General features: G+C 39.3%; 1 protein-coding gene and 1 long non-coding RNA gene across 2 annotated transcripts; both read right to left on the bottom strand.

Annotated features, from left to right (window-relative positions):
* Positions 1–8,878: 8,878 nt before the first annotated feature.
* Positions 8,879–18,136, bottom strand: LOC124272923. Its single transcript, XR_006897494.1, has 3 exons — positions 18,088–18,136; positions 12,263–12,389; positions 8,879–8,950 (listed from the first exon to the last, which is right to left on the bottom strand). It is a non-coding gene; the product is annotated as an uncharacterized LOC124272923 (long non-coding RNA).
* A 21,523-nt stretch (positions 18,137–39,659) lies between these two features.
* LOC124272925 lies at positions 39,660–58,367 on the bottom strand. Its single transcript, XM_046708170.1, has 2 exons — positions 58,309–58,367; positions 39,660–41,241 (listed from the first exon to the last, which is right to left on the bottom strand). Exons 1-2 carry the CDS (start codon positions 58,360–58,362, stop codon positions 40,387–40,389), a joined length of 909 nt encoding a protein of 302 aa, XP_046564126.1. The 5' UTR covers positions 58,363–58,367; the 3' UTR covers positions 39,660–40,386.
* Between the last annotated feature and the right edge of the window lie 13,722 nt (positions 58,368–72,089).

Below are 72,089 nucleotides of genomic sequence, written 5' to 3'. Positions count from 1 at the left end.
ACTAATTGCAGCCCAGTTTATACTTGATCTTTTTTATTTTATTCTAAAAGTCATTCACTACTTTAGTTGTAATGACGTAAAGCTATCTGTATACGGTAGTTTCATGAACACTGTTATCATAATGGTTTTATCCCATAGCTGTTCATGTGCTGAAGTTCCCTGTTATTTAAATTGAAACAAAAGATTCGCTTTGGATCTTTCTGTGTGCAATATATACTAAGCGTCAATTTGATGTAACAGAAAGATCTGTGCATTTAGATACGGTTCAGGTTCATCGACCACACTGATGGTCTGGCGTCATTCGTGTGCAATATATACTAAGCGTCAATTTGATGTAACAGAAAGATCTGTGCATTCAGATCGGTTCAGGTTCATCGATCACACTGATGGTCTGGTGTCATTCATGACCAACTCGTGTTATTCCGGCACAAGCAGAATAGTCTCTTGGAGGTAACGGAAAGGAGGTATTACGTGTAGGACAGAGTGATGACAGATGGGTCAGGCGTGTTTACAGACCGTCGTCGCATGGCGGGTTACGTCTGTGTGGCGCTGGGCTGTAAACACGTATATTAAGCAGGTAGGCCAGGACATGCTCGCCCTTTTAGCGAACACCTGGTGTCATCAGTGGCCCGTTCATATGTTTTTCACGGCTATATTGCTCGGTACACCACCTATCAGTTTCTGAGGAGAGCCAAGACTGAGTAGCCAAGACTTAATGTATTACGACCATGCAGATGGCTAATGAGGGTAATATAATTATCCACACTTCATGGTTCAGTGGGGCCAGTGGGGGTAGCCTAGTGGTAAAAGTGTTCGCTCGTCATGCTAAACACCCGGGTTCGATTCCCCACTTCGGTACAATGTGTGGGCCCATTCGTGATGTCCCCCTCCGTGATATTTCTGGAATATTGCTAAAAGTGGCGTAAACCCCAACTCACTCACTCATGGTTCAGTGGTTGCTAATCACTGATCACACCTACTTGAATGTGAAGTTAGATTTGCAGTAGTAAATATAAGAAAATGACGTCATCACTCCTAATGTTCATAATCTGATCTGATTTCACGTAGTTATCAATACTTCTCTATCAGAAATTCAAAACCCATCAATATAAACAGATAGGCAGGCAGACATAAACAGGTCACAAGGTTTGGCCATTCGTAGGTTGCTTTGGGATAGTATTTAACTTACAGCTGAAGAGGAACTTCCCATGTGAGCAGAGGGTGAATCTCCTCCTTAACTGCAAGAGAGTTTAACATTTTACATAATGAAAATGTACCGTGTTGGTCTGTAATGTCTTACTTGCATTGTTCTCAGCAGATCCAAGTGGTCTCCTATAACTTTTCATGTATGTATGTATGGTTTCACTATTTCTTTAGTCAAGTGAGCCGCCGCCATATATCTAGAATATTGCTAGGTGCGGCGTAAAACTAAACTCACTCAAGTGAATGGGGAGACAGTTTTACAACTGATAACTTAAGTACCTAGAGATACCTGGCAAAACGAGTTTGAATAATTTCAAAACATAAAATCTTTGAGAAGAATGTATAATACATGGACATAGCAACATCTCTCACTGGGCATGAACGTACACGTTGGATACAGATGAGTACTGGGCTAGTCGATTATTCCATAGGTGCGTTTATTTTACGTCACTTGTTTTACAAGTCATTGTGGAGATGCACCGTATTGAACTGGGATTTATGTGTTACAACACTGTCAGTAGATCCAAGTTGTAAGAAACTTACAACTTGTCATACATGTATCCATTCACACTCTCTTTGGTCAAGTGTGTCATGTGACGACTTAACTACCTGTATGAAGTTACGTTTTGTGTTAAGAATTTCTCATATCGTGAAAGTGGTCGATCTTCCGGTGGTATTGTGGTTTTAATAAAGAATCATTTACTTAAATACTTGAAGTGGTTTAAAAGTAACAGAAAATGCTGTTTTCGTCCTTTTCGACCGTTCGCTGTTTGGTTTTGATAAAGATATTCTATATTCCTGTGTCTATGTACAACCGAGTCATTGTCATGGTATGATAAAATTTTCCCCTAACTGTAAAATGGTATTAGTATATTCCAGGACTCTATATTAGAAATTATCTCATCTCTACCAGATTGTTATATCTTGTGTATGGAGATTTTAATGCTCGAACCGGAACCAAAGCAGATTTTGTTGAAGATGACTTTATTTGAATATACAGAAAATAGAAATCATTCCTACTGGGATTTTCTTATAGATTATTTTTAACTTGAAGCGTTTCTCCGCCGACAAGGTCGTTAACAACTTTGGTAAAACATTTCTTGACATGTGCTCTGTTTTTAACATTCATATACTAAATGGCCGATGTGGAAGTGACACAGAAGTTGGAGACTTTACTTTTCTAGGTCCAACTGCCACCAGTGTTGTTGACTATATCATTTCTTCATCAACAATATTTGACTATATTCTAGATTTTAGCATACAAACGAGAACTGAATCTGATCATCTTCCCACTACATTAAAACTAAAAACAGCAATCCAACACTTCTACCAAATGTAGGAATAAGTCGTTTAAGTTCATTTGGGATAACGATAATTTAGAACAGTTTAGAGAAAACATTTTGTCAGATAACGTACAAGAATTACTAGATAAATCGATTGACTGTGCTTTCGTTAATATTGATGATAGTATAAGCTATATGACCGGAGGCACTCTGTCTGGCCGCCTTGCATGAAGAAAAAAACAGTTAGCCCTCCCACAACAACAACTAATAAATGGTTTGACTCTGAATGTGAAAGATTAAAATCAGACCGATGTAGAGCTCTGAATAAGTTAAGGAAATCGAAAGATAAAGAATCATACGATCAATATTGCGCTAAAAGGAAATAAATATAACTCAATTTGTAAGGAAAAACGCCTTAATTATTATAAAGTGAAGCAGAGAGTAATAGAAAACAGTATATCTGATTCAAAAAAAATTTGGTATGAACTCAAACACCTGAATACTAGACATGAAGCTCAAAACAACATCGAAATGAACCACTGGCTAGAACACTTTCGGACACTGTTTAACTCTTCACATAATGAAAATGACGATGTAACATGTGATAATTTCGAGAATGAAAACCCATCAGATCCGAATTCAGAGCTTACCAAGGTAATACTTGATTCCCCAATTACTAGAGATGAAATCTTAGATAGCATTAACCAATTGAAATGTAATAAATCACCAGGAATATTGATAAAACAATATCTGAATTTTTAAAATACTCAGCAGATCTTATCGTCCCGTACTTAGAATTGCTCTTTAATTTGATATTAGAAACTGGCACGTTCCCCAGATGTTGGGCAATTGGAATAATAGTTCCTATCCATAAACAAGGTAATAAAAGAAATCCAAATAATTACAGAGGCATAACACTGCTGAGCATATTTAGTAAAACTTTTCACCTCTATAATACATAAAAGACTTGTAAACTGGGGAGACTCAATGGATAAGATCAGCGAAGCACAAGCTGGCTTCAGACAGGGATCTACGACAGTAGCTAATATGTTTATACTGCAAAGTATTATTCAAAGGTGTTTAAACTCTAAAAGTGGGAAATTCTACGCATTATTTGAAGATTTTTCAAAAGTTTTCGATTCAATACAACGAAAAAAACTCTGGCTTCTATTTAATACCCACGGTCTCAGTGGTCAAATGAGTAAACATTTATGCAATATGTATGAAAATGTCAAGTCTTGCATTAAAAGTAATCATAATTATTCAGAAACATTCGACTTGCAACTTGGTGTGAGACAAGGCTGTATACTAAGCCCATTTCTATTTTCCTTTTTTATAAATGAGTTAGCACGACAAATTGAAACTAATTGTGTACACGGGATTCAACTCCACCCTGATATATTTCATATTTTCCTATTGCTATTTGCAGATGACATTGTTTTGTTCTCAAGCACGATTAGTGGCGTACAGAATCAAATTAATGAACTTGAAAGTTACTGCGATAAATGGAAATTAATTGTAACACGAAAATTGTTGTATTCAAAAATGGAGGCAAATTGTCAAAAAAGGAAAACTGGTTATATAAAGGTATGCAGCTGGAGTGTATTGGCTTTTGTAAATATTTGGGACTATATTTCACCAGTGGCCTGTCATGGACGAGGCATGTAAAATATGCAGCGTTACAGGGACAAAAAGCATTAATTGGAATTATGAAACAGTTGAGTGTTCTTGGTAATATTAACTACTCTTCATTCTTTAAAATATTTGATGCCAAAGTCAGTCCAATTTTATCATATAGGGCCGCAATTTGGGGAATAACAAAATTTGACGAAATTGAAAAAATCCATTTATACGCATGCAAAAAGTTCCTCCGAGTTAAAATTAACACTTTTAACGCAGTGATTTATGGTGAATGCGGTAGGTACCCAATGCACATTCTTACAAGCATTAAAGTTATTAAGTACTGGCTAAAACTGATGATTATGCCTTCAAATCGCTTACCTAGGAAATGTTATAATATGATGTTGTTATATGATAAAGGTGGACAAAAAAACTGGGCAACCAATGTAAAAAACTTTTTATATTCTATTGGTTTTGGAATTACATGGAATACACAATATGTCGAATCACCTACGTTATTCATACAATCCTTAACGACAAGACTAAAAGATATGTATATTTAAACATGGAGTGAAAGGATATCCTTATCAAATAAATGCATGTATTATCCATTGTTTAAAAATGCCATAGTTCTTGAGTCATATCCATCCTGTGTTAATGTTAAAAGTTTAGAATAGCACTGGCACGATTCAGATGCTCTTCTCATGATTTGTTGATTGAAAGAGGCAGCTATATGAATGTAAAAAGAGAAAATAGAATATGTACACTTTGTAATTTTAACGAAATAGAAGATGAATTACATTTTCTCCTAATATGTCCATTTTATGACCGGTTGCGAACAAAATATATTAAAAGATATTACTATGTCCATCCAAATGTGATAAAATTCTCCTCATTGTTAAGTAGTAAAAATCCAGTTCTTCTACAAAATATTTCAATGTTCATTTACTATGCTATGATTACCCGATCTAAATTCCTCTCAAATGTAACATAACTTTATGTACTATAGGCCTGTGGCCTTCTCAGTGCAAATAAAGATTATTATAGAAAACAACTGAATATATACGAATAGTGGACTACATTTTTTATTAAGTATGCGCGCTCTCTTGCTGGTTGAGACCCGTGAAGATCCGAGTTAGAATTGAACTTCAGCAACCCATGCTAGTCGTAAGAGGCGACTAACGGGATCGGTGGTCAGGCTCGCTGACTTGGTTGAAACATGTCATCGTATGCCACTTGCGTAGATCGATGCTCATGCTGTTAATCACTGTATTGTCTGGTCCAGACTCGATTATTTACAGGCCGCCATATAGCTGGAATATTTCTTAGAGCGGCGTGTAACTAAACTCACTCACTCACTACAGGCCGCCGCCATATAGCTGGGATATTGCTGCGTGCGTCGTAAAACAAACTAAACTCACTCACTCACTCTTGCTGGTTGGTGGGGGTTGGAGATAAGAAACACATACAAATGCAAATGGCCTTAAAATGGCCTGAGCTAATTTCTTTGTGTACGTTTGTAAATCCTTTTTGGGAAGATACTTTCATTGCTTGGAAAAGGAATAGATCACATTTCACCACTGATCTGAACAACTCAGAAAATGTTTAAGCTGAACCACTGTGGCTGAATCATCAATTTAAACAGTCCAAGTTTATAATACGAAACTGGTATACAAAAGGTGTCCATTTTATAAAGACCCCTGTAACAAAAATGGACTGCTCTCCTTCGAAGAATATAAAAGTAGGTATGAAGTGAGAGGTTCAGTCTTAGATTCCTTACAAGTTATACAGTTTATTCCGAAATCCTGGAGAGATACAATAAATAATACGAATCATAACCATTTGACCTTACATACATCTGCTCTTAGGTTGGTCTCTCCTGTGAAGGGTTGTCGAACGTTCTACGATGTGTTGTCTAAACTGTCAGAGAATCATTTGCCGAAGCCCTGCTCTAAATGGGAAAATCATATTAACATAGATAGCCCTTGGAAAAATATTTTCACAACCTACAGAAAATGTACCAAGGACACAAAACTTCTGGATATTCAATATAGATTCATTTATAACTGTGTGTTTACAAAAACAGAATTGCTGAGAATGAATTTGGTGGACAGCGATGTTTGCTCCTTTCGTAAGTCTGAACCTGAGAGTATAATCCATGTCTTCGTTGCCTGAACATGTTTGAAAGAATTTTGGAATATTTTGGAATAATCTGAAACAGTGCGTACATAGAACATGTAATATCGATGTAAACTTTTCAGTTTTTGAGATACTGTTGGATATTGATATCACACCCTTCTAGCAGCTGAAAGATACATTTATATCACGAGTTTAAAAACCAATGTATTTAACATTCAAAGTTTTGTGAAAACTCTTAAGGACACTATATCTATTGAAAAGTATCACCAACAGTATCCCAAAATTTGAAAGTAAATGGCCGAAAGTAAGGTCATGTTTATTGTGAAAATGAACCTACCCCTACTGTCATGAAACATTGTGAACATGTGCAGAACTTGTAAAATGTCTGAAATGAATAAAATATTAAAAAAAAAACCCAAAAACCCCCAACTTGTATGTGTACGAGTATATTTCATAACTGTAACTATCTGTCAATGTATTGAGGTGAGGTGAAATTGGGTTTAACGTCGTGCTTGAGAATATTTCGCTCATATGACGACGTGCATGCGTGTGTATGTGTATGTGCGGCTGCTTGTACTAGCCCAGCCTGAAGCTGGTTTTATAGTGCTAGCCCACTGAGATACCATGCCGCAGTGAAGCATGAATACCCCACTCAGACACATTATACTGACTCCGAGCCGACCAGTCCTTGATGTACCCATTAATGCCGAGCTTCAGGCAGGGACCAACAAGTACCATATTTTAACGTCTTTTGGTATGACGCGGTCGGGGATCAAACCCGCGACCTTCAGCTCTCCCGGGCGGACGCTCTAACCACTACACCACTGAGGCGGTCTCAATGTATTGACAAGACATTGATATGATAACATGATGACACATGAGCCATAGGATCTCCGGATCCATATTGCTGCTTCCGTCCATAAGCACATTTTGTTTGGGACATATTAGTTGAAATATTTATAGTTCAGTGATGGTACTTAGGTCTTCAAAATTGGAGGATTAGAGGCTTGATGGAATAGTGAATTGAAGAATAAGAGGAATGAAAGAATAAAAGCTTGAAGGATTAGGGCCTTGATGGATTAGCAGATTGCTAATTTCTTTGAAATAGCCACTGATGCTAAATTGATGAAATTCACCATTTACAACGAACCCGCTAACAGAAACTGTTTTTCAGCTAGGTTGGTCACAGTGTGACAGGCACCATGTAGTCAGGCATGCTTGTTGACAAACAACGCAGATCAGTGTTCTGTGCTTGTTACAACTTTATTGTGAGGAATGCGTAACATTTTATTCAGTAAAAGGCCTCTTGACCAAAACGCAAACAGAAGCAGGATCATGCAAGCTCAACTGATATCAGATCTACAATTAAGGATTCATTTACTTGACATATACATGGATTTCTAATAATAGCAGTACCCTTACTTTGCATGTTGAGTAACATAACGCACGTCTGAATACTTTTCAGCTGCAATAGGTACACCTGGTACAGGAGTAAAAACTATTGCAGCTACAGTTAGTGCAGGAGAAGAAACTGCAGAATTTGAAACCACACCCACATTAGTCAGGCACTTAATCGCCAGCACACCAAGTCAGTGAGTGGTGATAGGGATTAGATGCTTGGCTGTTGGGGCGTGGATTCAAATCCCAGATGGACTCAGCCCATCAAAAGTACTAGAATATGTACTTTACTAAGAAAGTGTAATCCCAAATATAACATGAGTTACATTTTACCACTTTCTAAATGGCATTTGTATTCTTAGTAGAACGAATGAAATTCTCATCTACTGATCTATGCAGTGTACCTCCACAGACTCAGCATTCAGATATAAACTTATCTAATAAAAGGAACAGCTATTTAAATAATATTTCTGACATATGTTTGATCTCCACAACAGGACGCTCGTTTGTTCCTCTACAGCACTTACAGCAAGTCCAGAGGGCAATGACAAGAGATAATAGAAGAGAAAAGATGGCAAATGAGACATCAATACTTTCTAAGACTTGGTTCCCCAAACTCAGCTGGTGGAAGGATTTGGGGGATGTCTTACTTTGAACACGATCACTTATAGCCCTAACATTGCTGCATAACACCCAGCCGGAAGACACGATGTTGTAGGTACTCTCCATGAATTCAAACGTTGGTAGGAAGGCGAGACAGGAACACAAATACTGACAGCAACTTGGGCCGGGTGCACATGGACATGTGCATTGGCAGCACAGACACTTACACGGGTCGGTCGTACACAGAGGCTCAAGCGGGTCATATCTGAGACAAGGCTCTTGACAACAACATAAGCAGCACACAGGACGACAACAGTCGCAACTGCAGTACGTCGTCAAACAGGACAATGCCGACTCTTCAGAATGCAATGCCATGAGTGTGATTTCATCAAGAGCAACTCTTCGGACAGGAACCTCTGGGAGGACGTCATTCTTGATGCACCTCCTGTTGTCGTTCCTCCGCTTGCGTTCGGTTAGTAATTTTCCAATATATTTGCCAGGAGGGCTAGGGCTGCACCACCAATAGCTAGATTATCAGATATCTTGAAGTTGTCTTCACCAAACAGAAATACAATCGCCGTGGTGACGAGCACGTTTCCAAGGGAACCAAGTAACCTGAAGATGATATCGCAGCATCTGCTACATTGATGCTTCTCATGGATGCGTTTAGCGCATGTCTCAAGTTTACGTACTGTATCTAGATTCTGAAATATTACAAATATAATATCACAGAGTGGCAAACTTACATGAAGCCATCGTTGTTTTTGATAAAACACGACCGATGGCTATTTGCTAAACTATAGCGATGAAAGAATATGTCCGAAGTCATTAGAAATATCCGTTATACGTTTCAGAAAAATGTGTTATGAATCACCATCAGGTAGAGATGACACCAGGTGTTAGCCTAAGGGTAGACATATGCTGCCCCATCCCCTATGTCGCGTCTCCTAAGCACATGCACTAGTAAGTCGGGACGGTGGGGGTGGCCTAGTGGTTGAGGCGCTCGCCCGTCACGCCAAAGGCCCGGGTTCGAGTCCAAAAATGTTCCCCGCTGGAATTTTGCTAAAAGCGGCGTAAAACTAAAGTCACTCACTCATTATTAAGTCAAATACTCACTTGACAAACAGGGGAACAGATGGTACAAGTCAAACTAGGAAAATATATTATACCTACATGCGTTCTCAGTACACACTTAAAGAGGCTAGTATGCCACGATTTCGCATTGATCCTTGTTACAAGAGTATTTATTGAAAGGTGAGGATCCTCCTTGTTGTAGCCTTTGTGATGAGAAATTCACTGTCGGTGTTTGTCCTGCTTGACTATGAAATTTTACTTCACGAGGGGTTAAACTTTGAAAGATGTTTGTATTTCTTTAAATGCTTATTTAAAGGATTTGCATTCATTGATAAAAGTACATTTCGGGATATTTTAACTCGGTAACGCTTGTCTGTCATAAATATCTAAGCAAAAAGTATATACCAAATTTGTAAGACATTCCAGAATAAATCTCTACTGCTTAATGAGAGTAAACATTACAAAACATATCTTGTAAAGTTTTTTAATAAACACACTAAAATCAATTCAGGATAAACTATCCCAAGTTCGGAAAAATGATGCACGTTCCTTTTGGAGTGTTAAATGTAAAGCAGGAACGGGCTCAGAACATTCCCCACAACAAATTGATTCTTTGTTACTTTGTTTAAACGCAAAATGATGAGCCACCTTAGAACATAATTATGATGATAACTTTCCTCATGTCGACACTGGGAATAGCTCTAAACATAACTCTGTAATACTGTAATTACTAGTAATTAAAAAAAATCATGTGTTGAAATATTAAAAATAATAAAGCCCCTGGAATTGATTATTCATAGATAGCTGTGTTACACTTTTGTACTTGACACTGGTATCTTTCCAGATAAGTGGCTAACTGGTTCCATGAAACCAATGTATATAATAATGAAGGCGATATTAAAAACCCTGAAAATTAGAGACCAATAACACTACTGAGCTGTTTTGGAAACCTTTTCACAGCTATTTTAAACAGCCAATTTATCGAATGAAACCACATTCTTTCTGAAGCTCAGACTGGTTTCAGAAAACGATATTCGCCAACAGACCATATTCTCTTTATAACACCTTTCGCAACTAATAATATGTCTAAAAAAGAAAATATATTGCGTATTTATCGATTTCCAAAAAGCATTTGATACCTTCTGGAGATCAAGGCTCTGGAAATGCTTTCAGGTGATTTTTAACATGTAACAAAATATAGAATCATGTGATTGTAACGGCGGTAATTATTCTTATTTCTTTTTAATGTAAACTTCAAAGCGCTCACACATAACACCTGTCATGAAAAACCTCCACTGGCTGCCTGTTAAATCAAGAATTGACTTTAAAATATTGTGTTTTGTCTACAAATGCCTCAATGGCATAGGCCCAGAATACTTGAAAGAACTTCTTACCCCGTACACTCCAGAAAGACAGCTCCGTTCTCAGAATCTGAACCTACTCTCTGTGCCTCGGTTCAAACTGCAAACTTTTGGAAGGAAATCCTTTGTCTGCTCTGCCCCTCTACTCTGGAACTCTCTCCCTATCACCATTAAATCAGCAGTTGACTTTTATTCCTTCAAACGACTTCTCAAGACTCATCTGTTTTCACTGCATTATGACTAGCAACTAGTCCCTTATTGTATATATGTATATTATCCACTCACTTTGTTAGCGCTTTGAGCATGGGCCTTGTGCATGGAAAAGGCGCATTATAAGTTCACATTTATTATATTATTATTAAACAAGGTGTCCACCAAGGAGAGAACTTGTCTCCAGGTTTGTTTTTATCATTTCATTATGACCATGAAGATGCTTTAGCTTCAGGTTCATGGTATGGTTTACGACTTAAACACGGTGATTTTCACAACCGCTTAGATACGCTTATTACACTTTTTGCATTGCTTTTATGCTGATGATACCGTCCTTACGCCCTCTGACCCTGTGATTTGCAAAATATGTTAGATTCTTTCATAATTATTGTTAAAAAATGGAAGCTTTTGTTAACTCATTCAAATCCAAAATTCTTATTTTTCGGTGGATCCAAATAAAGAACATAAAAGTTTCAGTATTGGAGATACTATCCTGGAAAATGTAGATCATTATTCCTATCTTGGTATTACACTATTGCATATGGCGAATTTGGTAGATTCCCAGGTGTAAATGTTATTAAAAGCAGAATGGTATGATTTGGGGCTTAACTTTAACCGGAAAATCGTCAAAATTGTACTTCTTAGTGTATAAATTGATATTTAACAGTTATATGTTTGGCGATCCTGTACATAAATGGATAATATATCTTAAGAGAATTTTCAACTATCTTGGACTGAGTTTCATCTGGAAATCTAAACATTTTAAAAGTATATTGTGGCTTAAAACTGTTATCAAAGTAGATTAAAAGTATTGATCAGCAAACATGGATAAATACATATTTTGTAAAATAATAATGGCTAGATTTAAGAAATAACCCCAATAGCTTGATATGTAACTTGCTCGATGTACATCATTCAAACTATCGGTCCATAGTTCTTCCATCGTAGAAGAAAATTGATCAAATATTCGGTTTAGCATGCAAACAGTTAGTGTGGTTTTAGTGATACTTTCAGATATATATAACGGCTTGATCTAAAACGAACCTGGGTCCTCGGCGTGACAGGCAAACGCTTCAACCACTGGGCTACTCACTACCCCAGCATGCAAACAACTGCCAGTAGCTAGACAAGTGGTTTAAACCATGATAGGAATCAATGCAGTTTTAGAATAGTCACTGTAAGTCCCCGACGTCCTTGGATTTCATTGCCACCTCATATGTCTTGTAATATTTTCCAGTTCCTGTCAAATGATTTGCTGATCTGTTTAAATATTCTTGCCACCCATTTTTGTTTCTGTTGAAAGTGCTCTCTTCGGGGAAATTTTCAACATGGGAGGTAATCGTAGATAATTTGGTAATTGGATTTTTTTACCTCTTCAAACATGTCCTATGCAGTAAAGTATGCATTCGTTTTTAGGTAAGTAGACGTTTTGTCCAGGTTAAGGATAATAGAAGCATACCTCTCCATCAGGTAGCAACGATTCCACTTCATCAGCCATCTGCAAACAAATATCTGTCTCTCATTCAAGATATGTTTATCCCTTGACACAAATACATGTTTGAATATTTTGTTACAATTTTTATTCATATTATGATTTTACTTTTCAGATAAATGTCTTCATCTTGACATATTCAAAAATAGGCAGAGAGATGTATTTAAAGTACTGTCGGAAATAGAAACATATTTTTTTCACATTTATATCTACAATGTATGAAGTTAATACACATTATTGCATATGAAAGTGTGACATATCTGTTAAAATTACGTTCGGCCTAATTACAGTATAAGTGGTAGGGAAATAGGAAACGTTAAAAAAGGACTTTACTTGGGAGAGATTAGTGCAGAAATGACCAATGCGGTTATTTTCTAAGCCCAAAGAGACTTATTGAGTACAGACAATGGCTTTATGCAAATTAGTGTGTGCTGATATTGTATTTCAAAGAACACTTCTTACATGCCCATTTTGAAATTAGACTTAGCTTCATTGTAAACGATATCTGGCGTAAAAAATAATAAGTTTATTACTGAAACTAGTAAGGATGTAGCTACATGAAGCCTCACAATCACTATGAAAAGAAACAGGTAGGGGGGTTCCGTCTCAAAAGCAAAACCAGGACGGGTGTCACAGACGGTGGTTGGGGTCGGACTAGGTGATAGAGATATCAGTAAGATAAGATAATCCTTTAGGGGACTTAAACTGGGGGGTAGTAAACGACATGTCTTAACAATTAACATATAATATCCAGTGCTGTCGATCTTGGGGTGGTATTGCCACCTATATATTTTGAGACATTTAATGCGATGGTTGATTTAAGCTTTTGTTTGGGTACCATATATCAACATAAACATTATGAAGGACACGTAAGATGATAATCAATAGATGAGACATACTCAATACACATGAAAAAGCATAAAATATCTTTCAGATGACCCCTTGTGCCTGCAGGCAGCACATGCGTTTCATGCCAGGTGAGTCGACGGTCCGTCGTCATACCTGGCTGAGCGACCTAATTGCCATCTATAGTCTGATGTATTGTTTTCAGCAGCTTTTCGTATTTTTTGGGTACGTTTTGCCCGATTTTACGAGTAAACATGCTATTCTGGATATCCTATAATTACATATCCCACTGAACGCCCAGTTAGGCCGATGTGGGTTATTTCGACATATGATACTTGCAGTTGTGTATATTTTAGGTATACAGAGTAACAGCCTAAATATAGTTTTCTTTCTCTATTTCCGACTGTAGTTTGGTATTAGTCCCTAGTGACCGTAAGTGCGATGACGTGAGAACAATTTGACTGAAACAAGGTCATCATTCTAAACGTATAGTAGTCAAAGTCAAAATATGTTTATTTGTATGTAAGGCCACCGGCCCATATACAGCGGTTACAAAGAAGGTTCTTATTTAGGAGGATAACAATTGTTTTCTTAACATAATAGCATGATGGATATACAGTGATAATCTTTTTAAAATGGAGACATCGCATGAGGAAACAATTTTGTAAAATGCTGCATTATTACTTCTGATTGTAATACAGTTACGGAGATAATCAGAACGGATTTTATCATAGACTGGACATTCAACAAGAAAATGTAATTCGTCTTCAGTGCCTTTTTTACAAAATGGACATGATCTATAATTTCTAACAATGGACAGTCTTCCTCCTTCATTTACTTTTAAATCTAATAGCCCCAATCTAAATTTTACAAGTAGCAGTCTCAGATTCTTTGTAGTCACGAGGGATAAATATCTTTCTGGTTCTAAAAGGGACTTAAACTATCTGTAACAATCAAAACGGGAGCTTTCTTCTAACCTCGAGTGCCATTCTTGTTGAAAAATACATATACAGCGATCTCTAAACTGGTTCAGGAAAACATTGACATTACCTACGCCTTGGTTTAACCAGACGATACCAAAACCGTTAGAACAAAGAAGGTTCCTTATATGGGAAGCCCAAGTTTCTTTGCCGTTACTGTCTAAATGTAGAAGCATATTGTAGGAAATTTTCGGGAGACGGTGATCATGCATTTGTACTATCTTTAGCCAGTATTTTAAGCATCTAGTTTGAGCATTAATGAAAACTGGGAATCTCCCGCATTCTCCATATACCATGTCGTTAGGGGTAGATTGTGTAACGCCTCAACATTTCTTGCAGGCCAGTAAGTGTATCTTTTCAAGCGCTTGGAAAGGTTGGAAGCCCCATATTTCCGGAACCATTACAAAGAATAGGCTGAATTTGTACATCAAATAATTTGAAAAACACGTTGTGGGTAAGGAAACCAACGTTTTTATAAACGGACATGAGGTATAACAGTGCTTTCTTAGCTCTGAGAGCTAAATCTGCAGCACAATGTGTCCAGTTAATAGTAAAGAAAAGCTTTACACCGAGGTATTTATAATGATTTACGACATTAACAGGTTTAGAATTAAAACACCACTTTTCCTTCGAAGAGAGGGGACCACCTTTTCTAAATACAACAATATTAGTCTTTTCAAGATTTACTGATAGCGACCATTCTGAAGAATACCTTTCTAGTATGTTTAGTTGGTTTTGTAACCCAATAATTGAGGTAGATACTAGAATTACATCGTCTGCAAAAAGTAACATAAATATTTCAATAATGTCGGGAAATAGCTGGACACCATTCTTACCTTGAAGCGAAATATCATTACATAACTCGTTTATGAAGAAAGAGAACAGGATAGGGCTCATAATACGTCCTTGTCTTAAACCGACTGGACAATCAAAAAAATCAGATAAACCACCTTGACTGCGTACACATGATTTGATATTTAAATACAATGACGTAAGCATGGTGTACATTTTGCCTCCCAGGCCAGCATTTCTAAGACAAAACCATAGTTTGGAACGATCAACTGAGTCGAACGCCTTTTTAAAATCAACAAATGCGACATACAATTTAGATTTGCGTCGAGATAAACATTTCTGAATAATTGCATAGATGGTGAAAATATGGTCTGATGTGGAATAAGACTTCCTGAATCCTGCTTGACATTCGGGAATTTTATCGTGCATGTTTGCCCACAGTGTAAGTCTATTATTGAGAATAGATGTAAAAGCTTTACCTAAAATACTCATTAATGATATACCTCTGTAGTTGTCTGGGTTGTTTACATCTCCCTTTTTATGAACTGGGACAATAATTGAGCGTGACCAGACTTCTGGAAAGTAGCCATCATTGAATATTTTGTTAAAACATTTACTAAGAAATGGCAGAATTTCAGAACTTGAACATTTCAACATTTCCACAAGAACCAGATCGAGACCAGGTGATTTACCACATTTAAGACTATTGATGGCATTCAAAATTTCACTGTCTGTAATATAGCAGTCTAGCACCTGTCTGTCTATGTCATCGAGTATAGGGGGGTGAGTCATCTATAGAGTTATCTTCATTCTGGATAATCTGAAAGATATTGTTATTCTTAAAGACTGACTTAAAATGGACAAGCCATTCTGATTTTGATATCTGATTACTGGGGCCTGATTTTTGTCTGAGTGAGCGGACTCGTTTCCAGAAAAGGGATGGGTTATGTAAAGAGTCGTTTAATTTTCTAAGGTTGTTTTTGCATTGGTTTATTTTGAATTGTCTACAAAAAAGCTTTATATTTATTTCGTTCCCTACAGTATAAGGCTCGCTGGTTATCAGAGCGATTACGTCTAAATCTTCTAAGTGCTTTTCTAGCACGTTGTTTAGCTGCTCTACACTCTTTGTTAAGTCTAACTTTAGGTTTCCTATCAAGGTTAGTCGTCTTCCTCATACACTGTGCGGACTCTAAAATAGTTTTGACAAAGTCGCTTATTGCTAGTTCTATATCGATATCTAACGCATCGGTGATTACATCATGCAACAGAGATAGTTTAGGTCGCAAGATGGATAAAAATGTATCCTTAAGTGAATCATTCCACACAACTTTCCCTTCTAGATTAGAAGGATTTCTAGTGGAGAGTGTACATGCGAAATTACAGGTCAGTTCTAATGGAGAGTGATCAGACTCAGATCGGTCACCAATGTTTAGTTTCTCAATAAACTGAAAGAAGGATGGAGTGCAAGTAAAATAATCATTGACGCTGCAACCCTGCTGGCCTATATATGTACATTCCCCTTCCATGTCATAGGCAACTCTTCCATTTACAATATAAAGTTGTAGAGCATAGCAAAGGTCAAGAAGTATACGCCCAAATTTATTAATCACCTTGTCATGTGACTTCCGGTTTGACACATTGACGTCATCATGGCAGAGAGTGTCTCTCTGCATGTATTCAGCACTCTGTGCATCAAGTTCATCTGGAACATTATTCCCTTCTCCTGTTCTCGCGTTCAAGTCACCACAAAGAACTATATCCTAGTAGCAGGGACTAGACCACGCAGAGAACATGTTCTGTGCAGTACGGGACACGTACCAGGTCATTGTGACAATTGTATATGTGAAGTAGTGGTCACTAGGTCATGGTGACAGTTTATATGTGAAGTAGTGGGTACTAGGGTATGTTGAACTAGCGGTACCTAGGCCATGCTGGCAGGTGTATGTGTGAAGTAGTGGGTACTAGAGCATGTTGACAATTGTATATGTGAAGTAGCAGGTACTAGGGCATGTTGACAAATCTATATGTGAAGTAGCAGGTACCAAAGTGGGCATGGTGACAGTTGTATATGTGAAGTAGTGGGTACTAGGGCATGTTGACAATTGTGTATTTGAAGTAGCAGGTACTGGCGCGTGGTCCTGTGCTCAAAGCTCAGGTCACAAATCGGTGAAGTTAAGCAGCGTCGAGCTCGGAGAGTACTTGGATGGGTGACCGTGTTTGGCAGCTTGACTCCTGAGAGTTTCTAGGACTTGAGTCCTGCCCTACAACGAAGCACATGTGACACATGTGGTCTCACCTTAGGCAAGTGAGTTTGTTCAAAATTGTCTCTGTTCACCCAGCAGGAAAATGTGTACCCGGTGGAAAAAGCAATATGACTATAACCTTCTAGCGCCTAACAGGCAGCTTGGGTTATCCGGGGGTAATAATGTGCTGTGCCTTGATTGTCAGCGCTATGATCATACCTAGTGTGGAGTTTGGCGCTATATAAATGGACACATTAAATGGACACATTATTACTAGGGCATGTTGTCAATTGTGTATTTGAAGTAGAGGTCATTAGGTCATACTGACAGTTGTATATGTGAAGTGGTAGGTACTAGGGCATGTTGACAATTGTATATGTGAAGTATCAGGTATTAGGACATGTTGACAGTTTGTATGAGATGTAGAGGGCACTAGGGCATGTTGACAATTGTATATGTGAAGTAGCAGGTAATAGGGCATGTTGACAGTTTAGTGCAGTATTGGGTAAAGGATAAGGATGCCAGTTCTATCTGTTGAGGAGCCAGCTTAGGTCACCGTGTGCAGTATCTGGCACTAGGTCAATTGTATGTCTCAAGTACCGGGCACTTGGCCATGGTGACAATTTAGTCTGCGCAATATCGGGTACTGGATTATGATGCCAGTTCTCTCTAATGAGGACCCGGATTAAGCCACCGTGACAGTTCAGTATGTGCAGCGTAATACTACACTGACCTGTACATTAAAGTAAGCTAAAACCACAGCACTACTCTAACACTGAATCAACTTGCAAGAATCCACTGTGACATTAAACCGTTGCTTAATAGAACACATTAGGTACTGACCTTACTGGAGTAAGTGTGTCTTCTCTCTAACGCTCTCAAAATAAATGCGACGACGAAATTGGAGGTTTAACTTCGGCTTCTGGTGTAAGCCAATTTCGCCGACGGGGTAGGTGGGAGCTTATATAATAAATAATAAATGTTAATAAGGGATAAACCACCTTAAAAATATAAATGATGGGGCGTTAAACCTAAGTTGAATTTAGAATAAAAACATAAATAGAGATAAAAATAATAAAAAGCCAAGTTAACTAAAGGAGAAAGAAGTAATAAGTGATAAGGAATAGTGATTGTTAATAAGTAAAAGTAGAGTTGAAATAAACGATAGGTGAATGTAAAGGGGGCCTAGGGGGTGGGTAACGCGGGAGGGACGGGGGTTTGTACTAAGAATGCGTCCTTCTATGCGGATTTATACTTGAATAAGAACTGTATGAATACGCCATCCGAAATGACAGTCACTCCTTGTAGTCAAATAGGAGAGCACAGTTATTCAAGTGGAACGTGGCTATAAATGCACCCATTGTAACTCACATGCAATGGTGTCATTGACAAATGAAAAATAGGATGTTGCTAACCGTCGACAAAACAAAATACCCGGAGTGTCGACATCGCTTGGTCAACATACCGTGACGGTGTTAATTAAAGAAAGATAATGTTTGCTTGGTGGTTTGCAAGTGGCTATGGCGGCTACAGCTATGCTCGTATCATGAGTAAGTTGATTAAAGAGAATGTCTTTTTAACAATTTGCAAGAGAATTAAGGTTTCAAAAACAGACTATTATTTTACGTTATGCGAGTGGAAGGATTACCATTTTGGAGTTTAACATGCAACAACATCCGGAAAGAAACAGAGAGCTTACAAATTATTTTGTGATGTTGGGAGTAGAAGGATTATCGAAATGCTGTTGTAAACATTTAGCATTTGGGTATAGATAATAGATCATGAATATTTTGTTACTACTGTCAAAATGGCAAATGCTATAGTGCGGGTTACATTGATTGACAAAATTCATAGAGGTCAGAATCTTTACCACAATGGATTCAAGTACAGAATCAACAGACGCAGAGCTCAGAAAACATACTGGAGATGTACAGATGCAACCTGTCCATCATATCTGCAGACGCACCACTAGGTGAAAAGGCGACACAGCTGATGGATTACGTTACTACCACCTGGGTAGAAGGTCCATGGAAACTGCCAACTTGGAAATTATTTTGAAAATGATGGACACAGAACTAACAATAATTTGGCAGGTTGGCACAACAAAATCAACAAGTATGCCATGAAGACACATCCGAATGTATTTGAGGTTGCGCGAATGCTACAAAAAGAACAGTCATCTACTGAAGTAAAAATTCAGCAGATCCAAGGACAGCAGAGAGATCCCGTCCGTAGATGTCGCTATCGAATCATCGACGCTAGGATTGGATCTGTGAAAGCCGACTTTCTTGCCGACAGACTTACTGACTTGAATTACACAGATCATGTGTCAGAGTTGTTCTTGGCTGAACATTCAGATTACTTTAGTGCACATATAAAGGAGTTTTGGCAAGAAGAAATAACTGGACTCATCTTTTATATATTTATTACTTATACACCTGCAGAAATCACTTATTTATATAAAACACACACACACACACAAATATATTGTGTGAGCTTTATGAAATATATATGCAAATATGTTATATTGTGTGACATATGATAGATGCATGATACATGCATGTTGTTATATTGACTGAATAAATATATTGTCTCCTATATATATCACACTCTGTTTTAATTGGTTTGTTTATTTCGTGAACACTGGGAGTGAAGTCACTCATGTAGAACATCACCTCCCTTTTCCCGGACTGTCGACAAGTAATTTGGACGGATTATTTCTTGTTGTCGACAGTCCGGGCATAAACCCATGCAATAATTTTGGGGCGCGTTAGGTGGCTAAGGCGCCAGGCTAGTTATCCAGCGAGGTTGAGGTGCCGGGATCGAGCCGACCTGTGACCGGGTGTAAAAACCTTGGAGTCAACTTTGTGTGTGTAGACTCTTTCCGTGTTGTCCCCTTGTGTACAGTCCACAACCCTTTATCGTACCTTCATGTAAAATACTTTAATTTCATTGGTCGATGACGCTTTAACAAGTTTCCGTGTCACCCCTCCCAGGAGGGTGACAACTGGAAAAAATATTACCCACTGCCACGGTAACCGCAAAGCTCTCCGCCGAGAAGCTGAAGCGCTTACCATCGTATGACGTCATAATATGACGCATGCCGTGCTCGGAGTTCGAAAACCGTTCGATCAGCTGTTTTTGTGTTCACTTTGTACAGATTTATTTTCCCGACTTCCACTTCTTTATGTAAACTGTTTTATACCTTGAGTGGTTTGCACACTCAACTTAAACACAATTAACCATTTTTATAGCAGTTTTAAGCTCGTCAGAATATGTTTCACTGATTTTAAAAATCCAGTCGAGAGGCAGACGCCATTTTGTTTACATGTCATTTAGTCGGTCGCGATCTTTAAAATAAAATGATGTTTTGTAATCGGGTAATACGGGCTGATGTACACCTCTTTGTAGCAGTGTCACCCGTGCCGGTATTACCCTCGAGAGAAGCATACAACGTACTTATCTTACCGCCATGTAAGATAAGTGTAAGTTGCGGGTACAGCAACGTGCAGTGAACTTGGAAAAGTACTGTGACTATGTGTCCCAGTCCACGCAGCTATGAATGGGTACCTCGTTAGGATGAAAAGCCACAATAACTCGGTGCGCCCACTGGCAGCAAGAGTATATGCCCCAGTTGAGATTGATAATACGATGTGTCGTTGACATTGATATCCAATGATCAACGGAAAAATACCTGCGCCTTGAGCATGCACTAGTTGCGTGGATATGTGCGCCCTATAAATCTCTATAAATATCCTATAATAATAATAATAATAAATCTCGTTTAAAGAAAATCTGGAGCTCAGAGCTAAATGCTCGTAACAAAGTCAAAGCCACCAATACTTTTGCTGTGCCAGTCCTTTCCTATTCCTTTGGAGTAGTTGACTGGACGAAACAAGACATCCAGAGTCTTGACCGCCTGACCAGAAGGATCATGTCTGATAACAGAGCCCACCACCCTCGTTCCTCTCTTAACCGTTTATATATGCCAATCAATTCTGGAGGTCGGGGTTTGATTAATGTGGAGGCTCTTCATGACAGAATTTTATTGTGTACTTTTGCACATATTTATTTATCGGATGATCCTCTGGTGATGCATGTGAAGACTCATGATGAAAGCAAGGAATTCCACAGCTATTTTAAGCGTGCCAAGGTCGTTGGACAGAATCTGAAATTTGAGGTTGACTTTGCTGATGGCGATGTACTGCTTGACGGTACAGCGATGGGAGTAAACCAGGTGAAGTCCTTTACCAAGTCTGCCCAGAGTCGGTCTTTTGTGGAGAAGCTTTCTGAGAAGCCATTGCATCGTGTGTTCATGCAGTGTGTTGAACAGAATAGCAATCCCAGCGACTCCTTCGCCTGGATGAAGTCGGCTGGTCTTAAATGTGAAACTGAGGGCTTCCTTTTTGCTGTTCAGGACCAGTCACTTCCCACTCGTAATCGCCTAAATGTGATTCTTAAAGAGAATATTAATATGAAATGTCGACTTTGCAATGAATTTACAGAGACTGTCCAACACCTTGTCAGTGGATGCCCTTCCTTGGCACAAACAGCATATCTTAAACGACATGATGGCATGGCTCGTTGCTTTTTACTACCGTCTCCGACATGCCTGTGGCTTTGACTCCCGAGGTCCATCCATGGTACGACCCTGAACATGTCCAGGGCGTCATGGAAAATGATGCTTTCAAACTTCTGTGGAATAGGCCCATATACAGCCTCAGAAGACTTCCAGCTAACAAACCTGATCTTGTCCTTTTTGATAAAGCCAATGAATTTATATATATCATTGAATTTTCTGTCCCTTTTGACACCAATGTGATTGGCAAGATTCAGGAAAAGCATGATAAATATGCGGACCTCGCCTTTGAAATGTCTCGCTTGCATCCCAAGTCCACTGCCGTCAGGCTCCCCATTGTTCTCGGTGCCCTTGGTTTGGTACCTCCTGATCTCTTGGCGCAGATCAAGAGAGTGCCCGGGTTCTCCACCGGGAGTACAGCCCTTCTGACACTCTGGGTAATGCAGAAGGCTGCAGTGTTGGGGAGCCTTCATATTCTCCGGAAGGTTCTTGGTGGGTTCGACTAGGCAGCGTTTCCTGGGAGAAGTCCCATTTTCTGTCTGGGCTGCATGTAGAGGGGGCAAGGGCCCTGAGCTGATGATGAGCCTTACCAGCCTGACTGTGCCAGGATCACCCAAACCCTCTCTGCTGCATACAATCTTGAATCTGTAAAACATATAATAATAATAAGGGCCTGATGATGTACGCCTCTCCGTGGTGGGCCTAGATAAGGGAATTATATTCCCTGAACTAAACGTACATCACCCAGTTAGGGCTGAACCCCCGAAGCTGGTTTTTCACTGGGTTACCGAAAAACAAGGAGCAAACCATCTTTTAACTCCGCAGCCCAGTCAGCCTTCCTCCGGTAGTGAAACCAACCAAACTGGAGATGGGACTTGCCCCAGGGGAAGGCACAGAACCCGACCAAGAATATCTTGGTCAAACCACCTTAAATCCACACTACTTGAGTGTGCGAGAGCGACAGGATGGCCTGCAAATCCACGTATCAATGGCAAGTCGCTGAAGCTGCATTGGGACAATGCCATGCCCATGTATGCTTACCTGACGGAGCAAAATCTTCGAGATCAATTCCGGCGGCTTAAAAATCTCATGCCCCGTGAGCTAGTTCAACCCACAACTGGTGCCCGTCAGGAACCTTTGCATGAACAGAATGCTCAAGCGGCAGCAGTCCCAAAACTTCTAATGGACGTCCGTGTCAACCTCTTTCCTCTTGCTGATGGAAACTCTTCCGGCATAGAGCCAATTGGCCCCGAAATTTCGGATGCTCACTCTTCCTCTTCTTCAGTTGCAGATCTTTCCGAAAACCCTGTGTATATTTTGTTTCATTCTATTTATGATGAAATATTTGACACACCTTTAGAAAAACGGAGGCCAATTCAACAAACAAATGTATCTTTTCCCAAACATGAAATTAATTTATTAAATGACATTATATCTATGAAACTTTTATCGGACTGTTCATTACATGAACTTAATTGTTGTGTCTATGCTGCCGCTCGAACCTTGGAGGAAATTAACACAGTTTCCAAAGAAAAAACAAGTAATACTAAGAACAATACACCAAAGAAAAACCGGTTTCAAGTAAAACTAACGGAAACTAGAAAATACATTTCCTGGATAGAGCTGTGCCTGAAACTAAGATCATCAGGGAATCCAATGTCAAAACGGCAAAAGACAATTTGGAGAAAATTAAAATTGCAGTACAAGACAACAAAAGAAAAGGTACTTCTTCACATTGTCGATTCCCTTAAGGCAAAAATAAAGGTTTGGACTGAAAGAAAGAAAAATGGGAAAAGAAAAATAAATTCATCAAACAAAATAAACTTTTTAGAAATAATGAAAAACACTTCTACAGGCAACTGAAAACAAAGGGTGATGGTGAGCATGATAAAAGGCCTTCCATGGATGCCAATGAAAGGTTCTGGAAACAGTTGTGGTCTATACCCGGCGACTGTAACCTTGAGGCACCATGGGTCCGTGATTATGACCATGCAATGCATGAGAAAGTAAATAGGTCGTTTGTCTGTTACATCTCACCAGATTGCCTGAAAAGTGTCATCAAAAAGTCCAAATCTAATACAGCTCCAGGGCCTGATGGCATTCGAAACCGGTATTGGAAACTGTTCCCCTGTGCCCAAACACCATTACTACACTGTTTCAATTCTCTTGTGGACACAGGTGATGTTCCTCCATGGTTCTGCAAAGGTCGCACAATACTCCTTCCCAAGAAAGGAGACTTGACTGATCCCAAAAACTTCCGCCCTATCACATGTTTGAATACACAATACACAATATTCACAGGGTGTTTGACAAACCTCGTGTCATCTTACTGCTCTTCCAATGATATAATTTACAGAGAGCAGAAGGGGGCGAGAAAGGGATGTTGGGGGTGCAAGGATCAACTTCTTGGATTTTGGAAGAGGCTAAAGCATATCACCGCAACCTCTCCATGTGCTGGATTGACTACAAAAAAGCATACGACTCTGTTCCTCACGAATGGATTCTGAAGTCTCTTCATTGTATTGACCTCCCTCAGCGACTACTTGATTTACTCAAGTCTTTAATGAGTTGCTGGTCGACTCAACTTGAGATGTACTCGCAAGGGCAGGTGCAGACTTCGGAATCTATTCCAATCAGAAGGGGAATTTTCCAGGGGGACTCCTTTAGTCCTTTAGTTTGTCTCTAAATCCTTTGAGCTTTCTGCTCAACGGAAAGGAAGGTTACCATCCCGGACCTCCTCAGCACAGATCCCCAACACCTCTTACTCATCTCCTTTACATGGATGAAATCGAGCTCCTTGCCAAAGGAGATTCCAATTTGAAAGAACAGGTTCTCCTTGTCGAGTCCTTTTCTAATGATATTGGCATGACATTTGGACTCGACAAATGTAATACTCTTCATTTGAAACGTGGCAAGGTAGTTAATGATGGATCGGTCAAGTTACAAGGGGGAGGAGTTATTGAGCATCTTGTGGAAGATCAGGCCTACACCTATCTTGGAATGCAAGTTCGAGACAAGCTCCAGAATGCCCAAATTCAAGAAAAACTTCGGGCCGAGTACAAATCTTGTTTAAAGAAAATCTGGAGCTCAGAGCTAAATGCTCGAAACAAGGTCAAAGCCACCAATACTTTTGCTGTGCCAGTCCTCTCCTATTCCTTTGGAGTAGTTGACTGGACGAAACAAGATATCCAGAGTCTTGACCGCCTGACCAGAAGGATCATGTCTGATAACAGAGCCCACCACCCTCGTTCCTATCTTAACCGTTTATACATGCCAATCAATTCTGGAGGTCGGGGTTTGATTAATGTGGAGGCTCTTCATGATAGAATTTTATTGTGTACTTTTGCACATATTTATTTATCGGATGATCCGCTAGTGAGTGAGTGAGTGAGTGAGTTATTATTTAACGTCACATCGGCAATATTTCAGCCATATCGTGACGAGAACATTTGACATTGTAATAGAATATATATAGTTATTATAAAAACCTGCCGACGAAGGACAGTAAAAATACTAGACAATCACAGATATCAATATAAAACTAGCAAACAAAGCTAAAATATTCCAATTAAAGAAGACAATACAATGTAAAAATGGGCTATAGATCGCCAACAACTGAAGGTGGATCACCATACTAGGAACCATGGGGACTTACATTACTTTTGCTACCTGCATGGACCCTAGTTGGATTTACACCATCCCTTCAGCCATTGGCGACAGAAGAGAAATCTAGCCATAAATTAAAAGCACACATATTCTACGATTAAAAACCTGGTACACTTAAATTGACTTTGACAGTTTTGGGACCTACGTACCCCCTCAGGAGGACAATAATTTTACGCTACGTCAACCCCCTTTGAGGGTACAGCCACTAACAACCTCAGTTACTAATATAAACTACCAACAATAAAATATTTGACTATTTACAAATCCGTCAACAAATCTAATTTTTTTAAAAATGCAACAATTCAATAATTTCTAATAAAAGTGGATGTTTGCAAGAAAGATTTTTAATAGCCTGAAGACACGAAAGAGAATCTGAAAAGATGATATATTGTTTATATTTACGGTGTTTATTAATATATTTAAGAGCTGTTAAGATGGCGTTTGCTTCTGCTGTAAATATAGAGCTGTTATCCGGTATTCTAGAAGATATTGTTCGGGATCCAATGACAGTGGCACATGCCACTGCGCCACCATCCTTGGACCCATCTGTAAATAAGGATTTGTATGTAGTATATTTATTTCTTAATTGACTAAATTCTTGTTTATACTGTAATTCATTTGTTTCTGATTTTTTAAATGTAGTAAATGTTAGGTCAACTTGTGGCCTAACCAATTGTCAAGGCGGAGAAGAAAGAAAATGGGAATGAGCTATATGTTCTAGCTCAATGGCAGCAGCAGAAAGAAAAGGTTTCACTCTTATACCAAGAGGCGGAACAAAAGAAGGCTTCTTGTTATACAGATCTTCATATAGTGGATTAAAGACACAGTATATGCAGGGTTTGACTCATTGGAATAAAGTTTTGTAATATACTGTAAAGTTAATTTTATACGGCGTTGTGTAAGAGATGGCTCATCAGTCTCGACGTAGAGGCTGTCAACAGGTGAAGTTCTAAAGGAACCAAGACATAGTCTTAGACCTTGGTGGTGGACAGAATCTAAAACTTTAGATTACTGTTGCAGGCTTCACCATAAACGATGGAGACATAATCAAGTTTGGAACGTACCAATGATCGATATAATTGTAGGAGGGTAGCTTGATCCCCTCCCGACTTAGAATTGGAAACGACTTTCAACAAGTCAAGCGCCTTCAAGCATTTAGTTTTTAGTGACTTGATATGGGGAAGAAAAGTTAGATGCGAATCAAAAATTAAACCCAAGAACTTGGCCTCCTTTACAACTTTGATGGGAGTGCCATTGAGGAACAGTTCCGGGTCTTTATGCGGTTTATATTTTCTACAAAAATGTATACAATTAGTTTTGGATTTAGAAAATTTAAAGCCGTTTTCAAGACACCATTTATGTATTTTATTTAAACACAGCTGCATTTGCCGTTCAATAGTATGCATATTCTTACCACGACAAGAAATATTAAAATCATCCACAAAAAGTGATCCATCAATTGAATCGTTTAAAACCTTGGATAAACTGTTAATCTTGATGCTAAACAGTGTTACAGACAAAATACTGCCTTGCGGGACTCCCTGATCCTGATTATAATGGTCAGACAGGGTTGAACCCACTCGGACTTGAAATTGCCTGTTATTTAAAAAGTTGGATATAAAGTGAGGCAAACGGCCTCGTAATCCAAAGTCATGTAAATCTTTTAAAATCCCATGTTTCCATGTTGTGTCGTATGCTTTTTCTAAATCGAAAAAGATCGACACTGCATGTTGTTTATTAATTATGGCATTTTTCACAAAAGATTCTAAGCGCACTAAATGATCGATGGTACTACGGTTTTTACGGAAACCACATTGTATATTAGTTATAAGGTTATTGGTTTCCAAGTACCAAACAAGTCGATTATTTATCATGCGTTCCATGGTCTTGCAAACACAGCTAGTTAATGAAATTGGCCTATAATTGGAAGGATCTGTATGATCACGTCCAGGTTTAGGGATGGGCACAATTATAGCATCGCGCCACGACGACGGAAATTGTCCAGATGTCCAAATGTCATCAAAAATAGATAAGAGCGTCTCTAAACATGATTCACGTAAGTGTTTCAGGAGTTGATAATGTATACCATCAGCTCCTGAAGCAGTATCGTGAGCTTGGTCAAGAGCAGTATGAAGCTCATGTATCGAAAAGGTTTCATTGTAGTCTTCCCCATTGTCTGAATTGAAATTAATAGATTTCTTTTCCTGCTGTCTTTGATATTTCTGGAATTCAGGTACGTAGTTTGATGAGGAAGAATGTTTGGCCAAAGTTTCTCCAAGTTTATTTGCTATGTCAGATTTATCAGTTAATAATTCGTCTCCAGTTTTTAGATGCTTAATGCTAGATTTAGAGCCCTTACCTTTTATTTTCTGAATCATGTTCCACACCTTTGATATTGGCGTGCGCGAATTGATGTTTGAGACATAGTTTCGCCAAGATTGGCGTTTATTTTGTTTAAAAGTACGCCGTGCTTTGGCTTTTAAAATTCTAAATTTGTTTAAATTGTGGACCATAGGATGGCGACGAAATAATGTTCAGCTTTCTCCCGTGCCTTGCGAGCTTGTTTGCATTCAGCGTTAAACCATGGTTTACGTACATGAGGAACTGCAGACGATTTGGGGATACACTTGGGAAAAAACATTTGACGGCATCAGGAAGATCATGAAAAAGTTCAGGTTTGAGTTTGTCAGCACAGAAAGTTTCATATAAAGGCCAGTTAGCCTTCTTAAAGTTCCATCTTGATGATGGAGGAACATCAGATGGATTCACGGGTTTGAGAATTGTTGGGAAATGGTCACTTCCACACAGGTCGTCGTGGACTGACCACTCAAATTCATTCAATAAGTCTGAGTCTGTAATTGATAAATCAAGGGCTGAATAAGTTCCTGTGCCAGGATGTAAATATGTGCTAGAACCGTCATTATATATGCATACATCATTATCTGAACAAAAGTCTTCTAATAGTTTACCTTTAGCATTAGTTGTTGTACCACCCCAGAGCGGGTTGTGGCCATTTAAATCTCCCATAATGATACAAGGTTTTGGGAGTTGGTCATATAAATTTTGAAGGTCAGTCTTCCGAAGAGTCGAAGACGGTGAGATGTACAATGAGCATAATGTGAACGCAACATGTAACGTCAGTCGTACTGCAACCGCCTGGAGACCAGTATTAAGTATAACAGGGCTGTGGATAACACTTTGTTTGATAAGGATCGAAGATCCTCCAGTGGCCCGATCACCTGGAGGTGAAAAGGAGTGGTATGCATTGAAATTACGTAATTCAAATGTATCCGTCTGTTTTAAATATGTCTCCTGGAGACAGATGGCTGATGGTGTGAAGTCCTGGACTAATAGCTGCAAATCATTCAAATTATTCCTTAGTCCCTCTGCAGTTCCATTGTACAATATTATTCAAAGACATTATCTTTTGGGGATTTATTGGGGATCTACCCGCACTTTTTGAGGGCGACAAGCTATAATGCCCTAGGATGGACGTTTTCACATACGTCCATGGCCTCAAGAGATCCATATTTGTTGTACAGCTGAATTCTATTTTCCGACCCTTTTGGGGGCTCTGCCACTTTGTTTTTGCTTCGCTTTAGTTTTGCTTTTAACAATGTCTTGAGAATCAGATGAAGATTGAGACTTTGAACGGGACTGAGAGGATGACTTATGATCTGAAGATGACTCTGCCTGCCTTTCAGATGTACTAGGAAGTGGTTCAGCTGTCTGAGTAGATATGGCAGTTGAAATAATTTGAGGAGAATCTGTTGTAACCCATGTTAAGTTGGTCTGACAACTTGCAGATAAGTTGGTGACTGTAGAGTTTGCTTTTGACGTTCTGGCAATGGAAGCATAGCTTTGTGTTTGGTTCTTTGCCTTGGACCAACTTCTTTGCATCTGCAAAACTAATATTTTGGGTGAATTTAATTCTGTTGATGGCCATTTGCTCTTTCCAAATAGGACAGTCTTTAGAGAATGATGGGTGGTCCCCTGAGCAGTTAGTACATTTTTTGTATCACTGTCACAATCTTCTGTTGTGTGTGTCTTTCCACCGCAGTGAGCACACACAACAGACAATGTGCAAAATATTCACGCCATGACCGAACTTTTGGTACTTGAAGCACCGAAGGGGATTCGGAATGTAAGTGTCAACAGTGAGGTTACACTAGCCTGCCTTCAGCGATTTGGGGGCAGTAGGTAAGGAAAAGGAAAACAGATAGGTGTTGGTTTTTATGGTTTCATTATTTTTACGGGTTGTAAAACGCTTAACATACAACACACCCTGATCTCTCATCTCGGAGACAATATCTAGTTCCGACATGTCAGCCAGCAACCGATCACGGTCTCTGACGATTCCTTTGCTTGTGTTAAGTGTTTTGTGGGCCGTGACAGTGACTGGACTGCCGACAAAAGTTTCAATCTTCAACAGGTTGTTTGACTGGTGCCTTTTGCCGCACTCAATCAACAGCGCACCAGAACGTAATCGTTTAATAGTCTTCACATCTCCGGCAATGCCTTGGATACCCTTTGATACAGCAAATGGGTTTAACTTCAGCGGTGTCTTATCTTCGGTCTCAAGAACAAGAAAACGTGGCCAGTAATCGATTGAATTGGGCAGTCTAAGTTCGTTGTCAATAGGATCAGTATCAAGCTGACGTTTGTTTTTTTTCTGGGGAGTTTCGTAAGCCATAGCTAATAGATTATGGTTCAACATCCGAGCTCCCCACCCTCCACGGAGTATCACAAGGACAATGCTAAAAACAAGTGGGTCTCCGACTTGCAGCACCAAGGATACTCGGATGATATACTCAAGCAGAAGAGTTAGAAATAACTAATCTACCAGATTGGCCCATGAGCCACCGCCTTCTGGGCATAAGACTCTAGGCAAAGTTAATAATAACATATTTCAAAATCACAAACGTTTTGGATGAACAATGATGCCAAGTCCGAAACTGAAACAATTCCAAATCAAATGTGTGCAATGACATATAGATATATATATAGTCCATACACAGGGCTTGGCGTGACCAGCCGATTGGTTGAACCGGGCCCATTCAACCACCCGTCTAGGTGAAGTCAGGGCCGAAGTGGTGTGTTGGGCAGAGGAACACTGTTCCTGGAACCAGTGCCCTCAACCACCAGACTACCTTCCTCCACCGACACAGGGGCGCAACCCACGGCAAACGGGTTGGTGGACCAAATATCCCCACGGGTCCACAACGGGGGGTTGAAGGGCGCTTAGCGTGACCCAGCACCCACCACGAGGAGGTGGCCCTTCATGGGTGCCTTGTTGTTGAACAGAATAGCAATCCCAGCGACTCCTTCGCCTGGATGGGGTCGGCTGGTCTTGGATGTGAAACTGAGGGCTTCCTTTTTGCTGCTCGGGACAAGTCGCTTCCCACTCGCGATTGCCTAAGTGTGATTCTTAAAGAAAATATCAATATGAAATGTCGACTTTGCAATGAATTCACGGAGACTGTCCAACACCTTGTCAGTGGATGCCCTTCCTTGGCACAAACAGCATATCTTAAACGACATGATGGCATGGCTCGTTGCTTTTACTACCGTCTCCGACATGCCTGTGGCTTTGACTCCGAGGTCCATCCATGGTACGACCCTGAACATGTCCAGGGCGTCATGGAAAATGATGCTTTCAAACTTCTGTGGAATAGGCCCATATACAACCTGAGGAGAATTCCAGCCAACAAACCTGATCTTGTCCTTTTTGATAAAACCAATGAATTTATATATATCATTGAATTTTCTGTCCCTTTTGACACCAATGTGATTGGCAAGATTCAAGAAAAGCATACTAAGTATGCGGACCTCGCCTTTGAAATGTCTCGCTTGCATCCCAAGTACACTGTCGTCAGGCTCCCCATTGTTCTCGGTGCTCTAGGTTTGGTACCTCCTGATCTCTTGGCGCAGATCAGGAGAGTGCCCGGGTTCTCCACCGGGAGTACAGCCCTTCTGACACTCTGGGTAATGCAGAAGGCTGCAGTGTTGGGGAGCCTTCATATTCTCCGGAAAGTTCTTGGTGGGTTCGACTAGGCAGCGTTTCCTGGGAGAAGTCCCATTCGCTGTCTGGGCTGCATGTAGAGGGGGCAAGGGCCCTGAGCTGATGATGAGCCTTACCAGCCTGACTGTGCCAGGATCACCCAAACCCTCTCTGCTGCATATTATCTTTAATCTCTTAAACATAATAAATCTAAGCGTGATCACATCAGTCCATCACTCATTTTCCTACATTGGCTCCATGTTAAGTACCGTATCAACTTCAAAATCCTGTGCCTTGTGTATAAATGTCTCCACATTCAGGCTCCAGAGTATCTGTATGAACTGCTTACACTGTACATCCCTGCAAGATGTCTAAGATCTCTAAATCAGCACTTACTTACAGTCCCTAAAGTCAGACTTGTCTCCTCTGGCCAGAGGACCTTTGCCTACACTGCAGCATTGCTTTGGAATTCACTGCACATTGAGCGAGCATTGAATGCACGGACATAGGGGTGGTTACAAAAACCCACTATTATTATATTATTTATTATAATAATAATTATCCTATAATAATTGTTCACACGAATGAAGTGGCCTGACGCGTCAGGGTATACTGGTCTTGACTGATTATGATCTCGTAGAGAGTCAGGTTGCTCTGGGTGTCACACGTACCCGTACAACTTGCGTTAAACAAGATACGGTCCATTCCAGAAAACCAAACCATGCACTCTAATACCAACCCATAAACCCCGAATATCATGTCATGCAATCAGATACCATACTATACACTCGTATACCAACACCATACACCCAAATGCAACTCATGCACCGAATGCAACCCATGCATAAAAAAACCCAACCATGCATCGAAAACAGTCCATGCACATGAATATCACTCCATACATCCGAATACCACTCTATGCACCCAGGTACCACTCAATACACACGGGCACCACCCCATGCAAATGAATTCCACGCCATGCACCTGATTACCCCCTTCCCCTATGCACCCATATACCAACCCATGCACCGAATACAACCCGTACAACTGAATACCACCCAACCTGTACCAGCGTTTTTTTTTTTTATACAGTTACTTTAAAAGTGTTAACTTTCTTTTGCCCTGTAATTTGTATATTCCTGTGAAGGAAAACGAATATACTCTGAAACCTCGTGTTCATCATTTTAAAGAAGTTGACATCCATAAATGCTTTCTCCCCCGTGTCAGATTGTTCTCAGTTTCAGCTTGGAATATAACATCATCTATGTAGGTTAAAACATTAACATATTCACCATCAACAGGTATGCAAATACAGAGGGGAACAGATCGTTGACGAACGGGTTGAATAGAGGCGGTTTAATGTTTAACCATGATGTTTAAATGATGTTAATTCCCACTGTCTTATGCATGCACTGAGGGAATCTGATGAAACATGGACAATATCGATATTATTAAGTTTCACAGAATGATCTAAAGTTTTGTCTGAAAAAGACCACGCATGTGTTTACGAAGACTAACAACTGGTCCGAAAAGTGCCCTTCACCTACATTGCATTTCAGCAGAATATACATATAACAACATTTTCCCGAGATCACATGTCCACCAAGACCAATCGTATTCCTTTTCCTATTTAACTTGTTTCGAATACATATTATTAGCCGAGAGGTCAATCATCTTGTAGTCACCCAGTAATATTCTCTTCATCTTCCTGTCGCATATCTTACTGTACTACTCTTTCTATAAACAGCATTAAGTAACTATAGTAAACAGCGAAGAGGAAAGTGTCATCATTGACATCAGTGTAAAACACTTTGTAATACACTAGCATGGAGCAATCTGGACATGGCAACATTCAACACAGACATTCCAGGTTAAAACTGATATCCTTAATCAGATAAACACGGGGATGTGTCCAAAGCATTAGCAATAACTTAAGTGTTCACCATTCAATGTCACGCAAGTACATTATGAAACACTCCAATAGAATATTTGACAGAAGTCCGCAAATTGTTTTCAACTTATGTTCACCCTCCAATAGTTCGTTTGTCCTGAAGCATATAGTCCTGTTTATTTCACACTTCGCTATGTTCGTACAGTCCCCCACGCGCCCCCCGGATGTTTTCAGAAGTTCTATTTGAGATCGTAATTTATAATGCACTCGATAACATACAAATACGCAGTAAACAAATGAAAAACGACTCTCTGGTATCAACGCATATGGGGTGGACATATGTTAAGCATGTATTTTGAATGACACCTTGTTTAATTTGTATTTGGTTCACCACTATGCACATGTCTTTCTGCATTCTCTCAATGGCCAGGTATTTCTTGTCTGTTCTTACCGTTACTGGCATTTACGGTATGCAATAAAATCTTGGTCTTTCTTTTATTTAACGTTACCTTTTAGGCAGCAGGTATTCCGAGATGATTTGTTTGTCAGTCAAGGCGTCTCCCACGCCCGGCAGTGACATATCAGTATTTCTATTGACAAAGGAGAACACAACGAAGTACTTGTGAATATTTAAGTGTAGGTTACAACTGTTAATTCCATTCAAAGGATTCACAACAGCAAATAAATGCGAAGCCTTGTGTAACGGCTTCGGGGTAGGCGCATTGGTTGTGAGCATGTTTCACGTCTTTTTCAAAAGCGCCAGTTTGAGGAGGTTTTGGTACAAAGCAAATAAAGGAAAGGCTAACAAATAATAAAAGGCAATAGAAATCCTAAAAATAGAAAAGTTAACAAAAATGCGGACGGTTACACTTGTAGTCTATCCAGTTAACGCGTGCTAATCTGACGCTTTATCGCTTTCTGGCAGCAGGATTATCAAGTTCTACAAAATCTAGTTTTGTTTTAATCAATCTAATAAAAAGAATAATTACTCTAGGCAAAGCGAGAATCAACAGTGATGCAATGTAATTATTATACAAGAAGCTTAATAAACATCTACAGAATATGAATACATAACGTTAACGCCTTTTAGAAAGTGGAAAAATGTAACATATTTTACATTTGGGAATACACTTTCTCCGTAAAGTACAGATTCCAGTACTTTTGTCGGATTGGTTACTATTAGTACTTTAATAAGAAAGTGTAAACCCAAATATAACAAATGTTTATCAAAACATTTGTATCCGAGCCATTTCAACTTAATTTAAAGATGAATACTAATTGAAATTTCCTTGAAACAGTTGAATATATACAAAAAAAGGATTGCATTTTATTAAGTACGCCTGCTCTCTTTCTGGTTGGTTGGGGTTGGAGATAAGAAACACATTCAAATGCAGATGGCCTCAAGATGGCCTGAGCTAACTTGTATGTGTACGAGTATATTTCATAACTAACTTATCGGCTATCTGTCAATGTCTTGACCAGACACTGATATACGAACGTGGTGGCACACAAGCAATCGGATCTCCCGATATTGTTGGATATTGTTGCTTCCGTCGATAAGCACATTTTGCTTGGGAAATATTAGTTGAAATATTTATAATTCAGTGATGGTACTGAGGTCTTGAAAAAGAAGTGAATTTTAGAATACCTGGCTATGAATGACTGGGTATTTTCAGAGTGAAGAGGTAAGACTAAAGCTGGTCCTACTCCTACGGGTCTACTATGAGACCAGTGAACACAGGTGGCGCCGACATATCCTGGATTCAAACCCATTCTCATGTACCAGGGATGACGATGTTTCAGCCACACAGCGTTCAAAATAAGTAATACAGTCAAAAAACATTTTTCATCAATTCATCAAATCTATATGACGGTTAATCAAACCTAAATTTGCATAGTAAAACAGTATATTTCGGTGTGGCAATTTTAACAATTAACTGAAGTAATTCATTTGACAGACAGATAGACAGATATTTTATTCAGTATAAAGGCCAAAGGCTCATAAAACTAATAAATTTCACAGTTGACATAAGCGCACATAAAAGTTAGGTTTATGTTTTGATAGTTGCTGTTCTAGTTTGATTGATTGATTGTTTGTTGTTTATTTAACGCCGCACTCAGCAATAGTCTAGCTGTATGGCGGCAGTCGAGTCTGGACCAGACAAACAAGTGATCAAAAGCATGATCATCAATCTACTCAATCGGTTGAACTGAAGTAGCAGTAACGTGTGCCGACAAACATGTCTTTTCTGAATTGTGGCCAATGGCTTTTTGAAACTAGGAACAAACTGCCTAGTAATATTCCTTATTCAATCGGCAGTGCCAGTGATCCAGCTGGTGTAATTCATCATCGAAAACTTCCTGCTTTGGTTGGCCTGTAATGCTTACCTTTACTTACCTTATTACAATGTTCAGCCGTGTAATACTTACAATTATTCACATTCATACAATGAATAGACGTGTAATACTTACAATTACTTACATTAATACAATGTATAGCCGTGTAATACTTACAATTATTCACATTCATACAATGTATAGCCGAGTAATACATTCCTTTATTTACATTAGTACACTGTACAGCCGTGTAATACTTACAATTATTCACATTCATACAATGTATACCCGTGTAATACTTACAATTACTTACATTAATACAATGTATAGCCGTGTAATACTTACAATCATTCACATTCATACAATGTATAGCCGAGTAATACATACCTTTATTTACATTATTACACTGTACAGCCGTGTAATACTTACAATTATTCACATTCATACATTGTATACCCGTGTAATACTTACAATTATTTACATTCATGCAATGTACAGCCGTGTTTATAATTATAATGTACAGTTGTGTAATACCTACCTTTATTTACACTGGTAACCTCCCAAAACTTAGACCGCCATATCTAAGACGGCTTAAAACAACAACATTTCTGGTTCAGTGCACAACTAATCCTCAAGCTGATACCTATTTCTTATCATGGATCAGTCCAGTAGAATCAATTAGACAAGACGATATGTTCATTCAGCATATTTATTACAAGTTCAACAAAGATAAAAAAAATAAATAGTAAATATTAAATATGGTAATACGTTGATCATGTCCACTGCATTTCCACAATATTTCCCTAAATTATAATATTTGTACGTAACATAACATTTAATTTGCACATAACATATAATACTTACTGGTCATTTTCATGACATCCTTTGTACATTAAACAAAGTATTTTTCTGATACAAAATTTCCGTAACCAAGATGAAGCAAATGTCCAGCTACATCAAGGAACTGCATGTGTGTTTTCTTGGCTTGCTGAAGTTGCTGCTTAAGTCTTTCCAATCTGTTGTCAATCTCGCGGTAGATTCTCTTTCCTCTGGGTGGGGCTGCTCCGAAAAGTTAACTGCGACAGCTAAGCTCTATCAGCAGTCTCTATTCTCCTGATAATTTCGATGAACCGGAAGATGTTAGGATGTCGGTGCGGCAGGGTGCGGTTCATTCTGTTATGAAATCCTGCCAGATTGTTGAGTTCTTTGGTCTTGAGTCTCAGGGTGGTTCCATAGGGCAAGGGGGAATCGCGCTTTGTAATCGATCCAGGTACTCAGGATACCTGTCAAGAAGAACTTGAGGTGTACCCTTCTGTGAAGTAACAAACTCTGCCTTTCGAAGTCCAGCCACATTGCCATAATGACCTACTCTGGGGCAGGACTTTTTATATCATTAATGTAATACGATTTACACATATTTACAGTTTTAAGTGTTTTATATATTTCAGAGGTACTCCACTTAGAACAGTTGACCCCTTTCACCTAGTGAGGAGATATTCAAATGAAAACGAACGCATCTTTATACTTAATCCCGCTTGTACAGTTCATATCATTTACCTGTGAGTACAAGCTAGGTCTACTCAGCAGGGAACACTAATTAGGACTGTTCCATTTCAGCCATGGTTGTTGTTTTAATTAATCCCTTTCATTAGTGTCTTAGTTATGTCTGTCTAAGTTTTGTCTGTCTGAGATATGACTGTCTAAGTTTTGGGAGATAACCTTTACATTAAAAGAATGTACAGCCGTGTAATACTTACAACTATTTAAATTAATACAATGTAGAGCCGTGTAATGCTTACAATTATTTACATTAATACAATGTATAGCCGTGTAATACTTACAATTATTTACATTATAACAATGTACAGTCGTGTAATGCTTACAATTATTTACATTAATACAATGTATAGCCGAGTAATACTTACAATTACTTACATTATAACAATGTACAGCTGTGTAATACTGACAACTATTATATTTACAGTAATACAATGTATAGCCGTGTAATACTTACAATTATTTACATTAATACACTGTATAGCCGTGTAATACTTACAATTATTTACATTAATACAATGATTTACATTAATACAATGTAGAGCCATCTAATACTTACAATTATTTACATTATAACAATGTACAGTCGTGTAATACTTACAATTATTTAGATTAATACAATGTATAGCCGTGTAATACTTACAATTGTTTACATTATAACAATGTACAGCTGTGTAATACTTACAACTATTTACAGTAATACAATGTATAGCCATCTAATACTTACAATTATTTACATTAATTCAATGTATAGCCGTGTTATACTTACAATTATTTACATTCATAAAATGTACAGCCGTGTAATACTAACCTTTATTTACGTTAATACAATGCACATTTGTGTAATTCTTTAAATTACTTACATTAACCTACATAATTGTAAGTATTACACGGCTGAAATACTTACAATTATGTAGGTTAATACAATGTGCAGCCATGTAATACTTACCTTTACTTACATTTATAGTAAAGGCTCTGAATATCCTTCTGATCAGCATGTTCGACGTCCCACATCAGACCGATTGGCCCGTGGTTTAAGCAGTTAGATTTCAGTGCCAAAGTGAACAAATATGAATAATATTATGTTCTTTTCACGGAGTTGTTTTTCCATTTGAAGTTCGTCAGTTTCAGCCTGTGCAGGGAAAAGTTGTGTCCGGAGAAGCGTTTGGAATTGGTGTGTGAAATACCATAGAAGCAGAGAACATCAATAAAACTTTTGTCCAACCTTATGGCTGAATAATAATAAAAATAATAATAATTTTAAACACTCAAATCACTCTATCAGACAGTGGGGTAAAATGGAATTTTGACAGTCAAGAATTTCTGTGATGAAAACGGTTTTACATCCTTGAAGATTTGAAGCTTAAATTTGATATAAGAGGTACACATATAAGTTTTTTATATGTTTTGCATATTTTACCTGAACCTTGGACAAAGATTATAAAGGAATATGGATACATAAACATCAATGACCTTCAAATTTCATGTCCCCAAGAAAAGATTCAAGATCATTCTATGGTAAATTGTTATCTGCACAGAATTGTTTGTACCAAAACGGGACATTTTATAATGAGTCCTAACAATACACTGTGTTCTTTTTATCATGTTTCTAGTGAAACTTTATGCCATGTACAGTAGGAATGAGATGGAAGCATAACTCTCTGGAAGAAACTTGAACTTTGGATTCAGGAATTCAAATTGTCCAAAACTGTGATTTGGTTTGGCATTTAGGTACGAGCCCATTACTAAATCAGATAATCTTCTCTGCTAAGCGATATATTTATACATGCTCCTTGAAAAACATAAGTCCAAAAGTTGATAATTACCTAAAGATATTGAAAGACATAATCACCACTGAAAAATTCATTTCCAGAAGAAAAAATAATTTTGAAAGGTTCTAAACCAAATGATTTCATCTCTTCCCAGTATTTAATCTTGAATAACTATTTAACCAAACTATATTGCTGTTGATATTTATTTAATGTATTATATCTCTGTTGAGCCGGTATTGATACCAAAATATATAGTTTTCTACGTGATTGTATTCAACTTATTAGGAACAATAAAAAATATGTTTCAAAATCTTCACTAACAGAGTTGGACGAATATCGGCTTGAGAAGGGGCTTGATATATAATGGTTTGAATGATTAGACGCTTGATGCAATAGGGAATTGAAGAATTAGAGGGTTGAAAGAACAAAAGCTTGAAGGATTAGGGGCTTGATGGATTAGCAGATTGTGATTTTCTTTGAAATAGCTAATAATGCTAAATTCACCATTTACAACGAACCCGCTAACAGAAACTGTTTTTCAGCTAGGTTGGTCACAGTGTGACAGGCACCATGTAGTCAGGCATGCTTGTTGACAAACAACGCAGATCGGTGTTCTGTCCTTGTTACATCTTTATTGTGAGGAATGCGTAACACAAGAGACATTTTTATTCAGTAAAAGGCCTCTTGGCCAAAGCGAAAACAGAAAGCAGGATCATGCAAGCTCAACTGATATCAGATCTACAGTTAAGGATTCATTTACTTGACATATACATGGATTTCTAATAACATCAGTACACTCACTTTGCATGTTGAGCAACTTAACTCACGCTTAAATGCTTTTCAGCTGCAATAAGTACACCTGGTACAGGAGTACAAACTGTAGTAACTACAGCTGATTTAGGTGAAGAAACTGAAATACACATACACTGACTACAGTCACCATAGCTGGTGATGGCGAAGTAGATGAAGAAACTGCATTAAACACATCTGGTGAAGGCGAAGAACCTATTTCTAGTACTTTCGTTGGGTTGGTTCGCATCCTGAATTCGAACCCATCCCCACATTTCTCAGGCACCTAATCGCCAGCACACAAAGTCAGCCACCCACAGGAGTGAGTGGTGATGGAGATTAGATGCTTGACTCTTAGAGTGTGAATTCGAATCCCAGATTGACTCAACCCAACAAAAGTACTAGAACATGTACTCCCAAACATTTTACCACTTTCTAAATTCTTGTGGCACTGTGTATTCATAATTACTGATACTTGGTAAAACGTATTAAATTCTCATCTACTGATCTATGCAATGTACCTCCACAGACTCGGTAGTCAGATCTGATATCATTGCATAAGTTCTGTTGACAAATTTCTGATCTGCACAACAGGACGCTCGTTTGTTTCTCTACAACACTTACAACAACAAGTCCAAACGATAATGACAAGAGATAATAGAAGAGAAAAGATGGCAAATGAGACATCAAGACTTTCTAGAACTTTGTTCCCCAAACTTAGCTGCTTGAAGGATGTGGGTGATTTCTTATTTTGAACCCGATCACTTATGGCTCGAACATTGCTGCATAACACCCACACGGAATACACGAAGTTGAATGTACTCTCCATGAATTCAAACGTTGGTACGAAGGCAAGACAGGAACACAAATACTGACAGCAACTTGGGCAGGGTGCACATGGACATGTGCATTGGCAGCACAGACACCTACACGGATCCATCGTACACAGAGGCTCCAGCGGGTCATCCCTGAGACAAGGCTCTTGACAACAACACAAGCAGCACACAGATCGGCAACAGACGCATCTACCGTACGTCGTCAAAAACGACAGTGCCGACTCTTCAGATTGTAATGCCATGAGTGTGATTTCATCAAGAGCAACTCTTCGGACAGGAACCACTGGGAGGACGTCATTCTTGATGCACTTCCTGTTGTCGTGTCTCCGCTTGCGTTCGGTTAGTAGTTTTCCAATATTTGCCAGGAGGGATACAGCTGCACCACCAATAGCTAGATTATCAGCTATCTTGAAATTGTCTTCATTAAACAGAAATGCAAACGCTATGATGATGATCACATTTCCAATGGAACCAAGGAACCTGAAGATGATATCACAGTATCTGCTACATTGATGCTTCTCATGCAGGTCATCTGCACATGACAGAAGATGGGGTACTGTATCTTGATTCTGAAATATTTGAAATAAAATATGTCAGAGAAGCAAACTTATATGAAGTTATCGTTGTTTTTTTCTATAAAACTTGACTGATTTGCTAAACTAAAGTGATGAAAGAAAAGACTAAACACATGTCCGCAATCATATGAAATATCCATTATATGTTTCATAAGAACGTATTATGAATAACCATCGGGTAGTGATGACACCAGGTGTTCACCTAAGGGTGGGCGTATGCTGCCGCATCAACAGTGTCGCGTCTCCTAAACACAAGCACTAGTAAGTCAAATACTCAACTGAACACACACAGAAACAGATGGTACAAGTCAAACTAGGAAAACATATATTTTACCTACATGCGTTGTCAGTACAGATTTAAAGAGGCTATTGAGGACTGATTTAAAATCGGTCCTCTATATTCACTAGAGTATTTATTGAAAGGTGAGGATCTTCCGTTTTGTATCATTAATGATGAGTAAGTCACTGTCGGTGTTTGTCCTGCTTGACTATGAATGTTTGCTTCACGAGGGTTTCAACTTTAAAAGGTGTTTGTATTTCTTTAATGCTTATTCAATCGCTGGTATTTTAATGGGATTTGTATTCATTTTGAAAAATATATAGCCGGGACCTTATGATTATGTAACGGCTAGTCAGTAGCTATACAAGAATTGAACTGCAGAAGATACTTACTTTTAGAAATACAACTGTTACGACGTAAACAGTAATAAAATCGTAAATTGTAATACTTGCAGCAAATTGTAATAACCCTTGACGTAAATTGTAATAAGAACGTAAATGGTAGGAAAATTTGACATAAATTGTAATACGCAAATTGTGATAAAAATGGACGTAAATTGTAATAATATAGGTGGCGGTAAAATGTAATACATATTTACGTAAATTGTCATAACAGTTTTCATCATTCGTAAATATGCGTGTGTTCGTTTTTCGTTGCATTTCATACATCATATACGCTTGTTAGGGCGATAACTCAAAAAAGAAATGATGGATTTTGTTCAAATTTGGTACCAAGGTGTCGTGGCGAGATTCACCGACACCAATTGAATTTAGTTACGTTTAGATAACTTGCAAGGTCAAAGAAAAAATCTTAGGGGTTTGACAATATAAAACTTCTTAGCGCAATAACTCAAGAAAGAATTGACATATTTTGCTTAAAAGTAGTAACCAGGATCTAGATTTTCGAAGCTCTCTTAGCGCTAAGATAGTTGTAAGTGCCATACATTAACATTAACTTGCGACTATCGTTCTTGAGTTATTGCGCTAAGAAATTTTATATTGTCAAAACCCTAAGATTTTTTCTGTGTTCTAACAGGTATATCTAACACACTAATGCATGTAGAGTTGGGGTGTGGGGTGTGGTGTTCTAACGGCTATATCTACGAATGGCGTTCAAAACGTAGTCATCCTCACCTAGAATATGATACAAATGCAGCTGTTTTCATGTTTTATTTTGTCTGCATATTATCTGTCAAGCTATGTTGTTGCTATGTTCCAGCCTCACGATCCCTATTTTGTTTGCCTTTTTATCTTGGTATTCCCCAAAAACGCAAAATCTTCAGTATATGCATCACAAACTTCGGGAAACAAAAAGTGCAAGTGAGTGAGTTAAAATTTTTACGTCACATCGTAATATTTCAGCCATATCACGACGACAAAAAAAGAATAAATATATAGAATATTATGTACTTTTTTATAACCTGTCAACAAGGAAAGTATAACAACAACGATCATACATTAATAAAAACTAGTTTGAGGTCAGTGTAAGATGCTAAATTATTTAAAAACAACACAATAAAAAAATCGGGCTATAGATCGCCAGCAACTATAGGTAGATCACCATGCTAGAGACCATGGGGAGTGACGTTACTTTTGCTACCTGCATGGTCCCTATCTGGATTTATATCATCCCCTCGGCTGTTGACGAATTTTGGCGAAGCCATAAACTACATATATCTACAAACATGATCAACATACATTGAATGATGTGGTCTTAAGTGCCCTCTTCGAAGGACAATTATTTTACGCTACTTCAACCCCCTCCGAGGGTACAGCCACTAACAGCCATAGTTATGTATTCATTCGACCAAATTTAAAAAATAAGGCATTAATCACAGTACATATCGATCAGAGTTGAGAGAGAACGGTTGTTGTTTGAAGTCACTAGCCATTGTCGCTCTTTGCTGTTTCCTCTGATGACTTAACCACACGTATTATTATATCAGCTCATATTTATAAAATGTTCACCTAAAGGAAATATATATCTGCTCTCTTTGACCGTAATATGGTAATATTTCAGTTACACTTTGTATATCAAAAGTTTATAACTTTCCAAGGTTCTTGTTCAAGTTCGTGCTTTGAACTCTGCCCTTTGTTTATGTACAGTAAATTGACAGGTTGCGCCATTCTCATGCAGTTTATACTGTTAGTCTCAGTCTGAATACTTGTCATACACGCCCTCATATCTTATATGGACTGTCTGAGACAAGCGGTGGAGGTAAACCTTGTTTGTTGTCAGTAACCTAGACATTCTGTGGCTAGTTCCAAGGCGACAAGATTTTCTGGAGGGTGGAAGGTGTCATACTGATGTTGTGGCTGACACTTCTACTGCTGCTGAGAGATTTTACACGATAGGCCCTGTTATTACTTTGGGCCAAGGACAGAGTTTGTTGCGTGTATCACTGTTGGGGCTAGGTGACCTCGACTTTGTTAACTGCTGAAAATTAAAGATAAATAGACTGCATTTCTAAGGAGAACTATTGTGGTGATCCATTACGTTTCAACCACATAAGCCACAAGAAAAGTGACACAAACATTACACAAATTGTATGTCTGAAGTTTTTGATTTACATAAACTAGCTCACATGATAAATAACAAAATGTTGAGAGGCAGTCGTTTAATGTAAGATTGTGATTGTGTAGGTATGTTTACGAAAAGCTTCATGTTAACCTTGCCAGTGGTTGCATAATTAAGGTCAACCAAAAGATAAGTGATCTTTTCCAAGAAGCTTGACGAGATAAATAGTCTGTATTTCTAACCGTACCTATTGTGGCGATCCATTACGGTTCAACAACCAAAGCGACACAAACATGACCCAAATTTTATGTCTCTAATGTCTGACGTTTACAATTACATAAGGGGTGGTGGTGTTTCCTAGTGGTTAAAGCGTTCGCTCGTCACGCCGAAGGCCCTGGTTCGATTCCCCACAGTGTGGAAAGCACAGGTTACGTCACACAAAGTATTTAAGTCGTTATTCGAAGCATATAACGTACGCATGAACGAAATCGGCAGTTCCGAATGGTGATAATAGTGACAGAATATTGCTAAAAGCGGCGTAAACTCCGCCTCACTCACTACAAATACATAAACTTTTACATTTTTATAAGTTAGGATAATGTTTTAAGCAAGTGTTTTTCTCTATTCGCCGTCCTCGGTGATTAACTAGGAGTGAGTTAAAATTTAAAGTCACATCGGCAGTATTTATGCCATATCCTGACTGAGAAACTTTTAAATTTATCAATGAATTAATTAACAAATTTAAAGAATATACTTACTTGTCTGCAAAGGACAGTAAAACAACGAGATTATCACAGATATGCATTTAAAACTAGTAATTAAATCAAAAATATTTTAACCATAAGTGACAATACAATATAAAAACAGACTGTAGAATGCCAACAACTGAAGGTAGATCACCTTAGTAGGGACCATGGAGACTTACAGTAGATTTGCTTCTTGCATGGACCCTTGCTTGGTTTACAGCATCCCTTCAGATGTTAGCAATTTTGGGAAATCTAGTGAGTGAGTTAATATTTAATGTCATATCGGCAATATTTCAGCCACACCGTGACGAGAACATATTTGACATTGAAATGGAATATATACTAGGCACATAAAGAAACTGTGCATACAAAAATTTAAAATCTAAATTTATTAAACCTGTGTAGACACATAAGGATCTAAACTCAGAGATGAGTGACATGTATCCAACATGCATGCACGTGCCACGTTCCGTGACGTCAGTGGGTTCGTCCTTGAGACGTGCAATACGTTGTTGCACGTGCATTCCGGGAAAGAGAAACAGAGCAAATGAATGCCACACAATACTGTCACTTTGGAAAGCTCAACCCCTGCCCTTGCGATCGTTCAAAAAATTAAACGGCTATTGAAACGCATAGCATGCCAAGGCTCACGTCTGCACAACGTCATGAGGCCATTGGGATGGTCCGTGGGGAAATGTCTCAACGACAAGTGGCTGCACATTTCCACTGCCACCGGAACACCATTTCTTCTCTGGTGAGACGCTACCAGAACGCAAATGACGTCATCGATCGGCCACGTTCTGGACGTCCACGTGTAACAAAGCCAAGACAGGACAGATGGATGAGGGTGACCCATCTTCGCCACAGGTTTCAGACTGCAGTGATGACTGGCCCAACCATCCCAGGACATCGCCGTATCCACCCCAACACAGTTCGACAACGTTTACGTCATCACCGGATCAGACCACGACGTCCCGCCATACGGCCTATCCTGACACAACGTCATCGACAAGCTCGCCGAATGTGTTGACGAAATCATGTCCGCAGACCCTTGTTTTGGTGGAGAAATGTTGTTTTTAGAGATGAGTCCAGGTTGAACATTTCCAATAGTGATGGATGTCAACGTGCCTATAGACGCGTGGGAGAACGTTATGCACAGGCCTGTGTCTTGGAGAGGAATCGCTTTGGTGGTGGTTCCGTGATGATTTGGGGTGGATTAACAGCACGCCAAAGAACTCCTTTGGTGATTGTTCAGGGCAACTTAACTGGTGTGGGCTACAGGGATCAGATTCTTCGACCTGTGGCAATTCCTTTTCTGCAACGTCATGGCCCTGTGTTAACATTCCAACAGGACAATGCCCGCCCTCATACGGTAAGGGTTGCTATGGATTTCTTGCAACACCACAACGTTGACTTACTGCCTTGGCCTGCAAATTCACCGGATCTCTCCCCCATAGAGCATGTTTGGGACGAGATGGATCGACGTCTACGCCGTCTTCCTCATCCAGATAACGTCCTTGACCTTGCAACAGAATTTGAGAGAATCTGGCGTGACATCCCACAAGCCTTCCTTGCACGTTTGATAAGCTCTATGTGTCGTTGATGCACTGCTGTTCTCAATGCCGATAGTGGACATACCCGTTATTGAGCTTGTGACATGGTCGTTTGACCCCTGTCCCGCTTGTGGACTCGTGACGTCATTGTGATTGACTTTTCAATTGAAATTCTCCCGACTTGTTATGGTCTCATGATCCCTCCATTAAAGTTAATATGTACCTTTGACATTGTTATCGTTCTTATCAACTGGGATAATATTTTGACAATGCACCGTTTCTTTATGTTGCTAGTATACATTCGCTTTATACACGTCCAAAGAACAATACTCTTTCTATGTACAAATGCGTGGAAAATATACATGGACAGATTTTCGATTTCTTTAGTATTTGAACTGTTTAGCAGTAATAAAAACTTAAGCCTATTTGGATGGACATAATATTTTTCTCTTATATATTTGCTTCGAAGACTACTGAAGACTACTCATCTTCAGTTATGTGGCTAGTTATGTATATTATAAAAACCTGTTGACAAAGGACAGTAAAACACTTAGAATATCACAATTACAACTAAAACTAGTGTAGAAAGTTAAAACTGATAGCACTATTTGGACAATACAATATCAAAACAGGCTATAGATCGCCAACGACTGAAGGTAGATCACCATACTAGGGACCATGGGGACTTACAGTACCTTTGCTACCTGCATGGACCCTAGTTGTATTTACATCATCCCTTCAGCCGCTGGCGATTGTAAGACAAGTTTAGCCAACAGTTTCAAATAACAAAACTACTGCGTTTAAAAATCTGATAAGTTTAAATTTAACATTGAATTGTTTTTGGACTTACGTAGCCTCTCACGAGGACAATAATTTTACGATACTTCAACCCCCTTTGAGGATACAGTCCCTAACAATCTCAGTTGCTAATTTATTCTACCATGTTTAAAATGTCATTTATCAATTTACAATACATTTATCTAATACAATTTATCTAATAATTCTATTACCTTTACAAAATCAATTATTAAATGATGATTAACACTAACAAAGAGATCCTTAATTGTTTTGACACTAAAATATTTATCCCTTGTGATTTGGCCAATCTAACCATAAATTAAAATGACATATATAGTAGTAAGTTTAGATTTACTTACCCTCTCAGAAGGACAATATTTTTACAGTACTTCAACCCCGTTTGAAGATACAGCCCTGAACAATCCCAGTTGATAATCTAAACTACTAATTATAAAGTACTTATCTATTTACAAAACGTATCAATATCTATGCAAAAAAATTATTTCTTTAAAAAAAAAAAATGATTAAAAATGAAAATTTACAGTAGTAAAAAGATCCTTAACAAGACAATAAAAGTTAAAATCATCCACAAATAACGATCCATCAATTAAGTCATTTAAAACCTTTGCTAAACTGTTAATCTTTATACTAGACAATGTGACGACAAAGTACTGCCTTGTGGGGCACCCCGATCCTGACTATAATGATAACACAGGGTAGAACCCACTCGTACTTGAAATTGCCTGTCATTTAAATAATTGGTTATCAATCGAGGCAAACGGACTCTCAATCCAAAGTCATGTAAATATTTCAAAATACGGCATTTCCATGTAGTGTCGTATGCTTTATCTAGATCGAAAAAGATCGACACTGCATGTTGTTAATGAATTACAGAGTATTTTTGACAAATGAATCTAAACGCATTAAGTGATCAACGGTTCAAAATGTGCAAGAAACATTTTTTATGTTTGAGATTTGTAGACGTCCGCTCGAATCAAACTTAGACATTAAAGTGCAAAAAAGGCAATGTGTAACTACAGTCGCTTGTTCAAGTGACTCCCCTTTCATATTTACTGAAAGAGCTTGTTTTGGAGACACTACCCACTCCCCCTTTCAGTTGACGTCATCATAAGGACATAACTTATTCTAATATTTTGACTTATTCATACATGATGCCAAGGGTTCAAACTAAATACTGAATGGTCACACAAGTGTCTGCTCTCAATATATTGTATATCTGGACACAATGTTTTTGTAAGATAAAAATGGGGGTGTCCTTAAAAAACAGTCCCCGTCTAAATAAAAATCAAGCAATCCAAATTTTTGACTGTTGATTATGACGGGAAGTCCATCCAATACTATACTGAACATACTTTATATGATATTATCTGGAGGCATACCATTATCCAAGAGGTACCAAATGACTTATCGTTTTTCATGTTCTGCACTTTTTAAAGAAATATTATACCCCAATGTGTTGTGATGACTAATATTTCGTTAACCACATTACCCACATATGTGAAATTTTGGATATGACTTTGCTAATGCTTCCTTCAAAATAAACTGGAAGCTTTTAAAGTTAGGTTGGATATTTTTTCAACGCCCCTCGTAACATACTTAAAAAATGAATGCCGAAGGAAAAAGGCATTTCGATCCTTGAATACTTCTGACCTATTTAGATACAAAAAGCAAAGGAATAAAGTAAATAATCTGAAAAGAATAGTCAAGGTAAACTTTTACTCTAAGTTTGATAACTATTTATCACCTCAGCCTACTCAGTCAGGTGGTTATTGGATGATCCTTAATTTTTTGTTGAAAGGTTCTACTTCATCGGGACCCATTCCACCTCTTGTAACTGATGATTCTGGGATACCTTCAGTTTTCACAGATTTGGATAAAGCTCAAACATTAAAATGAATATTTTGTATATGTTTCAAATGTTAATGATTGCCACCTGTGTTAACAGTATAACAAATGTCATTGTAACCGAAAAGGAGGTATCTGATATGATTAAGACCTTACCAGCAAACAAATCTAGTGGATCAAATTTAACATCAAATTCCCTCTCATAAACAATACAGTAATATGTATTAATATGATGAAGACAATAATGCGAACCAGGTTAAATGTGACAATGTATGATCGAAACATAAATCATAATAAATCAGATATGATCAAAACATCAAATTAACTTCAAATATGTCCTTGCGTCAACATTGAAAATAATTCCAAAATGAAGAAGAATAAACGTACTTTTCAAAGCATAAACAAACAATATCCTGTTATTCTTTTATATGCCATGACGAACTTCAAAATGTAATAGAATTAACTTTAAAATATTGAAAGCTATTGCTCGTAAATTATGTCCTTGCGCCAACAGTGACAATAACTCTTCATCATCATCAAGAAAACATTTATATAGCGCCAATTCCAGTCCAAAAGTACTGCCCAGTAGCGCTCTCCGAACAGCTCAAGAAAGAAAAGTTAGACACTGTATGTTTTCTTAAAAAGGTATGTCTTCAGGTTGTTTATTGTTCTTAACTCCAGTGGAAGATGATTCCAGAGTGTGGGTCCTGCCACCTGAAATGATCGATCCCCCAAATTGACTTAAAGCGTTGGACAACAAGAAGACCAAGCTTTTCAGATCGGAGACTTCGGTGGGGCTGATATCTGGTGATCAGGTCAGATATATACTTCGGAGCTAGGTTATTGAGACACTTGAATACAAGAAGATTGAGTTTGTATTGGATTCTGTCTGATATGGGAAGCCAGTGTAATCTCTGCAGAACAGGAGTTATGTGAGAGTATTTCTGTGATCTGGAGACAAGTCTAGCAGTAAAATTTTGTTCGCGTTGGAGCTTTCCTATTGAGGATTGAGGCAGGCCATAGAGTAGACAGTTGCAGTAGTCCATCCGACATGAATTATACGCATGGATCACTGAACAGGTTGTCCTCTCATCAAGGTAGCGCCGGATTTGCGAGATGTTCCGTAAGTGGTAGAATGACATACTGCAAACTGACTTATTATGAGCATCCAGGGATAAGTGGGAGTCAAACATGACACCAAGCTCGCATTGAGGTAATGATGAGAACTTCTGTTTTCTCTCCATTTAGCTTCAGCCAGTGTGTTGTCATCCAATGTTTGATTGCCTGTACGCAGCTCTCAATTTGCGCAAATGCCGTAGTGGATGACGGGTAGTGGACAGTGATGTGTTCTTTCAGTCTGTGTGCTACCACACATTCCAAAAGTTTGGAGACAAAAGGAAGATTTGGCACTGGCCGATAATGTTTCAAAATTTCTGGATCGAGGTTCGGTTTCTTCAGCAGTGAGGTGATAACTGCCTCCTTGAGAGACACAGGAACATATCCCTCACACAGAGATGAGTTGATGATGTGGGTCAGGATGGGTACAACTGGATGCAACTCCATAATAAAAAGCAATTAACTTTAATATTCAAAACAAACACAAATAATATCTGGTAGTTTTAAGACGTGTCACTAATAATTTCACAGCTGGTAGATTTAACATGAAATTATAGAAACCAAATTTCAAACAACATTTTGAAAATCCGTAATGAAAGGTTTTTGTCACAAACACAGCTATTACCCCCGCCACATGTCGATATCTGAGCTTCGCAATAATCCACTGCGTGACCCTGCAGATTATCTAAATGTTACCGAAACTGTCATCGGATGCCTTGATACAAAATGCGAACAAATTCCATCCATTAGTTTGGGGGATATCGCAAGAATACTCGCTGTGACCTTGAAAATTATCCGAAGATTACCGAATTCGACTTGCGTTAGACTATACTCCCAACACATGTTGGTACTACTTTTAAGCAGAATATATTCATTCGTCCTTGATTTTGCACTAAAAAGGTAGACATGTGCAAAGCAATAAAATTTTCGTTGTGAACTCAAATGTTCCCCAATCAGCTGGAACGTGTGGTAGCACACAGACTGAAAGAACACATCACTGTCCACTACCCGTCATCCACTACGGCATTTGCGCAAATTGAGAGCTGCGTACAGGCAATCAAACATTGGATGACAACACACTGGCTGAAGCTAAATGGAGAGAAAACAGAAGTTCTCATCATTACCTCAATGCGAGCTTGGTGTCGTGTTTGACTCCCACTTATCCCTGGATGCTCATAATAAGTCAGTTTGCAGTATGTCATTCTACCACTTACGGAACATCTCGCAAATCCGGCGCTACCTTGATGAGAGGACAACCTGTTCAGTGATCCATGCGTATAATTCATGTCGGATGGACTACTGCAACTGTCTACTCTATGGCCTGCCTCAATCCTCAATAGGAAAGCTCCAACGCGCCAATACACCTAGATATAAAATAGGATCAAAATCTATTAATTCTTTCTTGAGTTATCGCGTTATCTTTATATTGGCAAAACCCTAATATTTTTGCTGTGACCTTGCAAATTATCTCAAGGTCACTAAATTAAAATGGTGTCGGTGAGTCTCGCCACGACACTTCGGTACCAAATTTGAACAAAATCCATCATTTCTTTGTTGAAATAACGCGCTAACAATCTTTTTATTGGCAAATCCCTCAGATTTTTGCCGTGACCTTGCAAATCATCTCCAGGTAACAATTCAACTGGTGTCGGTGAATCTCGCCACGATACCTTGGTACCAAACTTGAACAAAATCAATCATTTCTTGAGTTATAGCCCTAACAAGCTTATATGATTTCTGAAATTCAACGAAAAACGATATATATTTATTACATTTTTCCGCAACTAAAATTATTACAATTTACGTCATTTTTTATCAGAATTTGCGTATTACTATTTACGTCATATTTTTTACAATTTACGTATTTATTACAACTTACGTGAAGGGTTATTACAATTTGCTGCAAACATTACAATTTACGTTTTATTACATTTTACGTCGTAACAACAACGACTTGGTCGAAGACGAAGCCGGGACTTCGGCGCGACAGACAGACGCTCTAACCAATGGGCCACTCACTACCCCAGCATGCAAACAACTGACACTAGCTAGACCATAGGTGTAGACCGTGATAAGAGTATATATGGTACCTCTATGCGCCCCATAGAGGTAGACTAGTGGCTAAAGCGTTCGGTCGTCACGCCGAAGGCCCGTTTTCGATTCCCCACATGGATACAATAAGTGATGCCAATTTTTAATGTCCCCCAACCGTGATATTGCTGGAATATTGCTGAACGCGACGTAAAACTAAATACTCACACTCGCGATCTTTGAATTGTAACTCTACATTGTTGCGAGCGCAACTTGTGTGTTACCCAGATTGAAAGACCACCCATTATGACCCTGCCATGGAGTGTGTTCGACCCCCGTCTACATAGTAATAACAACAGTGATCCCTAGAGCGGTGAGGATCCACAAGTCAAACAGTTACCACCGACTTACACTTTGACTGACTGGAAACTCGTTGAGCAGTTGTAGGTGACAAGCCCCTCGTGACTGGTCATCTGTTACCATGTAACGTTATTGTGATGGTGATGTTACTACCACATCGCCAAACAATTACAAATGCTTACCGATGTCTGTGACCTCTAGTGAGTGAAACACTAACTTGATTTTTGCTATCTCATTAAATGCCTTGTAACACATTATAGTTCGTGTTAAAGGATTACTTGATCTGTTTAAACATTATTGTCACCAATTGTTGTTTCTATTGTTAAACGCTGTGCTGCTCTCTTCGGGGAGATGTTCAACGAGGGAGGTAATCCCAGTTACTTTGGTAATTGGGTTTTGTTACCTCTTCAAATATTTCCAATGGATCGTGTTTGCAGTAAAGTATGCCTTACAGCACAACTGCCTCTTGTGAATGTGATTAATGTTTGAGTAAACTGGTATTTTATCGAAATATACCGAGGGAAACAAATAATGGCATGGCAGTGTTCCTTTATTTATTCTTAGATTTCCTCCCACAAGACAAGTGATGAAAACTGGAAAATATGAAAGAAACGCTTGAATTTTTCTGTTCCTTTATTTGTTTCTCTCAGTATATATTCACTTTTCATTTAAGCCAGTATGTAACATTGAGTTTTTCTCCTTATTACTGTAACGATTTTGCTCATGGCTGCCGTGATCAAGGTCGTGTGAACTTACAGGCTAGTTTTATGTACTTTGTGATACTATTTAGAAATTCTAACAATCTGGCTAAGCTGTTTCTTCATTATTTTAGGGGAACTGGGGTAGCCTAGTGGTTAAAGCGTTCGCTTGTCACGACTAAAACCCGGGTTTGATTTCCCACATGGGTACAATGTGCGAAACCCATTTCTGGTGTCCCCGTAAATTTTTTGGAATGTTACGAAAAGCGGCGTAAAAACATACTCACTCATCACCCACTACTTCTTTGTTGTACACCTGGATACAAATATTTTATTGGTGTCTTTCGCGTTTTCTTAACAGTTTCTGATACTGTTTTCTAAACAGCTACATAGTTCCTAGTTGTCTTGGCCATAAAACAAGGAAGATTAGTGACATGATCATCTATACCTATGCCGAGTTATTCAGTCCCGGTGAACAAACAAACAGATACGACACACTACGGCCAATGTAAAACCTTTAAACTCAGAAACGTGCAGCGAACTTGCACCTTCGGATACATTCTTTCTTCCAACTTCTTCTGTTTGTAAACAGGAATAACATGATCAGATCACAAAACCAGTGTAGTGAGCGTAAAAACGTACAGAAAACTATATTCAGTAATTATGGCAACGAGATTAGCTATGTGATTGTGATGTCATGCTAACCTATGAGGTCACAAATTAAAATCTGCCAAGCGTTGTGGTGCAAGTCAGTGTAGAAGGATCGCTTGACATTACCCATTGGAGGCCAGGTTTGGATGACAGTTAAGACTTTTAAGCAAGTTTAATGCAAAAAGGTCAATACTACCCATCAAAGTTTACACTCACTTAAAGGAATCACTATATGTTATTTATACTCAGCAGCAAAAGAACCCCCCAAAACAAACCGTCAGTACAAATTCAAAACAAGACAGGCACTGTAATCAAATCATTACAAAAATGGACATAATAAGCGGATCAAAACCATTTTTTGTGTACACTATCTTGACACATCAATGAATAACTCAGCACAATTTCAAGACATTACGTGAACGTTTGCAGTCCATTAAGACTCTTGACTTCAGTATCTAGTGTGACCACCACGAGCGGCAATAACTGCAGCACAGCGTCTATGCATGGAGTGCACCAATCGATTGCCGAAGCCCATTGGCACCTGGAACTACACTCTAAGAAAGGCCTGGCGCAATAAATCGGTTGTGTTCGGTCTTGGTATGACATTATTCAGTCTCCTCTGAATTTCAAAGATGTTCAATTGGATTTAAACCAAACTCAGGACTAAGGGCTGGCCACTGCATAATGTTGACACAGTTGTGCTGTAGGAAGTCCCGTGTAGCTCTGACAGTATGGGCCCGGGCGTTATCATGCTGGGAAATGTTGTTCCGGGAAATGTCGTATGACGTGCGGTCAGAGAGCTTGGTCGATGTAGCGCACCGCTGTGATGCCGCCCCCTCTCCTTGGACAAAGGTTCAGGAACACTACAGGACCCATTCTCTGGTTCAGACCTATTCCAACCCATACCATGATGCTTGCACCACCCCATGAGTCTCTTTCCATAACACATTGGTCTGAGTAACGCTGGCCACGTCATCGCCATATTCTTGTTCTGCCACTTGCAGTTGATACGCAGTACCGACTCTCATCTGTGAACAGAAAAGTTCTCTATTGCCTGTATCGCCAGTTTTGGTGTTGTAGGGCAAACTGTAGACGTTCACGCCGATGACGAGGGGTGAGGATAGGTCCACGGTAAGGTCTACGGCAATTGAGGTTCCCACTGTTAAGACGTCGGCGTACTGTATCAGAATTGATTGGTCTTCCGTGTGTTCCCACTGTCTGGCGTGCTGTTTCGGATGCCTGCATGAAAGGATTCTGTACATGCTGTCGCACAACGTGGCAGTCTTGTCGTCTTGTGGTCATCCTTGGTCTGCCAGTACGGGGGCGATCATTTGTGGTGTTGGTGACCGGGTAAAGTTGCTGCAGCCTGTAGATGGTCCAAACGTTGACCTGGAAGTGATTGGCAACGGCGTGTCCAGTGTGGCCAGCCTCAAGTCTTCCTAACGCCTGGTGCTTCTGAGCTGTCGTAGGTCGCGGCATCCTGCTGACGTTGTAATGTGAATGTTTCAACCGGGTTTGGGGGTGCATTTTATAGGGCTGGTCCTTGTGAACAGCACATGCAACTCCGAGCATGTGCAGTACCAACTCCGAGATCAGGTTGAGTTTTTGAGACCATTTCTGGGTTCCATTTTGAGTTTAGGAGGGAATGTTTTTACTCAGGTAAAGTTGGAGATGTTGTCAAAAATATACAATCAAAACAATAAATGAGTTTACAGTTACCCGTTTCTGCGACGGAAAATTCAAACTGACGTTTATTTTGCTGCTTAGTATATATATATATATATATATATATATATATATATATATATATATATATATATATACACTTCTCCACAAACTTTGGGGAACCAACTGTAAATTTTATGTAGATGAATTGCACGAGGGGCATGCATCAATTTGTGAATTGAAAATAGAGTGCTTAAATCAAATCCGGACTTTCCTGATAAGCTACAGTTTGGAGATAAGCATGGAGCCATAATGTCTGTGTTTACTCTCACGGAGAGTATACAATACTATAACCATAGAGATTCTCCTGTCTTTACAGCCTTTCGACAACGCAAAAGTGTTCGGCAGAATTTGGCACGATGGTTTATTCTATAAGCTTCATGAACTTGGTATTAGAGGTAATACTTGGAAACTGTTACATCACTATTATACCAATAGCCAATCATTTGTTGCCTACCATGGCGAGTGGTCAGACATGTACTTGGTCAAACAAGGTGTTGGACTAGGGAGAGTTATATCCTCTTGTTTTTTCCCTCATTACATCCTAATTACATCTTTAAGAGAAGCTGACTGTGGTAGCCGTGTCTTTGGTATGTACGTTCCAACTGTCTTGCCTGCTGACAATACTACACTCATAAGCACATCCCCTAATGGCCTACAGGTATCACTTGATCACTTGATATTGTTTCTTCATACGCTTCTAACATATAACCCATCAGAAAGTACCATCATCGTTTTAAGCAAGAGAAAAGGCTATGATGTTAACGTCCAATGTAGCATTGGCAACACCCCAATCCCCTTATCAGAATCTACCGTATATTGGGGTGTACTCTTTACAAGTAACCTCTCAACAAAAACTAGAAGTGAAAAGTATTGACAAAAAACAAGACAGAATGTAAACTCACTTAGATCTATTGGATTAGATGATTCTGGCCAACATCCAATCACTTGTGTTAACATATAGCTCAGAATGATTCTTAAAACTAATCTTTATGGCTGTTAAGTATTACCAAACATCACAGTCCACAAGGCTGACACCTTTTAACAAACACAAAGGTACTTTGCTCGTCTTGTGCAAGGTCTTGGTAAGGGGTCATCATCAATATCTACCATTGCAAATTTGGGATTATGGTTACTAATTGGGTTTATCGATATATGTTAACATTGTAACAACTTAGCAAAACATATCTTTTGTGCTGCTATTATAACTTCAGTAAAGCCTAACAACATCTGTGATGATCTGTTATCAATATCTAAAAAGTATAATCTAAATACATATGTTGACAACTTTATTGCTCAAGGCATATCTCCTCTAAAACGGGTATGGGGAAGAATTGTAAATCCTACTGAAGATAGTTATGAAGAACAATTATGGTGATAAAAAACTCTTTATCGTTCAAACGTCATTTTACGCAAGAACTCATACTACACTCTCGTATCATACTCTCTGGCAACTGGCATATAAACACCCTAATTATAAATCGTCCTTGCAATATTATCAAGATGTAAAATCTCAAAAGAGTGTGCACTTTGTGATAAACACACATTTGACAATGATTTCCATATGCTTCTCCACTGTGTAAACGTAATACAACAACGGATTCATTTCTTTGCATACTTAATTGGTAAACTTAATGTTGAAACTTACGTAATATTTGAAATGCAAGATGAACAAGATATGTTGTCATTTCTCTTTGAAGCAGAAAACGACTTTTATAGCTCTATAGATTCGACACTATGGGAAACCATTCTGTTATGCTTTTCTTTGCATGCATATGACCTGAAACCTCACCTAGTGAATTTGTTATACAGACTGATTCTCTTCATGTCATACATTTCTATACATATGTCCGTAAAAATCCAATTGTTAAGATTAATGTACATGTTGTAATAAAAGTTTCTGTTCGTAATCTTCGGCAACTACTGCAGGAAATAAAGAGACTCTCTCTCTCTCTCTCGCCCACCCTCTCTCTGCAAATATCGTGCATGTGAACAGCAGAATGTTGGTGTAAAAATTTGTTAATAGCTACATTCACACTAGTGAGTCTAAACCTTTGATGGGTAGTATATTACAACTTCTCAATTGTTTCCTTGACAGCCTTTCTTTTAATCTTTGCTCAATTGGTATTTAATCAGGGTCCCGATCCAGAAAGCGTTCGAAACACTACGACCTGTCGTTACTCTATAGTTTATCATAGGCTTACGGATGACTTAACACTACGAACACCCTGTGGATAGGGACCCAAGGTGACAAGATCCAAGACACGTGGGCCACATGTTAAACTTTGGTGCACAAATGACCAGCCTAACGTATAACATACGTTCCCGTGTTTTTTTCCCAGATGAACATGAGACTTGCCTTCACAGTGTTTTAGTCAATAAGTCGAATATTGCTCTAATACATGAAGCTGGCGTGTATTATTTGGATTAAAGCCTAAATGCGTTGTGGTAGTTATATATGCTTTGTATGTTGTTTAAGGCCGCACTCGGCTACATTTCAGCAAAATGGCGGCAAACTTATCGAGTCTCGATTAGACTGGATCAATCTAGTGATTGACATCATAAGCATACATCTACGCAATTGGGATACGATGGCATGCATCAATCAAGTCAGCCTCTTGTGTCAAGATTGGTTTTTGAAGACCAATTTGTACCGGGATCTTCACGGGTAGTTTAAAATAGGAATCCTAAACGGACATTACACTGCCCAAGTCACTTACCTGCTGGGCAGGTTGAACCGTAGGTTCCATCATTACCTCTTCAGCTGTAGCCATATCTGAAAAGTTATATGCAAAGCTTAAGCATGATGTCCCATGAGTTTGGAGTACACAGAATCAAAAACCCAACTCACTCACTCACTCAACAGCATCGAAATGTCGGTGAACCAGCATGTGACAAACAGTCACCACTGGATTTGTTTCCAAATGTCTGTGAGATGACCATTGTCACCTGTCGTACAAAACATACACCTGGATGAATATTGATGAGCAATAAGATCACCAATCACACCTAAACTACGGTAAAAAACATACACCTGGATGAATATTGATGAGCAATAAGATCACCAATCACACCTAAACTACGGTGGGACGTGGGGTAACCTAGTGGTTAAAGCGTTCGCTCTTCACGCCGAAGACGCGGGTTCGATTCCCCACATGGGTACAATGTGTGAAGCCCATTCCTGGTGTCCCCCTCCGTGATATTGCTGGAGTATTTATAAAAGCGGAGTAAAACTACTATCACTCACACTAAACTACGGTACCGCAGAGACGGTGGGACCTCTGCAATTCTCAAGACTAACCTCGTCTCCTACAGCCTACTCGACCATAGTAAGGTGTTACATTCATGCATTCAGTTCACTGAGGGAGCCGGAGCAAAATCAGATAATGAACTCCATCTTAGATGAACACAATAAATATTAATACTATCTTTCTTTATTCCAGTACTCAAAGGGCCTCAGGCCTATAGTACATTATATATACTAGGCACATAAAGAAACTGTGCATACAAAAATTTAAAAATCTAAATTTATCAAACCTGTGTAGACACATAAGGATTTAAACTCAGAGATGAGTGACATGTATCCAACATGCATGCACGTGCCACGTTCCGTGACGTCAGTGGGTTCGTCCTTGAGACGTGCAATACGTTGTTGCACGTGCATTCCGGGAAAGAGAAACAGAGCAAATGAATGCCACACAATACTGTCACTTTGGAAAGCTCAACCCCTGCCCTTGCGATCGTTCAAAAAATTAAACGGCTATTGAAACGCATAGCATGCCAAGGCTCACGTCTGCACAACGTCATGAGGCCATTGGGATGGTCCGTGGGGGAATGTCTCAACGACAAGTGGCTGCACTTTTCCACTGCCACCGGAACACCATTTCTGCACAGGTGTGACGCTACCAGAACACAAATGACGTCATCGATCGGCCACGTTCTGGACGTCCACGTGTAACAACGCCAAGACAGGACAGATGGATAAGGGTGACCTATCTTCGCCACAGGTTTCAGACTGCAGTGATGACTGCCCGAACCATCCCAGGACTTCGCCGTATCCACCCCAACACAGTTCGACAACATTTACGTCATCTCACAGGATCAGACCACGACGTCCCTCCCAGATTGTATCACCTATTTCAGCACGGCTCCCTTGGGGGCTGCATAAATCGCCTTACACGCGCATGCCGCGCGTCGTTGGATAGCTGTGTCCTGTGGCTACACGGAGAATGTTTCCGTTTGTTTTTACGCAACTTTATAGCCGAGCAATTAAGGTTTCTGTGATTTTAAGCTGTGCGTTTTTCTTCCACGTAGGCCCCGGTGGAAGAAATTTGTTCCACCCAGCCTCCTGTGGAAGTCGCCTGCGCCATGGCATTTTTCAAGCCTTTTACTTTGTCATATCTATGCATGCTATACGTTCTTGGAAACCTTGGGAAACGCTCTCTCCAAATATACAAACGTGAATATTGTGCTGCCCCTGGTAACCAGTCCAGATTGAAACTCCGACGTGATGTTTTGTGTAATTTTACTGAAGTTCAATTCTTCTGTGATATAGCAATTTTCGCCAACACACGCGCAGTCGTGATATAACGGCTACTATTCTTACAGATCACCTCAGAATATACATTTCTATAGCGCGTTTGAAAGCCTATTAAGGCGTGTTTTAGACAATGTATAATACGCACATGTTGCACATTCAGTGGTGGAGCTATATAAGTGTTAATGTGCGAACTGCAAAATATATGGGACGTGATATAGATTGGCGGAATTTAGATGAATCTGTACACCGGCTATACCGGCGGTGTTAATATTTACATATATAGTGCATTTGCAAGATTATTCATGGGGGATTCTGGGAATATGTAATATGTTGTTGTGCAACATTAGATAGTTGAGCAATACAGGAATGAACATGCTTGACAGAACTAAAAAGTACAAGCGTTTGGAATCTAACCATAACAGCAATACCTGTAGTGTTATTATTTATAATGTTAGTGTATCGGAAAGCCCTTGAAAATGCGGTTCTGCCAAGGTATAATGTGCATTCGAGTCACACCTGATAGTCGGGCTCTGCGCGCAGTTATATTTTGCTCATACCGGATCAAATCTATGATCTGGCGTGCATGCTCCGTCGGCCCGTCGGCGTTATGACAGCTATACTTTATCACAAAAGCCGCCTCTATTGTCACTTAATTAGCTTTATATCACATTCTATATATCACATCTACGTATCATCATTGTTTTATAACGTCTGTTTGACCTGTCCTCATGGATTCGTTGTATATACATGCACATCTCTAGCTTCCTGTAAATCTAATTATCACTTCATTAGCTGTATATCACTCTGCTGTATTTACTGTTTAGTCTGAGGCGTGGCAGGTAATTTCCGGAGATGTACCACTAATCAGCAAATTTAATTTCGTCACCGTGAAGATATCCTTCTTTTGATAAGCAGCTTTGTGATTTTATAATCTTGTCGCCCGACTGATTTCGGCCATGTGCATAGAATGCTTGGTTTTCATTGGGATGGGCAATTCACACCTTTTGGCGTGCCCTTGCCCCTCCAAATGGACGTCATGCATAGAATGGAGATGGGCAATTCACAATTTCCTCCTCTCCCTTAAAACATCCGACTTGGTCACATGACAGTGACCTTCATCTAAACCATTCCATTGGCTATCTGGCGGGGACGTGGTAATATAAGTGAATGCTCACAATATCATCATCACAGACCGAGTGTCTTAGTGGACGAATACCAGTCGGCGTTGACGATCCCTATTGGCAAGTGAACTTTACTTTTATTACCTTTTGCTTGTTTTAATAAGTCATCTACGCTGCTCAATATATCAAACTGATACATAGCATAAATAGGGTTCTTAAAATATCCAAGTACAAAACTGTGACATCAAGGCCCTTTTCTGTAGCTCCCAGAAACATAGTACAGTGAATCTTTTGCCAGTATGCCTTCCACAAATGTATCAGTGGTTTGTCAAAAGTGCAAAACATATTACAAAGGCGTTGCGCATTTAAAAAATGTTATCCTAACAGTTCTACTGCTGCTATAAACGCCATTCATGCCCAAAATCGCCGCCAAAGCGAGTCTTATACAGCTACTCAGCTTGTGTCCATGTCGGCTCTATTGGCATTTTGTGGCACATTCACAATAAACAAAACCAAATCCCTGAGTACATCAGGGTACTAAAACACTTTGGCCACACAATACAAGGGAGAGGACGCACCTGTGACCTCTCCTTCAAATAATAATCAATGCCGAGTACCAGTACTGGTTTAACTGGGTCGACCAGAAATGGTACTCGGTATAATTACCAACACAACTCAGTCAGGGCTAATCTAACTAACTCTGAAGCATATGATGAGGTTTCCTGAAAGTGAACCCACACTTTCAGGGTTTAAGCAATATTTAACCAATATTCTTAAAAAGCAGGGCGTAATGCTGGGGACACATGTCGCCGCGTTTCTAAGTTTTTCTATTTTATCCAAAACAGGTATTCCCAAATAGTAATATGGCTTGTATCAATTTTGATATATTTGAGCACGTAGATGAAATACATCATTTCAACATGGTATTTTCGCAAAACGGGGTTTCTGCAGGTGCCATTAAAAATTACATGGCAGCAGTCAAATCCTTTCTCACCTACTGTCAAACATATGTTAAAATGTCACCCAGGGTTTGCGATAATTTGCGTAGGTTTACAAGTGCTACAAATTGTTCATATACAGGTGTAAGTAAACAATATAAACGCGAGGAAGCCCATAAATCTGTTGCAGAATTCAGAGATGAAACCAGGCAACCGCCATCCATTTCCGTTGCTCAAAGGGATACACAGATCCTGCAACCAGACAGGAGGTGAGGGACATCCTGGATCGGGCCAAGGCAGATCGACAATCCGATGACGATCAGCGCCTGGTGATGCGGTACCTGTCCTGTGGGATAATTCAACTTGGTCATGCCCAAAGACCTTCGGTGGCATCCTGTATGAAGTTGGCTGACTTTGATAAGGCACGATCCGTTGGCGGCAGGTACCAAATTTCGTTCATGGACCACAAGACGTCCACGAGCTTCCTGGTCAGCATAACCTTGTGCAAAGAGGTACAACATGTTCAGGGATTACCGCCGGTATATACGTGGTGACATGCCTGAAGATGTCCAGCCGGAAAAGTCGCCTTTCTTCAGAAAGGTGGACAATGGTACCGAAGTGGGTAACATGTCCCTCGAGTTGGCCCGCTTCCAGGGCGAAAGAGGTTTCTTTAAACCCAACGAGGGAAATAAACGTAAGACATTTACAGCCACGGATGTTCGAAAAGCTTTGGAGACTGAAGTGGCAAGGCAGCATCCGATGATGATGCAAAACGTAAGATGGCCAGTGACTATCTTGCACATGGCCCAAAACAGTAGATAAATATTATGTGAAAAACACCCTTACAGGCTGCTAGTGAGTGTGCATTTGTAGCCGGTGTCATCAAACAAGCAGCTAGTGCATCAAACGACGGTGAGGAACCTGCCTCGGCGTCCATTCCAACAGCGCCCCAGCCCAAGCCCCCAAACCCCAAAGGTGGGGGAAAGGAAAAGGCAAAGAAGTAAAGGCAAAGGCAAACTCATCAAGCCCAAAAGGTAATAAATTAGGTGGATAGTGGAAGGTAGGGAAGGGAAAGGTAACAGAAACAGGGAAAGATGATCAAACCATAATCAACTATAGGCTAGAAGTAATAGGATATAACCTGTAATTCCATAACCTAATGTCAGTATTGACGCATTAGGTTTATACAACAGTAGTAAAGGGTTCGCTGTTCGAACTTGCTGTTGTGGGAATGGTGCAGGAAAATGAAAATGGCACTCTTAAAAGAGCAACCTCCACGTGGTGAGTGCTGGTTAATACGAATAGCTCTTAAAGTTTCTTTGGGGTGGTTCCGACGAGCTATAAATCACCATTGTGCAACTTATTTGATACGTAGACGTACGTGTATTTCGCAATGTTTATCATTCATTTATATGACAATGTATATATATATATATAAGGTCTCTTTTTTCAGCTATAATGTCTATATGCAAATTCGTGTCTAACGACCTACATGTCGCTTTTTCGTCCTTCATCCGTTGTGCGATCCATAATATCTATAATGCATATGGGCCCTTTCAAATTTGTTTCTAAAACGAATAACACGTACATCTGCGACATTACCCATCTGGTGTGCCGACGCTATCAGCGAAAATCAGTGCTTGTTTCGTTTGGTAATTATTTCTGTATCTGATGTTGGTCCTGACAGCTATAATATTCATTATGCAATGTTGGATTTTTAATATCTATGACGCATTGGAAAGGCCTTTCCAGTGCGCTTTTAACGATGTATAACATGCACATTTACGCCGCTGCGCAAAGGTACTTTAGATGTCCGTATATAATGGTAATTTCCGTCTCCAATGCGCTATGGGCCATGTGCTATGGGCGGAAGATGTTTTCCACATAAATTCATTATGCAAAGTTGGATTCTTAATATCTATAACGCATTTGAAAGGCCTTTCCAGTGCGCTTTTAACGATGTATAACATGCACATTTACGCCGCTGCGCAAAGGTACCAGTGTTGTTCGTGTATAATGGTCATTTCCGTGTCCCATGTGCTATCGGCGGAAGATGTTTTTTGTGCATAAATTCATTATGCAAGGTTGGATTCTTAATATCTATAACGCATTTGAAAGGCCTTTCCAGTGCGCTTCTAACGATGTATAACATGCACATTTACGCCGCTGCGCAAAGGTACCAGTGTTGTTCGTGTATAATGGTCATTTCCGTGTCCCACGTGCTATCGGCGGAAGATGTTTTTTGTCCTAAATTCATTATGCATATTACGATTCTTAATATCTATAACGCGTTTTGAAGGCCTTTCCAGTGCGCTTCTAACGATGTGTAACATGCACATTTGCGCCGCTGCGCAAAGGTACTTTAGATGTCCGTATATAATCGTATTTTCCGTCTCCAATGCGCTATGGGCGGAAGATGTTTTCCGCACAAATTCATTATGCAATGTTGGATTCTTAATATCTATAGCGCATTTGAAAGGCCTTTCCAGTGCGCTTCTAACGATGTATAACATGCACATTTACGCCGCTGTGCAAAGGACTTGTTCGCGTATAATGATAATTTCCGTGTGCCATGTGCTATGGGCGGAAGATGTTTTCCACATAAATTCATTATGCAATGTTGGGTTCTTAATATCTATAACGCATTTGAAAGGCCTTTCCAGTGCGCTTCTAACGATGTATAACATGCACATTTACGCCGCTGCGCAAAGGTACTTTAGATGTCCGTATATAATCGTATTTTCCGTCTCCAATGCGCAATGGGCGGAAGATGTTTTCCGCACAAATTCATTATGCAATGTTGGATTCTTAATATCTATAGCGCATGTGAAAGGCCTTTCCAGTGCGCTTTTAACGATGTATAACATGCACATTTACGCCGCTGCGCAAAGGTACTTTAGATGTCCGTATATAATCGCAATTTCCGTCTCCAATGCGCTATGGGCGGAAGATGTTTTCCGCACAAATTCATTATGCAATGTTGGATTCTTAATATCTATAGCGCATTTGAAAGGCCTTTCCAGTGCGCTTCTAACGATGTATAACATGCACATTTACGCCGCTGTGCAAAGGACTTGTTCGCGTATAATGATAATTTCCGTGTGCCATGTGCTATGGGCGGAAGATGTTTTCCACATAAATTCATTATGCAAAGTTGGATTCTTAATATTTATAACGCATTTGAAAGGCCTTTCCAGTGCGCTTTTAACGATGTATAACATGCACATTTGCGCCGCTGCGCAAAGGTACTTTAGATGTCCGTATACAATCGTAATTTCCGTCTCCAATGCGCAATGGGCGGAAGATGTTTTCCGCATAAATTCATTATGCAATGTTGGATTCTTAATATCTATAGCGCATTTGAAAGGCCTTTCCAGTGCGCTTCTAACGATGTATAACATGCACATTTACGCCGCTGCGCAAAGGTACCAGTGTTGTTCGTGTATCATGGTCATTTCCGTGTCCCATGTGCTATCGGCGGAAGATGTTTTTTGTGCATAAATTCATTATGCAAGGTTCGATTCTTAATATCTATAACGCATTTGAAAGGCCTTTCCAGTGCGCTTCTAACGATGTATAACATGCACATTTACGCCGCTGCGCAAAGGTACTTTAGATGTCCGTATATATTGGTCATTTCCGTCTCCAATGTGATATCGGCGGAAGATGTTTTCCGCATAAATTCATTATGCAATGTTGGATTCTTAACATCTATAGCGCATTTGAAAGGTCTTTCTAGTGCGCTTCTAAGGATGTATAACAAGCGCATTTACGCCGCTGTGCAAAGGTCTTGTTCGCGTATAATGGTCATTTCCGTGTGCCATGTGCTATCGGCGGAAGATGTTTTTTGTGCATAAATTCATTATGCAATGTTGGATTCTTAATATCTATAACGCATTTGAAAGGCCTTTCCAGTGCGCTTCTGACGATGTATAACATGCACATTTACGCCGCTGCACAAAGGTATTTTAGATGTCCGTATATAATCGTAATTTCCGTCTCCAATGCGCTATGGGCGGAAGATGTTTTCCGCATAAATTCATTATGCAATGTTGGATTCTTAATATCTATAACGCATTTGAAAGGCCTTTCCAGTGCGCTTCTAACGATGTATAACATGCACATTTACGCCGCTGCGCAAAGGTACTTTAGATGTCCGTATATAATGGTAATTTCCGTCTCCAATGTGCTATGGGCGGAAGATGTTTTCCGCACACATTCATTATGCAATGTTGGATTCTTCATATCTATAACGCATTTGAAAGGCCTTTCCAGTGCGCTTTTAACGATGTATAACATGCACATTTGCGCCGCTGCGCAAAGGACTTGTTCGCGTATAATGATAATTTCCGTGTGCCATGTGCTATCGGCGGAAGATGTTTTCCGCATAAATTCATTATGCAAAGTTGGATTCTTAATATCTATAACGCATTTGAAAGGCCTTTCCAGTGCGCTTTTAACGATGTATAACATGCACATTTACGCCGCTGCGCAAAGGTACTTTAGATGTCCGTATATATTGGTCATTTCCGTCTCCAATGTGCTATCGGCGGAAGATGTTTTTGTGCATAAATTCATTATGCAATGTTGGATTCTTAATATCTATAACGCATTTGAAAGGCCTTTCCAGTGCGCTTCTAACGATGTATAACATGCACATTTACGCCGCTGCGCAAAGGTACTTTAGATGTCCGTATATATTGGTCATTTCCGTCTCCAATGTGATATCGGCGGAAGATGTTTTCCGCATAAATTCATTATGCAATGTTGGATTCTTAACATCTATAGCGCATTTGAAAGGTCTTTCTAGTGCGCTTCTAAGGATGTATAACAAGCGCATTTACGCCGCTGTGCAAAGGTCTTGTTCGCGTATAATGGTCATTTCCGTGTGCCATGTGCTATCGGCGGAAGATGTTTTTTGTGCATAAATTCATTATGCAATGTTGGATTCTTAATATCTATAACGCATTTGAAAGGCCTTTCCAGTGCGCTTCTGACGATGTATAACATGCACATTTACGCCGCTGCACAAGGTATTTTAGATGTCCGTATATAATCGTAATTTCCGTCTCCAATGCGCTATGGGCGGAAGATGTTTTCCGCATAAATTCATTATGCAATGTTGGATTCTTAATATCTATAACGCATTTGAAAGGCCTTTCCAGTGCGCTTTTAACGATGTATAACATGCACATTTACGCCGCTGCGCAAAGGTACTTTAGATGTCCGTATATAATGGTAATTTCCGTCTCCAATGTGCTATGGGCGGAAGATGTTTTCCGCATAAATTCATTATGCAATGTTGGATTCTTAATATCTATAACGCATTTGAAAGGCCTTTCCAGTGCGCTTTTAACGATGTATAACATGCACATTTGCGCCGCTGCGCAAAGGACTTGTTCGCGTATAATGATAATTTCCGTGTCCCATGTGCTATCGGCGGAAGATGTTTTTGTGCATAAATTCATTATGCAATGTTGGATTCTTAATATCTATAACGCATTTGAAAGGCCTTTCCAGTGCGCTTTTAACGATGTATAACATGCACATTTACGCCGCTGCGCAAAGGTACTTTAGATGTCCGTATATATTGGTCATTTCCGTCTCCAATGTGCTATCGGCGGAAGATGTTTTCCGCATAAATTCATTATGCAATGTTGGATTCTTAATATCTATAACGCATTTGAAAGGCCTTTCCAGTGCGCTTCTAACGATGTATAACATGCACATTTACGCCGCTGCGCAAAGGTACCAGTGTTGTTCGTGTATAATGGTCATTTCCGTCTCCTAACGTGCTGTGGGCGGAAGATGTTTTCCGCATAAATTCATTATGCAATGTTGGATTCTTAATATCTATAGCGCATTTGAAAGGCCTTTCCAGTGCGCTTCTAACGATGTATAACATGCGCATTTTGCGCCGCTGCAAAGGTACTTTAGATGTCCGTATATAATCGTAATTTCCGTCTCCAATGCGCTTTGGGCGGAAGATGTTTTCCACATAAATTCATTATGCAAAGTTGGATTCTTAATATCTATAACGCATTTGAAAGGCTTTTCCAGTGCGCTTCTAACGATGTATAACATGCATATTTACGCCGCTGCGCAAAGGTACCAGTGTTGTTCGTGTATAATGGTCATTTCCGTGTCCCATGTGCTATCGGCGGAAGATGTTTTTGTGCATAAATTCATTATGCAATGTTCGATTCTTAATATCTATAACGCATTTGAAAGGCCTTTCCAGTGCGCTTCTAACGATGTATAACATGCACATTTACGCCGCTGCGCAAAGGTACTTTAGATGTCCGTATATATTGGTCATTTCCGTCTCCAATGCAATATGGGCGGAAGATGTTTTCCGCATAAATTCATTATGCAATGTTGATTCTTAACATCTATAGCGCATTTGAAGGCCTTTCTAGTGCGCTTCTAAGGATGTATAACAAGCGCATTTGCGCCGCTGTACAAAGGTCTTGTTCGCGGATATAATGATCATTTCCGTGTCCCATGTGCTATCGGCGGAAGATGTTTTTGTGCATAAATTCATTATGCAATGTTCGATTCTTAATATCTATAACGCATTTGAAAGCCTTTCCAGTGCGCTTCTAACGATGTATAACATGCACATTTACGCCGCTGCGCAAAGCAGTACTTTTAGATGTCCGTATATATTGGTCATTTCCGTCTCCAATGTGATATCGGCGGAAGATGTTTTCCGCATAAATTCATTATGCAATGTTGGATTCTTAATATCTATAACGCATTTGAAAGGCCTTTCCAGTGCGCTTCTAACGATGTATAACAAGCGCATTTACGCCGCTGCGTAAAGGTACTTTAGATGTCCGTATATATTGGTCATTTCCGTCTCCAATGTGATATCGGCGGAAGATGTTTTCCGCATAAATTCATTATGCAATGTTGGATTCTTAACATCTATAACGCATTTGAAAGGTCTTTCTAGTGCGCTTCTAAGGATGTATAACAAGCGCATTTGCGCCGCTGTGCAAAGGTCTTGTTCGCGTATAATGGTCATTTCCGTGTCCCGTGGTTTCGCTATCGGCGGAAGATGTTTTTGTGCATAAATTCATTATGCAATGTTCGATTCTTAATATCTATAACGCATTTGAAAGGCCTTTCCAGTGCGCTTCTAACGATGTATAACATGCACATTTACGCCGCTGCGCAAAGGTACTTTAGATGTCCGTATATATTGGTCATTTCCGTCTCCAATGTGATATCGGCGGAAGATGTTTTCCGCATAAATTCATTATGCAATGTTGGATTCTTAATATCTATAACGCATTTGAAAGGCCTTTCCAGTGCGCTTCTAACGATGTATAACAAGCGCATTGTCCGTATACGCCGCTGCGCAAAGCAATGTGGACTTAACATCTAGATGTCCGTATGTATATAATTTTGCGCCATTTCAAAGTCTCCATAATGTCATTTCCGTGTCCATGTGGCGGAAGATGTTTTCCGCATAAATTCATTATGCAATGTTGGATTCTTAATATCTATAACGCATTTGAAAGGCCTTTCCAGTGCGCTTCTAACGATGTATAACATGCACATTTACGCCGCTGCGCAAAGGTACCAGTGTTGTTCGTGTATAATGGTCATTTCCGTGTCCCATGTGCTATCGGCGGAAGATGTTTTTGTGCATAAATTCATTATGCAATGTTTCGATTCTTAATATCTATAACGCATTTGAAAGGCCTTTCCAGTGCGCTTCTAACGATGTATAACATGCACATTTACGCCGCTGCGCAAAGGTACTTTAGATGTCCGTATATATTGGTCATTTCCGTCTCCAATGTGATATCGGCGGAAGATGTTTTCCACATAAATTCATTATGCAATGTTGATTCTTAATATCTATAACGCATTTGAAAGGCCTTTCAGTGCGCTTCTAACGATGTATAACAAGCGCATTTACGCCGCTGCGTAAAGGTACTTTTAGATGTCCGTATATAATCGTAATTTCCGTCTCCAATGCGCTTTAGGGCGGAAGATGTTTTCCGCACAAATTCATTATGCAATGTTGGATTCTTAATATCTATAACGCATTTGAAAGGCCTTTCCAGTGCGCTTCTAACGATGTATAACATGCACATTTACGCCGCTGCGCAAAGGTACTTTAGATGTCCGTATATAATCGTAATTTCCGTCTCCAATGTGCTTTCGGCGGAAGATGTTTTCCACATAAATTCATTATGCAATGTTGGATTCTTAATATCTATAACGCATTTGAAAGGCCTTTCCAGTGCGCTTCTAACGATGTATAACATGCACATTTACGCCGCTGCGCAAAGGTACCAGTGTTGTTCGTGTATAATGGTCATTTCCGTGTCCCATGTGCTATCGGCGGAAGATGTTTTTTGTGCATAAATTCATTATGCAATGTTTCGATTCTTAATATCTATAACGCATTTGAAAGGCCTTTCCAGTGCGCTTCTAACGATGTATAACATGCACATTTTCACGCCGCTGCGCAAAGGTACTTTAGATGTCCGTATATATTGGTCATTTCCGTCTCCAATGTGATATGGGCGGAAGATGTTTTCCGCATAAATTCATTATGCAATGTTGGATTCTTAACATCTATAAAGCGCATTTGAAAGGTCTTTCTAGTGCGCTTCTAAGGATGTATAACAAGCGCATTTGCGCCGCTGTGCAAAGGTCTTGTTCGCGTATAATGGTCATTTCCGTGTCCCATGTGCTATCGGCGGAAGATGTTTTGTGCATAAATTCATTATGCAATGTTCGATTCTTAATATCTATAACGCATTTTGAAAGGCCTTTCCAGTGCGCTTCTAACGATGTATAACATGCACATTTACGCCGCTGCGCAAAGGTACCAGTTAGATGTCCGTATATAATGGTCATTTCCGTCTCCAATGCATATCGGCGGAAGATGTTTTTCCGCATAAATTCATTATGCAATGTTGGATTCTTAATATCTATAAACGCATTTGAAAGGCCTTTCCAGTGCGCTTCTAACGATGTATAACAAGCGCATTTACGCCGCTGCGTAAAGGTACTTTAGATGTCCGTATATATTGGTCATTTCCGTCTCCAATGTGATATCGGCGGAAGATGTTTTCCACATAAATTCATTATGCAATGTTGGATTCTTAATATCTATAACGCATTTGAAGGTCTTTCCGTGCGCTTCTAACGATGTATAACAAGCGCATTTACGCCGCTGCGTAAAGGTACTTGTTGTCCGTATAATGGTCATTTCCGTGTCCCATGTGCTATCGGCGGAAGATGTTTTTGTGCATAAATTCATTATGCAATGTTCGATTCTTAATATCTATAACGCATTTGAAGGCCTTTCCAGTGCGCTTTTAACGATGTATAACATGCACATTTACGCCGCTGCGCAAAGGTACTTTAGATGTCCGTATATATTGGTCATTTCCGTCTCCAATGTGATATCGGCGGAAGATGTTTTCCGCATAAATTCATTATGCAATGTTGGATTCTTAATATCTATAACGCATTTGAAGCAAAAGGTGATTCAGTTTGTTAGTGCGCTTCTAACGATGTATAACAAGCGTTTGATTCATTCTACGCCGCTGCGTATAAGGTACTTTAAAGATGTCCGTATATATTGGTCATTTCCGTCTCCAATGTGATATCGGCGGAAGATGTTTTCCGCATAAATTCATTATGCAATGTTGGATTCTTAACATCTATAGCGCATTTGAAAGGTCTTTCTAGTGCGCTTCTAAGGATGTATAACAAGCGCATTTGCGCCGCTGTGCAAAGGTCTTGTTCGCGTATAATGGTCATTTCCGTGTCCCATGTGCTATCGGCGGAAGATGTTTTTTGTGCATAAATTCATTATGCAATGTTCGATTCTTAATATCTATAACGCATTTGAAAGGCCTTTCCAGTGC

This window comes from Haliotis rubra, unplaced genomic scaffold, assembly GCF_003918875.1.
Source record: "Haliotis rubra isolate DU_JTF1 unplaced genomic scaffold, ASM391887v1 Scf1740, whole genome shotgun sequence".
NCBI classification, from domain to species: domain Eukaryota; kingdom Metazoa; phylum Mollusca; class Gastropoda; order Lepetellida; family Haliotidae; genus Haliotis; species Haliotis rubra.
The sequence above is the reverse complement of the archived record's forward strand: the minus strand, read 5'-3'. Positions and strand labels throughout refer to the sequence as shown.

Excerpts from the sequence above, each read along its gene's own strand:
- LOC124272925 (XM_046708170.1), bottom strand. The coding sequence starts at position 58,362 with ATGGCTACAGCTGAAGAGGTAATGATGGAACCTACGGTTCAACCTGCC. Across the intron at positions 41,242-58,308 it reads CGGTTCAACCTGCCCAGCAG|AATCAAGATACAGTACCCCA; the intron begins GTAAGTGACTTG and ends CAAATATTTCAG.